Genomic DNA, 72,089 nt, shown 5'->3' on the forward strand with positions numbered 1-72,089 from the left:
TAACTGGGCTTTCTTTTCTTAAGGCAATACTTAAAATTCATATAAGCATATGATAGTTTATAATTTTGCTTGATTCCAATGTGAGTGCAATTCTGATTTTGTTATAACCTAGGTTCAAAATAGGAAAGACATATCCAAGATAATGAACACAAGGTGGATTGATCAAGTTTCGTGATAGAGGATTTGATATATCCTGATGAGAAACTGATAATGATGTTGATTTTTGCATTTAAGATGTTTGAATCAATAGCTTGTTGAATGTTTTATGCTTATGGAAACCTTTTTGGAAATAGCCTGTTGGATTGGTGACCTAGTTATCGAACTAGTTTGAAAATGTGTGATAGTTTAAAGATAAATCTAAGAAGTGTTTTGATACTGATTCTAAAATTTTGGTTTGATATGCTTTATCTCAGATGTGAGAAAAATTTTGTGCTAACTTTTTGGTCAAAAAGTGCCAACTTATGGGACAAATGCACTATTTTGTTGCTTGCAAGCATTGTTCTCACTATGTTTCCAGGAATCTTTTCATTTTTTCCATCAAGTTGTTGGATTTTTGCTCATTCTTAGATGATAATTTTCTTCAATTTTTGACCATTCTAAGCATGTTATAGACATAGAAGTCACAATGTTTGAAAAACAAAATGCACAAGCAAGTACAAATCTTATGGTAGGTTGAGATAATAACTGTTGAATCTCACATGGGGTTTCCCCCGAGGCTACACTATTCAAAGTGGATATTTAGATGCTTGACCCTACTAGCTACATCATCAACACTCACTTCTCTAGGGCAGCCAAGCACCAGTTTCCATGAAAACTCCCCATGGAAAACTTTATATCTCTTCTAAGAACCGTATGTATGTGAGCCGCTTCAGAGGTCTAACCTCTTGTGCCAACAATTAGAAGGATTTTGGCAACTAGTACAAGTGGATTTTAGTAAAGGTCTTCGGTCATGTGGCCATACATGCAGCACTTTCAGCTCTGTATATACAGAAGGTTCCCAGTCTATAGAGGTTATGCTCCATAGGGTTTATTAGGAAAAATAGTGTCAGTATGAACTTGTCAGCACATGTTTTTTGTTACTTTCATCACAAACATGATTTATTTAGAGTGGATTGGAAGGACTTGCTATTAGCCCATTTCCACTTTGGGTGGTTCCCCACTCACTGGCCCCCTTAAGGTAGCTTGGGAAGGCAAGCCCTCTAAAAGGTTACACATAAAAGAAAGTAGGTCTGGTTTTCTAAATCACCATATGAGGGTGAGAGAATACTTATCTACTACTTCATCAAACACAAAAAACACAAGTTTATTTTATCCCTCTAAGATTTATGTGCAACTACATTAAAGAAGTCAATCAAAATGCAAGTTGCATGCTGTCAATTTATACCCTTAGTTAAGCTAAATGAGCAAGATATGATGTGTTACTCTCTAAAATAAAACTCTTAAGTAACTATGTGAGGAAATGCATGAAATTTTCTTAAAAACAATCTTGCATATAGATATGTCAGTAGTTCAAAAATTTTAGTTCTTGGACATTCGAACCTGTAGAAAAAAGTTTGTTAGTTGCAAATAAAAGCACTATCTTAACATATGTGTTGTCTTTCACTTCAAAAGCACTAACGTAGAGGACAAAAGCATGAACCTGTAGTACAAAAGCGTTACTCTGTGGACTAAAAAGCAAGAATTCACTAACAAAAGTGCTAACCAAAATGACACATGCGTCAACCTGTGAGACAAAAGCATTTCTCTGAGGATTAAATGCATTGATTTGCAGACAAAAGAGCTAACCTAAACATCAAATGTGCTAACCTGCAAGACAAAAGCGTTGTCCAAACTCACACAAGCATGAATTGGGATTACAAATGCATTAAGCTTTCTTTTGCAAGAACTAGACAGGATACTAGAAAGATATATGCGAGGTTCCAGCCCCACGGTGGGCGCCAAATTGTGTCAACTTGAATTTCATCATTAGAATACTACCTGCAACATGTTAGTTTCACAAAATACAAAGGAAATGCTACAGGAAATCCAAACTCAACCAATGAAACTACATGAAATTGATATAAAATAAAAAACACTATTTTTACCTTCATGATTTAAGTCTCATTGTGTCTTAACTCCACTGTTCCTCATTGCAGATGGTGTGCTCTCAGACAAGCACTGATAGCTTCCAAGATGGCATATGAAGAATGAAATTATAACTGATAGTTAACTGATACTATGATATGCAATGCAAATGATTTAAAGCTAAATGATCATGCTAAATGATTATGCTAAATGAGAAATGCTAAATTGCTTCAAGATTAAACTCACGGATGCATAAGTTTATTCAAATTGTTAGCTTAAAAAATCACTTGAATACTAACTCTTTCTCAACTCAAACTTCCACATATATAGACTTTGAGAGGATAAGATGATGTGGCCTGGATCAATGGTCATGGTCAGATCTACAAATTTGGATGGTTGTGAGCAAAGGTGAAGGTTGAGAGAAAGGGGGAAGGAGAAGACAAGTGTCACTCATCTCACCTTGACTGGGTTGCTAATTGAGGGAATCTAGGGATGGTTGGAGAAGGTTTAGGTATGATAGGACAAGTGGACTCAAGTCCTTCCTAAGATATAGGGATGTTGTAGAGAATATAGAAGAAGGTTAGGAAATATGTGTACATACACAATATTTCATTTATTTTGGAAGTTGGAGATAAGTGGCTAATAAATGTTATTTATTTAATTTTGTTGAATTAATTTAGCCACATGATGGATGAGTTGGAAAAGGGATTAAATAATTTAGAAATTATTTAATATTTGAGACTATAGGATAGAAGAATAACCATTAAATATTAGATATTTAATTGATTGATTAGAGGAATAATTAAATATTAGATATTTCATTAATTAATCAGAAGAGAAGGATAAATGAATTAATTAATAAAATATTTCAATTAAATTAATTAATAGAAATATATGAAATGAATTAAATTAATTAATCTTTTCAAATTAACTATTTAATAGAAGAATAAATATTAAATAAATATAAAATTTTTATGTGTATACACTCTAAAGTAAATGTATGATGCATTCTTATATAATATATGTATGCATCATGTGTTTGCCTTCATACCTTGATTGGTTTCATCTTATCTCCTTTTTCACTCCTATCAAAAGGGGGAGATTTGGCAATTCTCTATGATTTTCAGTGATTTTTGCTCATAGTTCGGTTCAGGTTTCAGTTCGGTTCAGATTTCTTGTTTAGATTTTAGTGATGCTTATCAGTGATTGGTCGATTTTTGTGCATGATTGGTTTCACAGTGAGTGATTGTTTTGGTCATATCTTATTGTTCACTGTGTTGTTTATAGTATTTCATGGTTATATTATAGTGCTATCTTGTGATGATATACATTTCTAATGAATGTTTTGGTCATATCTTGTGGTTGACTATGTTGTTGATAGTATTTCATGGTTATATTATAGTGCTATGTTGTGATGATATACATTTCTAATATCATTCTTATGTCATGCCATCTTCTAGGAAAACATATGTATGTTTCAGTGTTCTAATGATTCTCTGATTTGTGCAGTGATATGGGAATTCACACAAGGATTGTGTATTCAGTTTCAACAGTGACATTAAGGTATATTGTGATGCTTTTTGTCAAACTTCTTAGATTTGACACCAATGCCAAAGGGGGAGTTTGTTACCCCTAAGGAATTTTTGGCATTACTATCTAAAAGGTATTTTCATGAAATTTTGACCCTTGGCATAGTTACACATGAGATATATTAATAGTCACTAAGTCACTTGGTGATTAAAAAAAGGCAAAGGTTTTGAAGTCACTTTAAGTGACTAGGGAACATGAAATCTTTTGGTCCCCACCAACAAGTAATTTGTTGTAAGCAAAGTATTTTATACATTCCCATCAAAATACCTTGTTTCATGTGGCAGTTAGTTGAGCAGCTCTTGAAAATCACTTCATTTTTTCTTTTGCATTTCATTTGCACTTTGAGTTGTCGTTGGTCTTCAAACCCTAGAGCTAGGGTACAACATATTTTTTGATTGTGAAAGCATTTCATTTTTACAGTGGTCTTGAATAAGGTGATGTTGAGCCTAGATAGGGTGAATTTGAGCTTGAACAAGGTGAAGTGGAGATGAAGACGAGACTGACGTGGTTACCAGAAGTCAAGGACAGGATAACCAAAAGAGAAGAAAACATTTTTAGGTGTATCAAATCCCTATCTTTCTGGTCTTGCTATCTTCCCACAATTTGTTTTATTTGTTAACTGTTGTTAAGAGTAGTATGTCTTTGTTTGTACAAAGATTATTATGTGTTTGTGGATTTGTTTTTGAAAGTTAAAGGGATTTGTTGTGAATTTTTTAAGGGTTTCAAAAAGATTTTTAAAGGATGCAAAGGGATGATGTTCTAGCTATCTTTTTGTGAAAAATTTCATCTTTTTTTTTTATTTTTTTAAAAACCCTAGTCAAAGTAATGAGTATGGATTTAATGGTTGCAAATATATTCTTGCTCAGAACCCTAGTTAAGGGTCTATGAAATGCTTAGTTTCAATATTGTTTTTAGTGTCTTTGGGTATGTTTGTCTTGAATTTTTCTAAAACCTAACCAAGGGTCTGCCATGACATACTCCATGGATTTTTTTTATTATTATTTTATCTACACAGGCAGTTATATGCTCTATTGTTTTTGCAGTGACCGAATTAGTTTTTCAGATTTGGAAAAAGATGACTGTTATGTTTTGAATAAATGTATTCTTTTCTTCAAACAAAAGAGAGATAATTTTTTATACTATGGATATTTTTAGAAGCTAATTCTTATTATGTGAAATATAGTTGAAAGAAGACATCCTTGGAGATTCTCTTTGTTATTTTTCGAAGGCTTATAATACCACTATTATATCATGATCACATTGTAAATATTTTGTGAGTAATGATATGTAAAAGCTTCTACAATAAGATTCACTATAATATATTTTGTTGTACTTTACATATGCATAATCTGATTGTATATGTGATCATCTGAGCTCTCTATATGATAGAACTGTGTATATTTTTTATACACATTAATGTATTACATGTGAATTGAAAGAACTATTGTTTCTAAGTCTCAATGTTATGAGACTAGAAAATGTAGAAGAAGTGAAACAGAGGCAAAACTATGTATGTAATTTCAGTCAATTTGTAGTACCCCTACCCTAATCAATCTCTAATATTGGTTTAATCTTGGTTAGTTATCGTAATTTAATTTTATAGTCAGATGTTGATTTAACGCATAGCTGTTGATGTGGTTTTCACACTAGTTGTATGCAAGTTATTCGGTATTCCAATTTTGTGGTATTAACATCGGGCTAACGCTTTCATTAAAATTTTATATATGTATGCATGTATGATCATTGGTTGCAGGAAATTTTAGGTACAATGCTGCATGAGTGCGAGGTTCGTCTTCACCTGGGTTTGTAGGTTTGAGTGTACCTCTTTTATCCTTAGAGTTGGATTAGGTGGTCGTAAGACCCTATTTGACCTTGGTCGTGCTCAAGTGAGCATCGCCAGTCGTCGTCGGTAATCCCTTTTTGTTTGGGTTTGCGAGTCATCTGTTTGGTTGACCTTCTCATTTTGCGTGCTTGGTGTGTTTGGTTAAATTGATTAATTAATCCTCAGTAATTATTTTGATTATATATGTATTTGTGCATTAGAGATTTATGGACTAGATTAATCAGAATTTCGTTATGCGATTTTCATTGATTTTGGATTGCTTGTTTTAAATTGGGAGTAAGTTCGATTAAATGACTGATTTTGAATATTAAATGCATTTTGAATATGCTGTTGAAAAGAAAGTTTTGTATTTAATTGCGATAGATTTAATTGCATTCTGTTGGATTATTAAATCAGAAAGGTTAAATTGGATTAAATGAGAGAATTGATTTGGAATTGAAAAGCAAGTTAATGTGTTGCTATAGCTAGAAAAGTATTAATTTGGAGAGTTATTTTTAAATAAAATTTTTTAATTCCAAAAATAGAATTTTTGGTCAACTCTTCCATATAACCCAAAATTTGGGGAAAATTGGAGGAGGGACATTTTTGGAGAATTTTTGGTTGGAAAGAAATTTTGGGTTGAAATTTGGAGGTTTTCGATGGAGAAGGAAGGATTTGGGAGTTGGAGATTTGGACTCTTCGGCAGATCTTGCCAGGAATGCGAGATCAAGTAGGATCTGTTTAACCATTTGGTTTTTAAAAAAAAAAATAGAATAGTTCTTTGTTTGGCCATTTTGAGTTTGGCTGGAGATTTATCTGAGGTTTTGTTATTCCTCAATGTTGTTTGGGTGGTTTGGAATCCCATTGTGTTTGGAGAGAATGAAATTTATCAAAGAAAACATGGTACCAAAACCTAGTTCTTTTAAATCAAACTTATATTCAACTGAAATTTACTCGGTTCATTTGGGCATTTTTTGTTTTGGAAGTTCAGACTGTGTATTAAATCAAAAAATATATATTTGTTTTTTATCACTGTGCGTGTTTTTTTTTTATATGGAACCGAACTGTGTTTCAAAAAAAAAAATAAGGAAAATATATTATTTTCCAACTGTGCGTTTATTTTAGCTCGGACTGTGCGTTTTGGTTTTTAAAACCATTGGTTGGGGTTTGGAGGGCGGGGAGCAGAGCTCCACCCGCTCCTCCTCCCTTCCCCCGCGCGTCCCCCGCTTGCTCCCCTCGTTTCCCTGGCACTCCGCATTGGAGTGTGGCCGTGGCGGTCGCGGCTCACGGCGGTGACCGCAGGGCGCCAAGGGACCTGCGGGCACCGGAGTGGTGCCGTCTGCCAGGGTTGTGTTGAACGGAATTGCGACTAGGGCACGGCCTGCCCTCGCCTCTTCTTTTAAATGCATTTTTTTTAAAACATAGTTTTTTAAAGGGTTTTTTTTTAATGTATTTTTTTACCATTCAAAAAAAAAATGCTTATAATATGTTGAATATTATTTTAATGTTAAGTGTTAATTAGTTCTTAATTATGATTAAGGTTGCATTAATCTTGATTATGTTAATTGGATATTAATTAATTTTTATAATGGAAGTTATAAGTTAACTATTATTCAATTTCATTTTATGGCTTATGCACCCCTTTTAATTAAGTTCTACAACTGTAATATTGCAATTTAATATTGTCGATTTTATTCTGATTGATCTTGGATTAATAAATCTAGATCTTACCTTCTAGCTGATTAGAGCATTTGGCTGATTAAGGTAGTATTGTTTAAAAACAAAATAGAATATCATGCTATTGGAAAATTGTTGAGATACGATGTAATTACTAATTGATGATGTTAGATATTATCTTAGAACATATCATTTGAATAATCGAGAAGTAAGTGAGATATTTTACCATTGATCGTTAGAATTTGAAACGATATGCTTTTGGAAATGATTATCTCCTTTTAGACTCTCTTTTTATAATTATATTTCTCTGATCCGTATTATGCATCTGGGTTTGAAAAATATGAACTGTAGTGGTGGTTTTAGACCCGTGTGTCAATGACGTTTTGATTGGAGATTAAAAATATCTTATTTTAGTTGATTAATGGTTGTCTGAATTTTATTAATATGAATTTGGTTTAAAAACTCATTACGGCTTTATATGTCTGTTTAATGTTTTGAACCTTAGAGAGTTAGAAAACCAAGAACAACCTATTCCTAGATGAGGTAGATAACTGTAACCTGGTATAGATCTTGTAGAAAACTTGATCGATTTTAATGTTTAAATCAATTTGAGGAAATATTGTCTTTTTCGATTATTGCCTATGCGAGTTTAATTTCTGTATTCGCCTTGAATTATGAAATGGTAAGTCGTGCTTGTTTAGATAGTACCCTGTCGTATGGAATGATTTGGTGTACCTATTTCAGTCCTCGATTCCGAGTTGACTTTTGTATTGTGGTAGTGTCGTTGTTGATCATATCCTCTTTGTGTGAGTCGAATGATGATTTGTGGTTGACCGTTGTTGGTCAGGTCTCTAGTTAGAGTACCGTTAGTAAGTGTGCATCTATGAGTCGTGATTGACCAGATGATTGTTTCTCCTTTTTGAGCTCCGTTCGTCTGACCATGTGTATTCCTTGGTTTTGAGTTCGTCTGAGTATAGTCTAGTGTCGTATGGGAAAGTGGCTTTCGATTGGGGGCCGCGCCCAAAGTGGCTATTGGGTAACCCGTCGAAAGTGAGTCTAATAAGTGATAACCTTTAAGTAGATTAGAATGTAATCTCTAAATAAGATAATGTGCCTCACACATGGGATGAGTGCTATCATAGACTCGACATGCTGTGGGAAGGCCTGAAATGGCAAACCACCATCCTTGTCTTCACGAGAGGATGTTGGGGTCCACATGAGGCTTGGATGGGCCGGAAGCTCGGATTATGTTGCCAGGGTAACCGAGTGTATGGGGCCGGGACCTATGAAGACTTGCCATGGTAACCATACCAGGTTGTGTGATGACACTTGTCCCTATGTTCGCTAGTGTGTTGTCGTTTCATCCTATTTTGAGTACCTTTGTGGGTCGTCCCTTTGTCTCTGCCCTTGTGAGTATCGGCTTCATGATAGACCTTGGGTGGTGATGGCTCAGTTTTATGGATGCTCTCTTGGACCTTTGTATTAGCTTTGATTATGTTCAGCTGGATCCTGTTCTTTTCAGGGATCGTTTATGTATTGATTGATCGATGCGGTCGTTTGTATATTGTTTATATTTCGCCTTGATGGCGGGATTGTAATGGTGTATCCTCTTGTATTCTTAACTTTATTAATTATTAGAAGGGTCTTGCAGTTGAGCAGACCCAGAGATGTAGCCCTTTAGGGGTGAACTCAGAGATCATTATGGTGTTATGTGATGTTATTCTCTTATGTTTCCTTTATTCAGCTTTATCATGTATGATTAGCTTATGTTAGAATGGTTAAGTGGATAAATGGAATTAACTTTAAATGCTTATATTCAGTCCCTTCTTGAATGCCATGTTGATCGAATGCGTAAGTGGTTTAGATGAGATTTATGGTAGACGCATGTATGTAATCGTCTTTTAAAATGCAATGAGTTGGAATATGAAATAATGTAACTTAGAGTAATGGAATCTATTCAGTTGTTGTTAAGGAATTGAAGTATGCTTGAATAGATCTCTTATGGTTACGATGAAATTCTAGTGTATTAGAATATTAGATGTATGGCTTGTAATTTTAAATGAAAAGCTTGAATGAAGTTTATGAATAGATCTTAATGCATGAATCCTTGTTGTGATTTATATTTCCATCTTTTGAAAGAAATTGTCCTGATTAAGAATTATCTCATTATTAAGATATACAGTTATTGGATTAATTGTGTGAGTTAAGGAAATTGTGAAATTTAAGTAATCTCGTTGGGAAACTCTTTAGGTGTTAGTTGATGTCTTCCGCTATGTAATCTAAATATTTGATATCTTGTTGTATCTTAATGTGGTGTAACTTTAAAAAAAAAAATTATTGCACTCTATTCTTGAGTTATGGCTTAATCCCTTCGGGGTTTCCTGGCAGGGCATTACATTTGGTATCAGAGCCCATGTTGCAAACATTGGGATCTCTGGTGTCGCGTGTGCCCTCTTCTTGTGTGAGGTGTATCGACCTTATGTGTATGCTTGTCCCCCTTTTTGCATGTGAGTGATTGAGCAGACCTTAACTTGTGTGTAACGTGTGTGTTCACACTTTGTTTTCGCCTTCTTGATGTTGGTGTTTAAGTGTTTATTTGTGCATTGTGTGCTTATTGATGTCTTGGTCTACGATTTCTCTTATTTTGAAAGAGAGTCGTATGTGCTTTCCCTTATTGAGTGTTGTACTCCTTAGACTAATCCATTTGGGTTGGTCCGTGCTTGTCTTGAATTTGAAAGTGCGAATTGTGTTTGTTTAAAGATTATGATCTAGCTTAATGTTGTCCACTTGAGGGACTAGTATGACAATTATTGAATGTTTATTTTTGTAGAAAATTAAATGATTATCACCATTCCTCTCTCTCTCTTTCTGGAAATTAAAATGATTAAGATATGTGTAATTATCTTTGATTTGAGTTTGTTGTTGCAAGAGAGAAAAGGGTGTGACTTCTTGAACCCTTGTGTGAGCCTTATGACGCTTATGTTTTTAGATTATTAAAGGGCTATGGGTTTAAAAATGTATTTTGGTGATTGGGAGAAAACTGTATGTGTACGTTTAAAGAATTCTCCATATGTATCTTGTAGGAGTAGCATGATTAAATTCTACCTTAGTAAGGTGCATTGCTATGCGAATAGTTGAATTATGTGAAACTGCTTGGTTTGTAGAAGTGTTAAAAGGAGCATGTTATTGTAGCTTCGAGAGAGTATTAATGTGTCCCCTGAAAGATTGTTTTATGTGTCTTCCGAAAGATTGTTTTATGTGTTTCATTAAACCAATTTGATTGAAGATTTATTTTAGCAAATGCTCCATTGAACTCACTTTTGGGTACATGTAATTACCTTGATGTGTTTAGAAAGTGCGAATGAAAAGCTTGTTTGATGTGCATGCATTAATATGTTTTAATTGGGTAATAGCTCTTTGCTTATCTTTGATCGTAATGTGATCTTTTCTAATAGGTTGCAAATTATGACATGTGTCTATATTGTATTATTATTAAGTGCGTGTTCTTATGAGGTCTTGCATTATCGAAAAGATTACCTCTCTTGATCTCTATTTTGTTTGGAAAACTAGAACCTCCTGTTGCGACCGTAATTATTGGAAATGTTTATGTTAGGCTGATTGTCATCCTTCTTAACGGTAGCGAAATGAAAACCATGTAATTGAAATGATAGGCTTATAGTGAGAAATTTTATAATGTAGCGTGATCTTGTTTGATCTTGCGTTTGTTTTTTTGTAGGGATAGTTTGGTTATCAAACTCTTTTTCCCTTCTCCTTGCCTAATCCTAAGATTTTTAGAAATGATATTAAAGAATGCATTGATTTAAATAGAATGTTTATAAAACATGTGAAATTGTACTATTGCATTTTGGCTTCATAGTGATAGATGAAAGTCTTAAGCTTTAGAAATGAATTTGAATAGCTAGTAATTTAGTTACGGATGCTTAGTGAAATTTAGGAAAGATATAGAAATGATGTTATTTCCTTATGTAATGGTGAATTGTTAGTAATTTCAGTGATTGAATCTAGAGTAAACTTGATTCAATTATTTATATAGAAAGCATAATTGAAATCTCCCTTGTATAGATGTTAGCGTACTGAAAAGTACTCCTCGTAAATGTGACTAAACCAGTATTGGTGTATTTGTTTGTATTGTAAGAACCCAGTGCTTATTATATGTGCCCATGGAGTGGTGAAGTAATCAACCATGGAGGATATGTTGCTTATGAGTATGGGAAACCATACTGTTTATGTGATGTTGATTATTTGTTTCCCTGTTGAGTACCGAACCTCGGGTTGTGGGTAACTCAGTATGTTAAGGGGTAGTATTCGAAGTAACCGTTCCTTGAATAGTATGGATTGGCGTACGAGTAATGTCGGCACGAAGCGACCTTAGCTTCTCTACTTCGAGGAATGATATAGTTGTACTACTAAACTGTATCAAGGTGTACTCAATACTTTCCCTTTGATGAATCTATTTTATAGGTTTTTATGTGATAGCCTATTTCTCTCCCTTATTTGAGCATTTCGATGGCGATTCTTGTGTATAGTGATGGTATGATTTGGAGGATCCTTTGCCTTGTCTTCATGAAAGGTAGGTTTATTCACATGAGCTGCCAGTTAGTATGTGTTGGTGGGCATGTGGGTGGACCCTAGTCATGTATACCTCTGACTTACGGCGAGTATCCCTCTGGATACGTCGCTATGCGGGATGTGACTTGCGCATGCTTTTTCTGCGAGGTGCACTACCATGCGCGATACGTCCATTGCGTGTTTTCTCCACTTGGGGTATTGCCATGCCACGTGACGATGTGATGCGGGGTGATGTCGAGGTGCACACCGCCATGCCATGTGGGTAGTGTGACTATGTTGCACCACATGATGAGCTACTGCAATAGCTAGTCAGTTGTTCCTTCCTTCCTCATTGGTGGCTAGATGTTAGTCACACAGTGATGTTATGTGCAGTTGTGATATTCTTTATATTTCTTTGGAGATCAACAATTTATTTTACTTTGACTTTGAAGGTTTAGCCACGATCTTGTGATCTTTTGCACTTTTGACTTGGTGTTGGATTATTTTCTTACCTTACTATTGGAATTGAGGATTTATTATCTTTATTTATCTGTACTTTGGTGGCTAAACTGGTTTATCCTTATTGTTTTCGGATGCTGGTCTTGTGTCGAAATGTGAAATTCCTCTCCAAGGACGTATGATACGAAATTGGTAGAGTGTGTGCGAGGAAGTTGATATAGGGAACCTTGAGGATGGGGGTATGTGAGGCTGTGATGCAGCTAGTATCCACTACCTACCTTGTGTGGTGACTATCTCTTGGAGGCTAACCACCTTGCTCAACAAGGGATATTCACAAAGGTCTTGTATGGAAGGTAGCACCGCTATGGTGTGCCTAGCACCATCGAGCCCTTGAGTGAGATATTGGATTTTTATGATCATATTGTTGTTCTGAGATCAGGCATAGAGATGTTGATCGTGCATGTTATCTTTGACCGAGCATTAGACATGCTCACATGTGGCCTTTTCTGTTATGCATTCCAGTTATGTGGATGGTTATTATTAGTATCATGGAGTAAATTGTGTTAACTTGTCACTATGTTATGGGACATAGTCATTAGAAAGGTTTTTATATGCCTGGCAAGTGTAAGCAATTGAGTTATTTTGTTGCTCTTATTTATTGAAAGTTAATTTGGTTGTAGAAATTGATATTTTGAGCTAGTTCTATGTTATTAAATTTTATGATAAAGATGGATTGGTAAAGGAAATTGATCATTATGGCATGTTTTCTTGTCATTTTTGGTCGATGCTTATGGTAATTGTTGTTTACCTCTTTGTAATGCTTTAATTTGGTGTAACAAAAGGAAGAAAACTCTTGTTTCTTTGTGATGATTGTGGATAATCCCTAGAATATTTGAAGGAATGTATGGTTTTAGATGTATCTCGCTAATGGATAATGGCGTTTGTTAAGGATTTTGCAATAATATTTCATTTATTTATGGAAAGATTTCTATGTGCAATTTGATCTTTGTTGAATGAGTTTCAGGGCTGATGCGTACGACATGTTCTCCATCTAGCCTTACGACTTCCAGGAGTAAGTCGGAACCTAGGGGGGGAGAATGTAGTACCCCTACCCTAATCAATCTCTAATCTTGGTTTAATCGTGGTTAGTTATCGTAATTTAATTTTATAGTCAGATGTTGATTTAACGCATAGCTGTTGATGTGGTTTTCACACTAGTTGTACGCAAGTTATTCGGTATTCCTATTTCGTGGTATTAACATCGGGCTAACGCTTTCATTAAAATTTTATATATGTATGAATGTATGATCATTGGTTGCAGGAAATTTCATGTACAATGCCGCATGAGTGCGAGGTTCATCTTCACCTGGGTTTGTAGGTTTGAGTGTACCTCTTTTATCCTTAGAGTTGGATTAGGTGGTCGTAAGACCCTAGTTGACCTTGGTCGTGCTCAAGTGAGCATCGCCAGTCGTCGTCGGTAATCCCTTTTTGTTTGGGTTTGCGAGTCATCTGTTTGGTTGACCTTCTCGTTTTGCATGCTTGGTGTGTTTGGTTAAATTGATTAATTAATCCTCAGTAATTATTTTGATTATATATGTATTTGTGCATTAGAGATTTATGGACTAGATTAATTAGAATTTCGTTATGCGATTTTCGTTGATTTTGGATTGCTCGTTTTAAATTGGGAGTAAGTTCGATTAAATGACTGATTTTGAATATTAAATGCATTTTGAATATGTTGTTGAAAAGAAAGTTTTGTATTTAATTACGATAGATTTAATTGCATTCTGTTGGATTATTAAATTAGAAAGGTTAAATTGGATTAAATGAGAGAATTGATTTGGAATTGAAAAGCAAGTTAATGTGTTGCTATAGCTAGAAAAGTATTAATTTGGAGAGTTATTTTTAAATAAAATTTTTTAATTCCAAAAATAGAATTTTTGGTCAACTCTTCCATATAACCCAAAATTTGGGGAAAATTGGAGGAGGGACATTTTTGGAGAATTTTTGGTTGGAAAGAAATTTTGGGTTGAAATTTGGAGGTTTTGGATGGAGAAGGAAGGATTTGGGAGCTGGAGATTTGGACTCTTCGGCAGATCTTGCCAGGAATGCGAGATCAAGTAGGATCTGTTTAACCATTTGGTTTTTAAAAAAAAAAATAGAATAGTTCTTTGTTTGGCCATTTTGAGTTTGGCTGGAGATTTATCTGAGGTTTTGTTATTCCTCAATGCTGTTTGGGTGGTTTGGAATCCCATTGTGTTTGGAGAGAATGAAATTTATCAAAGAAAACATGGTACCAAAACCTAGTTCTTTTAAATCGAACTTATATTCAACCGAAATTTACTCGGTTCATTTGGGCGTTTTTTGTTTTGGAAGTTCGGACTGTGTATTAAATCAAAAAAATATATATTTGTTTTTTATCACTGTGCGTGTTTTTTTTTTATATGGAACCGAACTGTGTTTCAAAAAAAAAATACGGAAAATATATTATTTTCCAACTGTGCATTTATTTTAGCTCGGACTATGTGTTTTGGAGGGTGGGGAGCGGAGCTCCACCTGCTCCTCCTCCCTTCCCCCGTGCATCCCCCGCTTGCTCCCCCCGTTTCCCTGGCTCTCCGCATTGGAGTGTGGCCGTGGCGGTCGCGGCTCACGGCGGTGGCCGCAGGGGCTGCGGTGCCCAATAGGGCACCGCGGGACCTGCGGGCATCGCAGTGGCGCCGCCCGCTAGGGTTGTGTTGATCGGCGCTGCGGCTAGGGCATGGCCCGCCCTCGCCTCTTCTTTTAAATGCGTTTTTTTTAAAACATAGTTTTTTAAAGGGTTTTTTTTTAATGTATTTTTTTACCATTCAAAAAAAAAATGCTTATAATATGTTGAATATTATTTTAATGTTAAGTGTTAATTAGTTCTTAATTATGATTAAGGTTGCATTAATCTTGATTATGTTAATTGGATATTAATTAATTTTTATAATGGAAGTTATAAGTTAACTATTATTCAATTTCATTTTATGGCTTATGCACCCCTTTTAATTAAGTTCTACAACTGTAATATTGCAATTTAATATTGTCGATTTTATTCTGATTGATCTTGGATTAATAAATCTAGATCTTACCTTCTAGCGGATTAGAGCATTTGGCTGATTAAGGTAGTATTGTTTAAAAACAAAATAGAATATCATGCTATTGGAAAATTGTTGAGATACGATGTAATTACTAATTGATGATGTTAGATCCTATCTTAGAACATATCATTTGAGTAATCGAGAAGTAAGTGAGATATTTTACCACTGATCGTTAGAATTTGAAACGATATGCTTTTGGAAATGATTATCTCCTTTTAGACTCTCTTTTTATAATTATATTTCTGTGATCCGTATTATGCATCTGGGTTTGAAAAATATGAACTGTAGTGGTGGTTTTAGACCCGTGTGTCAATGACGTTTTGATTGGAGATTAAAAATATCTTATTTTAGTTGATTAATGGTTGTCTGAATTTTATTAATATGAATTTGGTTTAAAAACTCATTACGGCTTTTAAGTCTGTTTAATGCTTTGAACCTTAGAGAGTTAGAAAACCAAGAACAACCTATTCCTAGATGAGGTAGATAATTGTAACCTAGTATAGATCTTGTAGAAAACTTGATCGATTTTAATGTTTAAATCAATTTGAGGAAATATTGTCTTTTCCGATTATTGCCTATGCGAGTTTAATTTCTGTATTCGCCTTGAATTATGAAATGGCAAGTCGTGCTTGTTTAGATAGTACCCTGTCGTATGGAATGATTTGGTGTACCTGTTTTAGTCCTCGATTCCGAGTTGACTGTTGTATTGTGGTAGTGTCATTGTTGATCATATCCTCTTTGCATGAGTCGAATGATGATTTGTGGTTGACTGTTGTTGGTTAGGTCTCTAGTTAGAGTACCGTTAGTAAGTGTTCATCTATGAGTCGTGATTGACCAGATGATTGTTTCTCCTTTTTGAGGTCCGTTCGTTTGACCATGTGTATTCCTTGGTTTTGAGTTCGTCTGAGTATAGTCTAGTGTCGTATGGGAAAGTGGCTTTCGATTGGGGGCTGCGCCCAAAGTGGCTGTTGGGTAACCCATCGAAAGTGAGTCTAATAAGTGATAACCTTTAAGTAGATTAGAATGTAATCTCTAAATAAGATAATGTGCCTCACACATGGGATGAGTGCTATCATAGACTCGACATGCTGTGGGAAGGCCTGAAATGGCAAACCACCATCCTTGTCTTCACGCGAGGATGTGTGGGTCCACATGAGGCTTGGATGGGCCGGAAGCTCGGATTATGTTGCCAGGGTAACCAAGTGTATGGGGCCGGGACCTATGAAGACTTGCCATGGTAACCATACCAGGTTGTGTGATGACACTTGTCCCTATGTTCGCTAGTGTGTTGTCGTTTCGTCCTATTTTGAGTACCTTTGTGGGTCGTCCCTTTGTCTCTGCCCTTGTGAGTATCGGCTTCATGATAGACCTTGGGTGGTGATGGCTTAGTTTTATGGATGCTCTCTTGGACCTTTGTATTAGCTTTGATTATGTTCAGCTGGATCCTGTTCTTTTCAGGGATCGTTTATGTATTGATTGACCGATGCGGTCGTTTGTATATTGTTTATATTTCGCTTTGATGGCCGGATTGTAATGGTGTATCCTCTTGTATTCTTAACTTTATTAATTATCAGAGGGGTCTTGCAGTTGAGCAGACCCGAAGATGTAGCCCTTTAGGGGTGAACTCCGAGATCATTATGGTGTTATGTGATGTTATTCTCTTATGTTTCCTTTATTCAGCTTTATCATGTATGATTAGCTTATGTTAGAATGGTTAAGTGGATAAATGGAATTAACTTTAAATGCTTATATTCAGTCCCTTCTTGAATGCCATGTTGATCGAATGCGTAAGTGGTTTAGATGAGATTTATCGTAGATGCATGTATGTAATCGTCTTTTAAAATGCAATGAGTTGGAATATGAAATAATGTAACTTAGAGTAATGGAATCTATTCAGTTGTTGTTAAGGAATTGAAGTATGCTTGAATAGATCTCTTATGGTTATGATGAAATTCTAGTGTATTAGAATATTAGATGTATGGCTTGTAATTTTAAATGAAAAGCTTGAATGAAGTTTATGAATAGATCTTAATGCATGAATCCTTGTTGTGATTTATATTTCCATCTTTTGAAAGAAATTGTCCTGATTAAGAATTATCTTGTTATTAAGATAATCAGTTATTGGATTAATTGTGTGAGTTAAGGAAATTGTGAAATTTAAGTAATCTCGTTGGGAAACTCTTTAGGTGTTAGTTGATGTCTTCCGCTATGTAATCTGAATCTTTGATATCTTGTTGTATCTTAATGTGGTGTAACTTTAAAAAAAAAAATTATTGCACTCTATTCTTGAGTTATGGCTTAATCCCTTCGGGGTTTCCTGGCGGGGCATTACACAATTTGTTGAGAAACATTGTTAAGCCAGTAAGGCATTCATAAGCCAGTGAGACATTTGAAAAAGTCTATTGAAGTGAGATAGCATCGTCAGTGAGACACATGAAATAGCCAGTGAGGCATTTGTAAAATTTTATTATTAAGCTAGTGAGGAATTTTTTGAGTGTCTTATTCTCCAGGAGGGTTTCCACTTCATGGGGGCTTCATTGGCTAGGCAATATTATATCAGGTGCATTCGTATTGGGGGGTTTAATATCCCAAAAAATGAGGGTACAATATATTGTCTATCGGCGAAAATAGGGGGGCTTTTAATTTAAACTATGAAAAAATACAATATTTGGTAAAAATAGGGTGGCTTTTAATTAAGACTGTGTTTTGGGAGAGGGTGACAAAAAAGGATTTTAGGGCAATGTTTTTTGAAAATAGGGAGATTCTTTATTATGCCATGAACACGCATGCTATAACCCAAGGTTGCTAAGTGAAGCCCTCGTGTTCCACTTAGGTCATAGTCTGTGTCATTTTCTTTATGTGTGTTGTACTTACTTTTACTATCAGTTCTGAGTGCACTTTAATTCTTCTAATAAGTCAATCTTTAAAGAGCAACTAAATTTTTTTGAAATTGATCATAAGCATTGATTCACACCCCCCCCCCCCCCCGCTCTTAGTTCTTATAGTACTCCAACAGTCCAGTGGAGAGAGAGAGTTTCCATACCACACTTTACCTCTCCACCCCAGGGGGGCTCTACCTTCAGGTGGCTTGCAGGTAGCGGTGCTTCTTTGGCTCCTGGTAGTTTTGGTTGGCCCAATTCTTCTAAATGGTTTCCCTAGTTTGCTCTCACAATTTCTCAGGCAAGAGAAGATAAAGATGATGTTGCAGAGGATAGGTTGTCTCCTCGTGAACCCCCTGACCCCACTGATGTATGGGGTAAAAAAGATGATATGGATCCACCTCCTCCATCTATCACTACTCCTTTAGCTACTTAGGATTTTTCTTGATGTTTCTAGATCTTTGGGCTAGGCCTACGTTTTTTTGCTATTTCTAAGTATGTTTGTGTGACTCTCAGGGAATGACTTTTTCCTCCCACTTCTTTTTTGTGAATAGTGTAATCTTTTACTTATTTAATGGATATGCTTATTCTTCAAAAAATAAAATAACTAAATATAAAGAACATTGCAATGGCAAAAATATTATGATTTAAAAATAATAGTAAATAATAAAATAAATCGTCTATAAAATGAAAATAATCCTCAAAAATCTAAATCTAAATTCCAACTTTTATACTACATCTATTTACTTTTATTTTAATAATTTCAACCATCATTTAAATAAATTATTTGTTTAATTAATTTAATCATTTAATATGTTTTTTTAATCATTTAATAGGTATACATACTTTTCTCATCTCATTCGACACTCCATGTAAAAGAGTTCAAATATTTTGAAAACAACTCAAATGCATTTTACTTAAGTATATTGAAGTTGGGAAAAGTGACATTGTTAATAAGGATTAGGATGATGCGAACGAAAGTCCTTGAAGTGCTAATTTTTTTAATATTCTCTCCTTTAGTTTTTGTCGTGCTCATTTATACGAAGAGTTGTGATAGGTATTGGATTATAAATTATCAAGTGAAAACCAACGTGAGATTTTGGACTTTATTTTCTCCATTGACGTGTGAGTGTGCTGTTCACCACGTGAGACGTGAAATGACAAGCGGGAAGGATAGAAGCACTCAAAAGGAAATATTTATTATTATAAACTGTCACTGCAGATTTCGGCCAATGGAAATAACTAAGAATTGTGCAACTACTTCGAAGTAATAAATTAAATAAATTTAAAAAATAATGAATTTTACATTCACTATTTGTGATATAGATCGATTAGGTGAAAGAAAAATGATATTTATAAAATTATGTAAAATAGAAAATAAATATAAACATTAGAAGTTTCATTTAAGTTTAAAATTACAGATAATGTATACATAAATATGTTGATTTGATAGGAACTAATAATATTTAATAATAAAATCATATTTTAATAATAATTTGGTAATAATAATAATAATAATAATAATAATAAAATTCTTTTTGACATAATTTTGAAAGCAAATTAATTGAGTGAGATGAAAAATTGTTTTGCTTATAGATAGGTAGGTCGGACTCTCAATTTCTTACCTATTGACTCATCATTACATGCAAACCATACGACTGCTAGTATTTATATTTATGATCCAAATATTTTTTTAAACTAATAGAAATAGAATTGCTTAAATTAAAAAAAGATTTCAAATATAGATTCTATGAATAACCTATATAAAAATAAATGAAAACAAAAATTATAAATTAAGAATATCCACTATCTAAAAGGAAAAAAATGGAATAAATATTGTGTACTTCCTTGCTAGATAAAAACTCGATTCATCATTCACATTATCTAGCCATCAAATTAGGAGTTAAAAGAATATTTATTTGCATGACGATTCTTTTGATTTTGTCATTATCATATAAATATATATATGCGGATCCGATAAGAAATATGGAAATATTGTCCTCTAGCTAGACCCGTCAATTTCAACGTCAAAATAGTCTAACTTTCACGTCACATATAATTATTAAAAATTAGAATATAATTATTTAATATTTATAATAAAAAATTAGTTCAAAATAAAATTATTTTAATATAATATGAATGGAGAGAGGAGGAGTTGGTAGATTAAAACAATGGTATTAGATTTAAAAAATATCAGCTGAATCAGCATATATGAGCGTTCAAACCTAGGTTAGCTAGTTGGAAAGCAAAGTATGATTGATTGACTATTTCAAACATCATTTTTTTAAAAGAGCCTTTAATTATGTAATATTATTTTGATGAATAATATTCATACCTAAACTAAATTGCTCTCATGATTTTTGGTAAGTCAATATCTAGATTAGAAAAAAGGAAAATGTTTCCATAAACAAAGAGAAATTATGTATTGATTTTATAAAATATATTTATCAGTATCTAGTAACAGTTAACATTAATTAAAGTTTTTAATATTTTAAATTTAAAGCTTTCATAATATCATTTAATATTAGAATAAAAAATATAACATTATTTTTAAAATAATAATATGATTTTTTATTTCATAATTTATTAGTTTAAATTGAATGATTAATAATTTAATGTCTTTTTTAAAATCTATTTTAAATTTAACCTATTATTGTTTTGAAAGATCATCATATAGATTATAGTTGTAAAATTTATAATAGTTATAATTTTGGATCATAGCATATATATATTTGAAATGAAACTGAAAACTATTATTCCTATTTTCATAATGAATACATACTATTTCTCTAAAAAATAATCTAATAATTATGGTATCTCAATATATGTATGTATGTATGTATGTATGTTTTGTGTGTGTGCATACATACATATATTAAATATATGGAAATACATATACATAATATATAACTAATAATAATTTCATATTATTATATACACACATTTGTACTAAATTTTTTTTTTTAATATCCGATCAAAAATAAGAAAAAAAATTAAATCTAATAATACTTTTTGTAATTAATATATTTAACTATTACACTAACAACTTTATAAAATACTTATTAGTGGTTGCAATTTTAGAAGGTGCAAAGGATGTGCCAATAAGAAATTCAAGAGCATGCCATCATTATCTTCTACCTACATCTAAAAGATAAGCAAGCCTAACTACATAATAAGTATACTCCTTAAATATAAAAAATGTTAAACATTATTCAATTTCAATTTTGTAACTAAATAAATGAAATATTAAATCATTTTAACATATACAAATATTATTCAAACATAAAACAAAAGTAACCTACAACTATAATATATATAATTTTTCATTTATCATTTTAATCCATATCTGTTTATTAACATCATACTTTTGACAATAAAACCCATTTATTTATTTATTTATTACATCAACTCAAAATACACATACACATTTATGCAGTCATATACACATTTATTTATTTATTACATCAACTCAAAATAGAATTATTTTCATATAATGTGAACGGAGAGAGAAGGGGTAGGTAGATTAAAATAATGATATTAGATTTAAAAATTATTTGAATATTTAATATTTCTTTATCTTTCATTTTATTTAATTAATAAAAAATATCTTGTTTAATAAAAGAAAATTTTTCTTATTCTATTTAATAAATAAAAAAATACACAATTCCCTCTGAAAAAAAATGTGTGTGTCAGCGCTGTTTATTGCTGCATAGCTGTTCAAACGTATAGTTAGTTGGAAAGCAATACGAATGCAAGCAGTTCAAACGTATAGTTAGTTGGAAAGCAATACGAATGCAAGCAATTGGACAACCGGTCTTTTAAACTAGCTTAAATATATTTGATTTGAATCAAATATATATGTAATAGAACTATACTAGTATACTTATATTTTAAAAAATCTATGTAAAATTCGCCGAGAGATATCTAATTTCAAAATATTTAAGATTCATAAAAATGAATAAATCATTTTACCTTCTATGTGACAAATGAGAGCTATGCAAGAAAAATACTTGCATCAATCAAAAGATTCACTATAAATATGTTATTAGAGGAGTTATGCAAGACGATCAAAATAACCAACCAAATGCCTTATAAATCATCATATTGATAGAAGAAAATATTTTTACATATAGCATTTTCGAATAGAAATCTCACATAGTATCCCAGAATTCATAAACAATGAATAAATCACCATACCTTCTATTTGACAAGTGAGAACTATGCAAGAAAAAAATTGCAACAATTTATAGAATCACTATAAATATATTATTATAGGTATGTTGCAAGAAGATAAGAACAATTCAACACATGCATTATAAATCATCAAATTGATAGAAGAAAATGTATTTACATATAACAATTTTAATGAAAACCTTAGATAATATCCCACACTAATCCTACCAAAAAAATATTATTTCTCTTATATCATAATATAAGTCAAACAAAATTGATAAATATTTCTAAAATGTGTAAAATGTTTGTAAAAATAAAAAGTATCGAAAACCAAATACAAAGTAACTATAGTAATAACACTTCATTGTAATGGTGTAAACCCATTGCAAATTCTTCAGTGATGAGAATAGTATTACGACCTTTGTTTTCATAGTGATCACGATATACTTCTTTCAACATAGCTGGAAATCCAACCACTATTGTATATGCCCCATGAGTTTTCCTTGCAACATCTTCCATTTCCAATATTTCTAGTTCTTCGACATCATCTATCATTAAGGTAGTGTTTTCAATTTCCTTGATGATTTTGTCGCAATACTCTAAAATGGTTCTTGCACATTTGTCGATAGGGGTTTCGACAAAATTATTAGAGTTTACAGAGGCATGAGGACTCTCAACAATGATTTCTGATTCATTCTGTGAAGCATCCATAGTTTCAACTTTTTGCTAAAAATAAAAAAAAAAACAATAAAACTAAGATTAGTATTAAGGTACAATGAGAATAAAATAATTCATAATTTGAAATAAAATAAAATTATAAAAAAATAATATTAAGTAATACAAATTGTACATGAAATAAATAATGAAAATACCTAATAGTCATTGGAAAAATTCAACCATTAAAATATGATATTAGCTGGCTTACTATGTTGAGATGTCACCAAAATCATATGAAATACCACAAAAATTATAAAATCATAAGCAAATGACGTGACAATAAAAAAATTAATCTTTCTATTTGATTATTAAATAACCAATAAAATATAATTAACAACATAACAAACATTGACAATTTTTTTGTAGTCACCAAATTCATTAGTTTTGTTTGATGCAAGAAAGAATACATAAACCATAAAATATCACATTCTTAGCAATTTTACAACAATAGTTACAAAATATTATTAAAATTGAATTTAGGCTTTATTGCATCAAATAATAATATAAAAATAGAATAATTGAATATAGTCATAAATGCAATGTTTAAATAGTTTGCACACATTTATCAAATAATATCTATAGACTACTTTCACTTTCTTAACCATGGATGCACAGGTAATATCTCTCGATCTTCAGTATCGTCAAGAATAGTCCGAACTTTAATTGTCACATTGGACTTCACTGCATACAAGACAGGTATCCCATAGTATGCATGCAACAACCTGAATGATGGCATAACTTGATGCACTGTGAATCTTATAGAGTACCCGAGCTTAAGAGTAGTGAGAAACCATTCCTCAGGTGGGCCTGTGTGATAACTGATGCGTGATTGTCCCTTAAGAAATCTCATAAACTTCATACTAAGTTGATCAGATAGAGTGTGCTTCTCAATTTTTATTGTTGGTCTAATAACGATTCTCCAAATGCATCCAGCAAGGTAAAGATCTCGAATCTCATGGTATAGAGAAATCGACCAACCACACAAATCTACAATCTCAATTTGAAGATTATTAAATCTGACATCTAAGTTCATTTTGATCTTCGATTCATATAAGAAGTTAAAATATACAGCATAATTGTCAAATTTGAATTGAGTGGTCCTTAATCCATTGTTGTTAATTTTCTTGACCATCCTGTCTCTGACCCAATAGCGAACACTCAATTCCTCTATACGAAGGAGGACATTGTGTGGAAGATACGGGTGATACATTGACATCCAAGTGGACACCCATTTTGTACGTATATTATCTGACATCTTCCTGACATGCATGCAAATTATTATTAGCTCTTAAATTACTATTAAATTGCTCAAGGAATATACTTTCCAATTTAAATAGAAAATCACATAAAGGGTAATAAACATTAAGCAAATGAATGTTATTAAAGTACCTAAAATATATATTCATACATTTTTAGTCAAAGAGATATACGTACATACATTGTTTTCTAGGTTAGTATATTAAACACAAGGAGGACCATAACAATTCATACATGTACGAATTTTCTTTACCATGATGATATAAAAAATGATGCAAGATTATATTAGGTGCATCTAAGAAATATGGCTGTCAAAAGGAAATCTCCTTCACATTTCAAATGAAATTTATACTGGATATGGAAATAAATAAATAAATGGCTTGTTTAAATTTATGTAACATTAACTGATAATTTATATTTGTTTATTTAATAGATATTGTGGAAGCATTTAGTGGTGTATAAAATGTTAACAATTATTTGTTGTGGGCAGACATAACACAAGTATTAGAGCCATGGAAGCAAATTTGATCAAAAAAATATATACACAAATTTAATCTCCTACAAATTTGAGTTTATTTTATTTAGCCTTATTTTTGGAAAGTTGTCTACCCTTTTTTATTTTCTCATAATGAATGGTAATATTATTTTAAAGCCCTGTAGAGATTTGTATGGAAACAAAAAACCTTTCATTGATTGAATTCATGTAATATTTCTTATCATTTATAATTATTGAGTAGACATTGTGAAAGCATATATGATATATTAAATATTAGAAATAATTATAGTGGCAATAAAGAACAGAGGTGTCAAAGACAATAAAAAAAAATTCAACAAAAAATATATTACATCAATTATCTTCCAAAAGTTTGAGCCTATTTTCCTCAGCCTTGCGCTTCGCAAGTTGTCTACCCTTTTTCATTTTCTCATAACGATCATATGTAAATGGTGGCATTATTGTCAAACCCTCTAGAGATTTTACATGAGATACTGCAACAAATGTCAATCCAGTTCGTTCTCTTGGTCCTATATCGATAGTTACTTTTGGAAGAGTCAATCCTTGAGATTTATGTATAGTCAATGCCCATGCCAATCTCAATGGTAGCTGAAGTGTTCTGCCCTTTTGTATTGGTGTTATTGGAATTGTATTTGGATGATGATCTTCAAATGGTAATCCTGAGTAATTATCAAATTCAACCATCACATATGTCGGTGGGTCAGGTGGAGCACTTCCTGGCTTGTAGACAATCTTTTGAACATATCCCAAAGCTCCATTTACAAGACCTGCTTGTATCCAAAGGTTTGAAGTTAGCATGACCCTTGAATTCTTACTGATCAATAACTCTAGATCAAGTTCACCAGTTGAGAAATCTTCTGCTATATCAACACTTCCTGCTTTTGTTGCAACACTTCGTGCAACGGGATGCCTCAATGAATATAACATTTTTTTATTATGACTATGAACATTGTCATTTGTGGAGAACAAATGGACAGTATTTTCAAATTCAGAATTACTTGCAACATCTATGTTAGTAGGGGTTCTCATCATTAGTAGCTTCCAATCATCAATTTGAGGGTTTGCATCTCTTAGATTTGTCAAAAGTTGATGAAATCTTTGTTGCTGAATATTTTCTCCATCTTGTCTGAATATTTTATCTAAAGTAACCACAATTTTGAATTCCTCCCATAGTAGCTTTGCCCGTCTATTACTGGCATATGCAGGTCTATCATTAACCGGAGGCAATTGACCCAAATCTCCTACCAAAATCATAGATATACCTGAAAAATAATTGAAAATAATTATTTTTAAAATATATAATATTGTTATTGAAATTTATTTTTCCTCATTAGTCAAAATTAAATGCATACCTGCAAAACTTAGGTGTGCACTTTGTGGGTATGCTTGTCGGAGTCGAGAATCTATGTTTTCCAACATGTTTTGACCAATGAAGCTCATTTCATCAATCAAAATGTACTTGATATGCGCCATTTCTTCTTGAAAAATGGCAAGTCTTGTTCCCTGTAGTTGAGTGAAATCTCGTATTGGGATTCTCAATTTGGAATGAACTGTAGAGGCCCCTATATTGAATGCTGCAACTCCTGTTGGTGCGAGTAATAGAAGGGGAGAACGAGATGGCATTGCAGCATTTTCAAGAGCTTGACTGATGACACCAATTAAATATGACTTTCCTGTACCTGCTGTTCCCTGAATTATCATGAACAATGGCACTTTATTTTGACTCCTCTCATAGTGTGTCATAATTATATCAACTGCCTTTTTTTGCTTATCACTGAGGGTCATGTAGTTGATGCATTGGGGTATATCATCATATATAAGACATCCATGATCCTTCATGTTAGTTATGAAACTGATTGTTGTAGTTGTGTACTCTTCACCTTGATAATCAGTAGACCAATTTGTATGTCTATCAATGTCTCTTCTCCCCAACATATCTATTTCTGAAAATTGTATATTTTGACCATGATGTAGCCTAGATATAATTTCCCATTCATGCTCTGTGGTATTTCTCTGAATAGCTTCATTCTCTTCAATTTCTGAATCAGTATTAGCCTCTGCATTTTCAATACTTGTTATTCGTTCGACATGCCAAGGATTGTAGGTAAATGACTCCCAATTTGCTATCATAGAGTCATCATCATGACCAATATCCCTTTCTATGTCATGAAATGGTTTGTAGAGTAATAACTCTGATAAACAAAAGTCAATCCATTTATTTGACTCACGTGGAGGAAGAGATACAAACCTAGGAAAAACTCTAACAATTGCTGCTCTTTCCCTTGGTTCCCATTTTTTGTCTCATTTTCTTTTAGGATTATATATCCATGATCTAGCTGCATCAATTAATGTGACACCTTCCATACAAAGAGGCCTTGTTTTATATCCATCAATGAAAGATTTTGTCTGCTCTTCATTATTCTCTTCATCATTTATAGTTACAGGTTTGAACACCTCACGTGAGACATTTAGATTAACAAATCTTCTGCTACTCTCTACTAGTGGAAGTTCTAACAACATGTGACATGTTTCTTGAGCACCAATGTCCTTTTCAATAATTGTTTTAGTTAGAAGCCTTCTATATGCTCGAGCAGCTAAATCATTAGGGTCTTCCATGTTGGAGAGGCGCATCAACATCTGGTGATATGTTTCAGAGCTTTTCTCTGCTTTTGCTGCATACTTGGCAATATATTTGACTACTGCATGTTTGCAAAGAACAGGTTGCCAATCTATATTTGCTCTCCATAATTGCAATATGTGACGATTATGTGAATTCACCCTATCATCATTTCTTGTAGGTTCAAATTTTTTTTCACCTGTTTCTATATCTTCATATAATTTGGACCCACTGAGATTCAAAGGCCAAGGAGCATTATACCTATAAAAAATATCAAGACTTGTCATAAATATTTGGTTACTTTTCTTTTGTATAGTATTTAATTCTTATATAAATATTTGATTTGATAAATATTTACCTACAAACCATCTTTCCTCTTTTTTTTCGCAGGCATGCACCCTCCCTACACAATGTATGTCGTTCTACACAGTTAAGGATCTCTTCATAGTCCTTATCAATATCTATCTCTGCAAGTTGTCTTGTATTTTTTAGACATGGATGTAGAGGAAAATTTTGAAATGCCTACAATTTAAAATAAAAACAAATATGTTAGCTACATCATAAGCTATAAAATACTTTATGTCAAACAATAAACCATATATATGTTGAAGTTTTCATAGACTTGCCTGTATATTTCGTTGATGTGGATCTTCTCTAGGATTCCATGCATGAACAATGGAATGAAAGTATTTTTCTTCATGTTTTCGTTGCTCTTCATTTGACCAGTCAATATTGTCCATATTGGGTGCTCCATTCATCCATATGAATCCATGCACATGTGGTGACCCCCTATGTTGCCACTCATACCTAGACCAAAAATCTTCAACATTCATTCCTTTTTCTAGGATTTCTTTTCTAAATATTGAATGTCTTAAGTGCATGTAATGTGCAACTATATGGGGGTAGTTGATAACATTCTGCTTTCTCCAATTTTGAGCTTCTCGTGGAGTGGTTGGTGATGTTCCCGGCATTAGTGCATGCAAATCAGGCCAATACATATCTGCTGCACTTAATGTGAAGAATATCGTAGGGGAGCCTATTTGATGAAGCATGTCTATTAATTCTGCACGACATTTGGCCCAATATGACCTTGTACCCCTCAATGATGTTCCAAACCGCATCAACCTATTTGCCAAATGGGATTGTGGCATATTTTCCATATGCTGACCCAATTCATTGATAGTGATTGGCATGTCATGAAAACCTCATTTTACAAAGATTGCAGATGAATTTTGTGCACGATGTCTCATAATCATGTTCATCATAAAATATTTGAATCTTGGATGTTGATCAAATCGATGATCTCTATACCGCAGTAGATGTTTCACAAATTCATGCAAATGCACTCGCCTCATTCGTGGCTCTAACCAGTCACATCTACCATCAGGAAACAATGTTGGAAATGCCATATCAAGTAATCCCAATGTGACATACTCATTGATAGGAGATGTACCAATTGCTGGCCAATCGATCAATGTTGTTTGATTTGTATCAGGATTATTAATCCATGCATGTATTAATTCCATTTCTTTTTGAGCATTAGGTAGTTTAGAAGCCATTGAATTTGTGTGGTCAATTGTATTACCTTCATCTGTTTCCATGATTGGACCCACAAATATGATTTCATTTGCATCAGAATCAAATTCCATATGCACTGTCTTCAATCTATTGAAAATATTTTCATCAAAATTGCTAGATAGATCATTGAGAGCATTCTCATTAACTATGACATTAGAATAATATTTATCATGCTCAATTTTGTATTTAAGTGCTTTGTACACACGATCCCTATTCACTGTAAAGTTATAATTTGTGCCACGTTGGTCCCTTATTCGAACAATAATGATTGGCAAATGATCTATTGTATGTGGCAAAATGTTTGAAATATGTTCCACATTTTGTGGAAAACTTATTGTGTGTCCTTTGTATTTGTATTGACCACCTGTTGCATGTGTAACTTGTAATATTGGGTTGACACGTGCAATGAACATTTCTTCTACTTGAGTCAAACTTGCAAGCTCTTCTGGTTGTGGCCCGGGATCCATATTGTTTGAAGCTGAAAATCTATTGTTTCCTCTCTCTTGTCTACATCTAGTGCATATAGGACCTTGTGAGCTACGATTTACTTTAATTCCCAGATAACACTCTTGACAAATATAACACATGCTTGGCATTCTAAAGCGATCTAATTGGTGTCGAAATTGCATTTGAAATCTTTGAAAATCAGCTCGAATCATTCCATTTGTATTTTGTCTATTTTGTGCATCACCTTCTGCACCCAAATTATTCTCAAATTGACTTCTAGGTCGAGGTGTCTCTGCAACTCGTTCTATTGACCTTGAGCTTTCATTCTGAAGATGACACTCAATATTTTGATTTGATGGTTGATTGTACTGCCCACTTGAATGTGAATCAACCTATTGCCTTTGGTCTCTTTCAATATGAGAGAGTTGTTGAGATGTTCTTTGATGACTATTTGTAATAATATTAGCTTCCTCTCTATTTAGAAATTCCAACTCTTGTATTGTTACTTCTGCTCGTCTAGCATTTCTTTGTCTTCGAGCTTCACTTTGTCTTCTTCTTTCTTCTTCCCTTTGATCATCTGTCAAACGTTCCCGTTGTCGTCTCCTATATTCTCTTTGATATTCTCTCTGATACTCTCTTCTTTGTGCTCTTTGATATTGCCTCCTCTCCTCTTCCGATTCAAAATTCAATATTGGTTGATCCATAGCTACACAATAAATTATATTTCTAATTTATATAATGTGATAGGATCAGAGTAGAAATGAAGTTGAAAAAAACTATGAAGAAAAGTAGAATTATTTGTAACAATTGAATATTGGAATTATCTATGTATAGAGAGAATGATTGAACTTGTTATGAGAGTGTATGGTGATAGATACATTATTAACAAATTTCATACACAATTGTTGTTAAATGCATATGGTGGTATGGAATATACAAATAAATTAAAAAAAAAGATGAGAATGTAATAAATTAGAATTTATTAAAAACCAAAATTTCTAAAAATAAAATAGATTATTGTTATAAATTAGAATTTACAATATATTTTAAAAATTATTTCACAAAAAAAAAATTATTGTAAAAAATAGCATACTAACCTGGAAGACAAATTCTCCTGAAAATGTGAAAGTGTTTGCTTGGTGAACAAAAATTTTAATGCCTACACAACATTAAATTAACAAATCTATATCAATATACATTTAATTAAGTGCACCCTATAGTTTTAGAGTTTCATATTAGAATAATGTTCTATCTTTTTATTTGAAATATAATATTCATCTTCAAATTTGAAAGAAAAAGATGTAACTAATAGTAAATTTAGAAAGTAAAATATGAAACAAAATGAAAAGTTTCTATTTTGAACAAATTCTATCTAAATTAACATTTCAAGCAAAAAAATCTATTTTTTCATGATTTCTAATTTTTTTTTAAAATTTAATATTCTAAATTTATTAAAAAACAGAGTTTCTAGATATTAGAGAGCATATATAATATGGATTCTACCTAAAAAGCATTGAAAATTAAATTCTGATTCTGCACTGTGCTGATAATGTTTTTAATTCACCTCCCTTAACAAATATTTTATTAAATTCAATTTTTTTCTTAGTTATATAGTGGATCTCTAATGGCCAACTATGACTGGAATTTAACAATTTAATAAATTATTCTGAGAAGCTCATCAGAATTGTTAAAATTTTCAAAATCTCATGGGCTGGTGACAATTATCAAATTTTAAATAAATTACTATCAAATGCCAGGACTCTGACAGAAAATCTGGAAAGAACGGAGAAATTTAAAATATTATCCAAAGACATGGGGGTTCCTGTAGTGGCCTTATCCTTCTCGCTCAAGGACAACACTGAGCACGATGAATATGAAATATCAAATCATCTAAGAAAATATGGGTGGATTGTTCCAGCCTATACAATGGCTCCAGATGCTCAGCACATTACACTTCTGCGCGTTGTGGTGAGAGAGGACTTCAACCGAACGCTGGCAGAGCGCCTGGCTGTAGATGTTGATAGAGTATCGAAGGAATTGGAAGAGCTTCCTCCTAAGATAATTCATGCAGTTCAAGGCTTAGCCATTAGTGAAGAAGATAAAAAGGGGCAGCAGGCAAAAGAAGCTATCACAGAGTCGAATGGTGGTGATAGCCATAGTCACAGGCGAAGAAAGGGATGCCATGCCCGCCATCTTCAAAACTCTGGGGACAAAACAAAGGGCATCTGCTAAAACATTTGTTAGTCCTCTTATATGTTCTTATTTAATGGGGTCCTTTGTGTTTGCTGAATAAATGTTTCCTATTACTGTAAACTAAATGCGTGTGTTTTCATTTCTTTGAAGTTTTGTAGGGGTGCAAAGTTTTTCAATGCATTTTTAAACATGTGATAAACAATTGAATGCAAGATGTTAACATTGACTAAATAACATCATGAATCAAATTGCCCATCAAAACCAAAGACAACTATAATATATTATGTAGCAATAATATCAAAGTTGAACTTACAGACAAACAAATATAAGCAGATATTACCTGAGCATATCTGTTGTAATCAAAAATTAAAATTGAAATATAATTAAATAACTACAAACTTAATTAATTATTGAAACTCAAAATAATTAACAAACCTTCTAAAACATTAACCTTATCAACTTCGAATCCTTTTATTTTTTATTACCATTTACTTTGAATGTCATGAGAGAAAAATTTCTATATATTTATTTGTCCTTGAGATGTCAACTTCTTCAATGGTAAGTCTCTGATCATCTCGGTTTGCCTTTAACAGAGCTCTACTCTTGTTGCTCCTGTTGCTTTGAACGGGTTTGGAAGAGAAGTAGAAAAGGTTATTTTATAGTATTGTGCAGTGCAGGTATCAGCTTTGAGGTGGTAGAAGAAACAAATATGAAACTAAGTTAAAATAATGGAAGAAAAGAGGAACGTCTCAGAGGATTGGGCTGAATTAAAAAAGAAATATTTAGAAGCACAGCCGGTCAAAGAAAGAGCTAAATTCTAATTTGTAAGATGCCCTGACGAGTACATTCCGGAGGGTCTGAATTGTGATGAATATAAAATGGTTAGTAAAACGTAGTTGTGGAGGTCGGGTACAATGATCTTCTCTTGGTCAACTCCGATGGATGCCCGATATCCCTTTCTGGTGGGGACTTACGCGCTTATAGAAATACCAGAAACCAATATTCAAATCTCCACTCGCACACATCCTGACAAAATTAGAGAAAGGAATCATCTATGGAACACGGCATTAATGGATTCCTTTACTGTAGATTTGCGTCAAAAACACAATTTGATACTTTGTTGAAGGTTTGGAGAGAGTAAAAACAGGCTGAAGCGATCTGGGTAGCTGAGAAAAGGAAACCATGTTCAACCCACGATTCATCACCATTGGCTCTGGGATCTTTGTTGCATTCATCACAAATGAGACCAATTTCTTTTCTTGGATTTCGCAAGAATCTATTTTTGGATCATTTGAGGTAGAGAATGGGGCCAAAAAGTTTATTTGGGATTTGTAAGAATGATGTTTTAAGCCACCAGAGTTGGAAGCTCCAATAACAATGATACAATTTAGAATTGGGAGGAAAGGCTGCAAACAACTTGATGGTGCAACATAAACAGTTTGTGTTCCAACAGAAGTTAGCTTGTTGCTGAGAGATCCAGTAATTCTTCTATTGCAGTTTATCATGTTATCAATACTTGAATTTGCTGGTGGTTTTTATTGATTAAGCAACAGAGGTTGACATGATGTACTTTTTCACAATTTTATTGCATTCAAGTCTGTGAAACGTCAGAGGTGGAAATTGAATTCAATCCTAGGCTACAGAGCCACTAAACTCTTCTTTTCTTCTCGTATAGAGCAGACCATGTGAGAGTGGAGGCTGGGCAAATAGGGCAACTTGGAGTAAACAGGACAGCTTGGAGGTTGTGTTTCTCATAAAAATACACTTACAGTAGTTTTATGAAGAAATCAAATCTGACGAAAATCTCTGTGTGGCATGCAAAAGTGGAAACCTATTGAATAAAAAAGAAAAGTTATTAACCGATCAACAGTTCAAATCCTCGATATGTTTGCCGTCATTTCTGAGATAAGTGTGTTACACATGAACTGCAATAAAGAATTCTACAACATTACTGTGCTTCATTTCCATTAAAGCGAATCAAATTTTAGGAGTTCTGTTAGGCCAGCGCGCCCATTAACCTCCCTGAACTCTCACGCCTTTAAGGCTATTCACTTATGAACCCTATTGTTGGCTTCGATTGCCTAGTGCTTTGCTTGATTAACTCTTTCATCAGCCTCATCTATAGCCTCCATAAAGACATTTATGTCATGAAGATAGCAGAGATAAAAAAAATACCCAAATACCCAGACATATAGACATCAATGATGTTCCAAACCGCATCATATGACCTTGGCAAGTTCCACTTTGTACTGATTAATAGTGCAGGCCATGGAGCTTACAGGTATAAGATGACTGTCTTGGATCTTACAGGTGCATGCATCAACCTTGGCAATCCTGGTTCAAAACTCAGGGTATAAGATGACTGTAGTTAGATCTGAGCCCATAAATGAGAGATTTGATATCATGGGCAGTTGACGAAAGCCATCGCATGACCCTGAGTAAGATCTTGTAATCAAATGCTATTCGTAAATACCACAATAAAATAAATAAAATTTCAACCGCAATAATCAATCATAATAGACAAAAATAATTTTATATTAATTCTTAATTCTATTTAAATATTAAACATTTGCAGAAGACTACATGCAAAAAAAATTCTTCACTCTGATTGGACAAGCACAAAACGTCAAATGTATTCAACAATGCAACAGATGCGTCGGCAGGAACTAAAAATAAAAACTTGAATTTTTTTAATTTTGAAGTTGATCATTTGACATTCAATATTAATCCATAATACAAATATATCAATCTGGAAATCAAGAAAGACATATAAAATGTGTGCTAATAATAGAATAATAGATGCAAATAGGAATAAAATAAAATCCAATATATAAAAATTGTTTAAAATTTAAAATAAATTAAAAAATTAAATATACAAGAATACACCACTTATTAATATATAAATATACAAATTTCAAAGACTAACCAAATTTAACCTTTATATAGTAAAAATATGATAGATGAAATCCAAATTGTTTTGACACAGCTATAAAACTATTTCTAATTCAAAGAACAATCAGCTATCACAGAGCAAATTTGTCCCCTCTTTCCATGATGCGATTATTACCAGGAAAATCTGGAGCATTTTATCTCTTTTAGCTCCTTAACCCGTTTCAGAGATTTTCCATACAATTAGACTTATATTGTTCAGTTTCTTTGAAACGTGACAGGTAATGTAATTGACTACTAATGCATTCTATGCTTCAGCATCCATGGAACAGAAAATTACCCAGCTCAGAATCAAAGATCATAATTATTATAAGAAGCCCACCATCCATAGATTTCTGAGTATGGGTGATGACAATGATTATCATGTCAGGCTAGAATAAGAGCTCGAAAGAAATACGAATCTGGGAAAAACATGTTTTCTACGTAAGGTTTTTAATTGCACGTCAGAAACTTTGATCAATAAGGTATTAAAAACAAAACACATACATTCATTAAGAAGAAAACACATACGCGGTTCTAATGTAGATTGTTGATGAATTTATAGAAGATGGCTAGCAGAATTCACTCCCTTGCACAACTCAAATCTAATCCAACTATGTTCCAACTTTTTCAATCTAAGAAGAAATTCGCTCAGACCTTGACGTTTCACCAACAATCATTTCGCTTAGATCTGAAATTGATATATTGAAAGCCGATCACTCTTAACATAAGAAACACTAATCGCGCATCAAAGAATGATTGCCTAAATCTCATTTGAAGCGGCAAGATCATTTTTGAATGTAACGTCTCTACAAAGACTCCAGCTATTCAATGGCCATTGTTGACGGTGCATTTGGAATGCTTGGAACGGTTACAATGCATGGCGGCAATCAGTTTTCAGTTTTCTTTAGTGTATACACGGATGCCTCCACTCCCCCCTGCTGCGACTATAGGAACGCCTCTCCGCGTAATAAAAGTATTATATATAAATAAATATTATATCCACTTTTCTGCCAGCATCATCACTATACTGCCAGCATCATCACTATACTGCCAAGTCAGCATGTCAATTTTTTTTTAAAAATCTTTTTTGTTTACGGACAACATTGATCCCATTGTAGATCGCCTCTCAGCGAAATAATATTAGATTATTAATGTTTATTGCAATAATATGTAATATTATTGCAATTATTATTATTTTCTATTTGTTTGTGTAATAATATTATAAAATACTATTATTATTAATTTGTATTGTTTTGATTATTATGATATTATTTTATAATTTATTGAAAATAATATTCATAATATAAATTTGAAATATTTTAAATCTATTATATTATTATTTTAAATTATTTTTAGTTATAATATTTTTTTTATAGTTTTATTGGTAATATTATATTAATAGTGTTATATGATAAGTATAATACTATTATATTCTTATTTTGAAATTGTAATATCGTTTTATAGTTATTAAGTGTATAATATGAGGGTCAAGGTTTAAATCTTGGTTAGAGTTAGGGTTAGGATTATGGTTAGGGGTGGGGCTATGGTAATAGATAAGATTATGATCATGATAGAATAAAAATTATCATGGGCTTTAGTTGAAGATTAGGGTTAGGGTTAAGGCTAATATCATAGTTAGGTTTATGCTTAGGATTAGGTATTGCGTTAGAGATATAATTATAATGAGAGTTAGAGTAATAATTATAATGAGGGTTAGTATTATGCTTAGGATTAGGGTTAGCGTTGGGGTAAGAGTTAGGATTGGAGTTAAACTTAGTGATTGTAATTAGGGTTAAGGTTAAAGATTATAATTATTAATTACAAATAAAATTAGGATTAGGGTTAGGGTTAGAATTATAATTAAGATTAGGGTTAGGGTTAGGGTTAAGATTGCAATCAAAGATAGTATGTGATGATAGCTATAAGAGTTAGGGTTTGGGTTAGGATTAGGGTTGGGGCTAGGATAGGGTTAGGGTCAAGGTTAGAATTATAAGATTAAGGTTATGGTTTAGGTTAGGGTTTAAGATTAGGATAAGGATTATATATAGGATTTATTCTTAGGATTAGGGATAGGTTTCGAGCTATGGTTAGAGTTAGGGTTATGGTTAGGATTGTTGTTAGGGTTAGGGTTTATGGTTATGGTTATGGTGAGGTTAGGGTTAAGGTTTAGAATTAGGGTTAGGGTTATGGTTTATATCATGGTTGAGGTTGGAGTCAGGGTTAAGTTTATGGTCATGCTTAGGGTTACAATTATGGCTAGGATTATTGCTAGGGTTAGGGTTTACATCATGGTTAGGGTTAGGGTTAAGGGTTATGATTAGGATTAGGTTTCAAGGTTAAAGTTATGATAATGGCCAGGGTTATATCATGGTTAGGGTTAGGTTCAAGGTTAGGGTTTTGTTTAGGTTTAAGATTGTGGTTAGGGTTATGGTTAAGGATTACAATTAGGGTTAGGGTTAGGGTTATCGTTAGGGTTTAGTGTTAGGGATAATTTTATGGTTAGGATTATGTTTTATTATTAGTGTTACAATTATGTGTAGAGTTTATATCAAATTTAGGGTTTAATGTTAGTGTTAAGTTTATGGTTAGGGTTTATTGTTAGTGTTACAATTATGTTTAGAGTTTATATCAATTTTAGGGTTAGGGTTAGGGTTAGGGTTAGGGTTAGGGTTAGGGATAGGTTTTAGTGTTAAGGTTAAGCTTATGGCTAGGGTTAGTGTTTATTGTTAGTGTTACAATTATGCTTAGAGTTTATATCAAATTTAGGGTTAGCCTTATGGTTAGGGTTTAGTGTTAGAGTTAGGGTTTATTATTAGTGTTACAATTGTGTTTAGAGTTTATATCAAATTTAGAATTATGAGTAAGATAATTTGGTTTAGGGTTAAGATTAGCATAATGGTTAGGGTTATTATTAGCATTAGGATATACATTATGGTTAGGGTTAGGGTTAGGGTTAGGGTTAGTATTATGTTTAAGGTTAGGATTTATGATTATGTTTATGGTTAGGATTTACATTAGGATAAGGGTTAAGATTAGGGTCATGGTTATCTTTTAGTGTTATGGTTAGGACCATGAGGGTAAGGGGCAGGCTTTACATGATGGTTGAGTTAGAGTTTACATCATGGTTAGGGTTATGAGTAAGACAATGGTTTAGGGTTAAGATTAAGATAATGGTTAGGGTTAAAAATATGGTTTGGGTTATGGTTAATGTTAGTATTAGGATATACATCATGGTGAGGTTTATGGTTAGTATAATGTTTGGGGTTAGGGTTTATGATTGTGGTTAGGGTAAGGGTTAGGGTTAGGGTTAGCGTTAGATTTTAGGGTTAGAGTTTAGTGTTATGGTTAATATTATGGCTAGGGTTGAGGTTTATGTCATGACCAGGTTAGCGTTTACATCATGGTTAGGGTCATGAGTAAGATAATGGTTTAGGTTTAGGAATATTTAGGGTTAGGGTTAGGATTTTTTAGGGTTATGGTTAGGATTATGTTTAGAGTTAGAGTTTGCATCATGGTTATGGTTCAAGTTAGGTTTTACACCATCATTAGAGTTATGGTAAGGGTTGGGGTTATGATTACGATAATGACTTAAGGTTAGGATTAGGATAATGGTTAGGATAAACATTATGGTTAGGACCTTAGGTTTAGGGTTATGGTTATGGTTATGGTTAGCATTAGGATATACATCATGGTTATGGTTAGATTTAGTAATATGTTTAGGGTTAGGGTTAGGGTTAGGTTTAGGGTTAGTGATCAAGTTTAGGGTTAGGGCTTAGTGTTGGGGGTTTACATCAAGGTTAGGGTTATGCGTAAGATAGTGGTTTAGGGTTAGGGTTAGTATTATGTTTAAGGTTACTAAATTTATGATTATGTTTATGGTACGTTAGGATAAGGGTTAAGATTAGGTTCATGGTTAACTTTTAGTGTTAGGGTTAGGACCATGGGGGTAAGGGTTAGAGTTAAAGATAAAAATAGGATTAAGGTTAGGGTTTGAATTATAGGTGTATATGGTGAAAATGAATAACAATAATAACAATATTGAAAGGCTAAATGAATTCAACCACCAAACCCTAGCCTAACAACAACAAAGATCCACCATAACATATGAAGATTACCTAAGACAATGCAAATCAAATGAAATCACAAAGATTATACCATCACATGTCCAATAGGGTTTTGATCTCCATTTTTCCTTTCTCCATTGATCTTGCTTGATATATTTGCTCTCAGATTTTATGTGCACAAGAGCTCAACAAAGAACGGAATGTGGTTGCAAGTAGGATCGTAGTGTAGTCAAGTCCTTAAGATCAGCGATTAGGGTTTAATAATGAAGGAAGCATCTCCTTAAATAGAAGACACTATATGAAATGGATGGATAAGATTGAGAGGTGTAAAAAGGAGGTCGGCTATGATTAGAGGGTAGGTAGAAGAAACAATAAAATAATGAAAGAGGTAGGTAGTGTAGGAATTAAGAGATGAATGACATGTGTCATGTGTAGAAAAAGGCTAATGAATTAATTAAATAAATAAAGATTTATTTAATTAATAGAAGAAGTGGGATCAATTAAATAAATAAATATTTATTTAATTTAGGAAAAGGATAATTTAAATAAATAAATGTATTTATTTAAATGAGAAATAAGGCTAGAAGCAGATAAATGAATTAATTAAATAAATAAAGATTTATTTAATTAATAGAAGAATTAGGCTTAGATAATTAAATAAATAAAATATTTATTTAATTAGACATGACAATTTTGGGTGTCTACATTTTGCCCCTCTTTGAGACAATGCGACTTGTCGCATTGTTTCAAAGAAGATAATATGAACTGATACAGAGTTTCCCCAAGATGGGAATGATATGCCCCCTTGAGAGATTGGATGAAAATGACTGAAAAGATTGTAGACAATCTCTCGATAAGAAAGATGGGATAGAATGGACTGACCAGATAAAGTGACAAAGTCACGGGATAAAGAAGACTGACTCGGGAAACGAGGGCTAGGGTAGGCTATAAGATAGACCATGGGCAAAAGACATCCTCACTGTCATCTACACATCCACAAGAGTAGAGTGTAGAGTGAGAAAAGAGCAGTAGCAGTCAGCAGTCATGGCTTTCATTCACAGATTCGACTGCGTTCGTCGATTCCAGAGGCTAGTAGAGGCAGGAGAGCTGGTAAGTACCACCAAACCTCCTCATACTTCAATGCATTCATTTTTGTCATTAATGGATGGTAGATAGAGCAATAAATGCACATTAGGTGAGGGGTCAAAAATGTCAAAAAACGTTTAGGCGCATCTGCGTTGGTGCCAGGCACATCTGTGTCCGCCAGGCGCGTCTGTGTGTGTGCCAAGCGCGTCTGTGTTTGGAAATGCGTCTGTGTTACATACGGTCACGTCTGTGTCGTGTAGGGGCGTCTGTGTGGCTCAGGCGCGTCTGTGTATTTCAGGCACGTTTGTGTTTTTTAGGCATGTCTGTGCAGTCATTAAGTGCGTTTGTGTCAGGAAAACGTGTTTATGTCCGAAAAATACAAATTTTTGTCTTCTAGGTCAAATCGGTAGTTTTGTGATGAACATATGCTGTTGATTGGATAAGCTGCTGAGAGGATACACTCAAGCAGGTCCTGTAGGGAAGACTAGGATAGATCAAGGCACTTTGTGATGAACAGTGAGTACCAAGATAGAGTACTTTGTGATGAATAGGGAGTACCCAAAATATGAGTAGCACTTTGTGATGAACAAGGAGTGCAAATGTGAGGAGCACTTTGTGATGAACAGGGAGTGCAAAACACGTAGTACTTTGTGATGAACAGGGAGTACCACTAGGATAGATAGCAACACTTTGTGATGAACAGTGAGTGTCACTAGGATAGATAGCCATATGCATTGAGATAAAAAGTAACATTTTGTGATAAACAGTGAATGCCACCATGACTGACATGATTGATTTGCTTGACTGCAGGAGTATTTGCCTATGTTGGAGTCATGGGAGAGATTTTCGTCGACACAAAGATTGCGACCTGAGTTGACACTTGGGGACCGAGCGGCAATTGAGGCCATGAGATTGAGACATGTGCTATATGTGCCTAAGTTTCGGGTAAACATGGGATTGCTGATTGCACTGGTGGAGAGATGGCACTTCGAGACATGCACATTTCATTTATCGATGGGTGAGATGACAGTAATCCTTGAGGATGTCTTTAGGATACTGAGGATACCGATCGATGGGGATCTAATTCGATACGATCGAGATGGAGACAGGGAGGCACTGAGACGAGTGTTCCAGGACCCTGGATTGGAGATGAGGGCTGGGCATGTGGCTTGGCACACGATGACTGCTATAGGATTGGCTCTGCCAGCAGTGATAGGAGGAGTGATTAGTGGGTTCCTCTATCCGGTTAGGGTGATATGAGGGTTGGCTGTGGGCTAGGGAGGAGCGTTGGAGACATTGGTGACACAGTACACCAGATATGCCTGGGAACCATGTGTGCTGGCCCACCTATATTATGAGCTACATCAATTCGTATACCACGGATCAGTGGGATTGGGCTACGGGGTGACACTGCTGCAGGTATGGGCTTATGAGCATCTTCCAGTGACGAGGCCGATACACTTCAGAGGTAGGGGACATGGACACAATTTTGTGCACCTGTATGATATGATCACATCGCAGCCATGGATTGGCAGGTTGGAGCATTGGCGACGAGTGATAGATGATATTGATGTGGTCATATGGAGGCCATACCTGGGATGTGATAAGTGGGAGGATGATGTAGTCGAGCTTCCTTATAGCTTCTGGAGTAGGTATCTGATTGGGCAGATGCCCTATGTGCTGGAGAGGTAGCTTGTGGACAGGGTCTGCAGGCAGTTTGGTAGGATCTAGAGGATTCCATGGGGTTCAGGCATGTATGCACGGACAGTCAGGGACCAGGCAGTTACACAGCTGGCAGAGATGGTGCCCCTACCTTGGGATATGTGGCTAGAGGTCGAGGATGTCGGCATGGATGCCGAGTATACAGCTTACTAGGTAGAGTAGCCATTCCCATGTCTGACAGATCCAGGAGAGTTATTGGATGGAGATTGGGGTGGGGATGATGAGGATGATGGTGGAGGAGATGGGGCCAGAGGCCGACAAAGGAGGAGGGGAGCAGTTGGAGAGAGGAGGGTTGCACCTCAGAGGGAGGGAGCAGAGGAGAGATAGGCTCAGGTGGTGAGAGGTCACGGTGGATTGCCGGTACAGGTGCCAGCAGCACAGGGTCCCAGACAGGTACAGAGACAGGTATAGGGATAGGGACAGGTACAGGGACAGGTACCAGCACAGACACCAGCACAGGTACCAGTACAGAGGCAGGCACCCATATAGGGGGAGCCATAGGCAGAGCCACAGGTAGAGGTTGAGGGGGCTAACGTAGAGGAAGATGAGCTGATAGAGCTGAGGGAGATCTGCCAGGGCCAGGTAGATGAGATCCAGGAGTTGGAGAGGGAGAGGGATCAGCTTAGGAGGAGGCTATGAGAAATTGAGTGAGAGTGGGATCAGGCTATTCAGTGTTATACAAAGGCTGAGATAGCGCTGAGGGTGGGGAGACAGGCAGCAGAGAACATAGGGGCCGGATACGCCTATGTCCTGCAGGCAGGGGAGGAGATTGCCTACTAGCGGGACCTCTATTATGGTGCAGTGCCAGCAGATCAACAGGCGAGGAGCTTCCATAGACCATCATGGACAGTGACAGCTATGGGAGGGAGCCAGAGGAGACAGGCATCTAGTGGTGGGGTTATGGGTCCTCCACCACCACCAGAGAGAGGGGACAGGAGGGATAATCCTGGGGTGGGTCTTTCAAGGGCTCAGATTCTGTCGAGGCCTGGCAGCTCCAAGGGAGGGAGTTCATCATAGCCTTAGAGGGCTCCCTATGTATCAGTATTGTACCATTTTTGTATGATGACGTAGACACCTTCGGGTGATTGTAGCCATATGATTTTGACATCATTGTATCATGACACTTTTTATATATATATGAGATGATTCCTCTTTGCGGCAGCTATATGCATGTGTACCTATGTGATGAAATGTTTTTATGTGATGCTTATGATATGGATGCAAATATGTACATGATTCAATGTAATATTTTTGTTCTTTTATGTTTTATATGTGTATGCATGATGCAAATGTTAATGTATGTAATGTAGATGAATATGATAATGCAAATGTAAATTGTGCTAACATGTGTTGTGTGCAGGATGTGATATCTATATGTATGTATGAAATGCTTATATGTGGTAATGCAGGTGCAACTACATGAAATGCAAATATTTTTTCATGTGTCATTATACTCAGTCATGTGATAGCAAGCTATACGGACTCAAGAAGGATGATGGAAGTCAATCAAGAAAGGGGGATGAAAGATAGAAGATATGAACATGAAAGAGCTTCTTGTGTGTTATCATCATTGAGCTTTATTATGGCAAGTAGGTTATGACAATCGAGGCATATGTTCGACCCAGAAAGTCATTGTACCTATTTGCATGGAGATAAGATAGTCACAAACAAGGAATGCCCCAGTTCTCACTAGACTCACAGTGTCCTCATATCCTTGGACAAGTCATAGCATTACTAAGAGACAATCCACAGACAGCAAATACCAATTGGTGACGATACCCCATCCTCGCCTTTCTAGTCAAAGACATCCTGGAGATAGAATATCTAGTCAGAGACATTCTGGAAAAGCTAAAAGACATGTCACCAAAAGATAAAATCAAAAGAAAACCAAGACTTGACACCAACATCCACTGTAGTCCTCAAGTTTAGTGTCTCTTGTCACTTGTATAAGTCTTATTTGATTGTGGTCACAATGTTTACTTTCACAAAATGGATAGATAGCACTAAACCATATGTTGTTTGAGTCTGTTGAAAGATTTGATTTGTTGAAGCTCATTGTTGCTGCTGTCTCATCTAAAATTGACTGAATCCATGAAGCTGATACTTTATTGCGGAGAAGATGAAACTTTATTGCGGATTGGCGATGCAAATGTTGCTTTATTGTGGATTGTACGCGAATAGACTAAAGGAAGCTGGAAGAAACTGTACTCCTTGAAACATGTGATGTTCTCAGTTCCACACCCATCACTAGACGTAGGATTTGCCATAGCCACAGATAGGATTTGATTTATTATGGATGGAAAGGGAGGTGAAAAGGGATGTTTATTATGAATGGCTAACCAATCTTGGGTAGATCAATAACAAGCCATGATGGAAATGGGTAAGTTTATTATGAACGACTAGGTTGTGAGTGTGTGCAAAGTGAAAGGATGAAAGTGAATCCTGAAGGAGGGAGGAGCAATGTCTCTACGCATGGTATTGGTGACCCAGTTTTCACCATGGTACTTGCCCAGGGCACCACCGAAGTGGTTTTCACCGTTGGATGAAATTATTTCTCTTTACTTTTTTCGATTTTTATTTTATTTTATTTTATTTTATTGTTTTATAATTTTTTTTGTATTTTTGAATTTTTTGATTTTTTTGTTTTTTTGAATTAGGATATTCGGAAGAGCTATGTGTAGAACCTGCGAAGCTGCATGCTGTTGATAGGATCCTCCAAAGGTTCACCTTCTGTAGTTGAGAGATGATATGCCCCAGATCCATATGCTGCTATAATGATGTAAGGACCAAGCCAATTTGGTTCGAACTTGCCCTTCTTCTCTCTGTCTTGCTGATTCTTGGGGTTTTCTCTGAGAACTAAATCACCTACCTCAAATGCATGAGGCTTGACTTTGTGATTGTAGTTGCAACTCATTCGTTGTTGGTAAGCCTTGAGATGATTAAAAGCAGTTTGTCTCCATTCATCCAGTAGTTCAAGTTCTTGTAAGTGAGAGACCCTATAGTCTTCATCATTGATGATGTTTTGCAAAGAGACCCGTAAAGAGGGTAACTCGACCTCAATAGGCAAGATGGCTTCAGTGTCGTAGACAGGTGAATAGGGTGTAGCTCCTGTAGGTGTGCGAACACTTGTGCGATAGGCCCAAAGTGCTAGATTAAGTTGGATATGCCAATTATAGCTAGCGTCGTCAACTGTCTTCTCGAGGATTTTAAGGATTGTTTTATTAGATGCCTTAGCTTGGCCATTACCTTGGGGGTAATATGGTGTGGAGAAATGATGGGAAATATGGAAGGGGTCACAGAGTTCACGAACATCCTAATTTTTGAAGGGATGCCCGTTATCAGTAATAATAGAAACAGGAATACCGTATCGGCAAATGATATAATTAAGGATGAATGTAGCAATCTATTTTCCAGTGACTTGTGTGAGAGGCACGACTTCAATCCATTTTTTGAAATACTCTATGGCAGTGATAATGAATTTATGACCATTAGAAGAAGGAGGGTGAATCTTGCCTATGAGATCGAGTCCCCACTGACAAAAGGGCCAAGGAGACGCAAGTGGTTGTAGTTCTTGTGCTGGTGCATGTATGAAGTCTCCATGAATTTGACATTATTTACTTTTCATGACAAACTGATATGAGTCTTTTTCCATATTGGGCCAGTAATATCCATTCCTAATGAGTTTCTTGGCCAAGGTAGGACCACTAGTATGTGGACCACATATCCCTTCATGTACTTCATGTAACGCAATCTGAGCTTCATCGCTTTCTAAACATCTAAGAAGAGTGCCATCTAGACCTTACCGGTATAGGATATCAGCTAAAATGACATATCGAGAGGATTGGCAAATGAAAGTGTGACGTTGGTTATTTGATAGATTAGGAGGTAGGGTATTGTCACGAACGTATGTGAAGATGGAACCATATAACTGGGACTCAGGACTGACAACACATATCATCTCAGTAGGAGTGATCTCATATGACGGGATCAAAAGGTTATCCACCAAGAACTCATAGCAGGTCTCATTCAGAGGTAGATCGATCAGTGAAGCAATTGTAGCCATGGCATCTGCGGCGCGATTCTGCTCTCTTGGTATCTGCTCAAAATCTATCTTTGTGAAGTGTTGTTTCAGTTCATCCATAATTTGTTTGTAAGGCATTAATTTTTCATCTTTTGTTTGGTAATCATTAGTTGCTTGATGGATGACTAGTTGAGAATCCCCAAAAACATGAAGTTACTGGATCTTCCACTGAACTGTAATCCGTAATCCAATTGTTAATGCCTCATATTCCACTATATTGTTAGTGCAAGGAAATGATAAGTGGTATGATTTTGGTATAGAGTCTCCTTGAGGAGTTATAAAGAGGATGCCAGCTCCTGCCCCATGCTGTGTGTATGAGCCGTCAAAGTATATTTGCCATGGTTTTGCATGTGATATTGCTAAAATGGATTCATCTGGAAATTTTGAACTTAGAGGAACATCATCAATCATGGGAGCATCTGCTAATTGCTCTGTGATGGCTTGTCCTTTTATTGCTTTCTTGTCCACATACCTAATGTCAAATTCACTCAGGATCATTACCCATTTGGCTAGTTGCCCAGTAAGTGTTGCTTTATTGAGAAGGTATTTCAACGGATCGATTCTTGCAATCAACTTAGTCTTATGAGTGAGCATGTAATGTTATAGTTTCTATGAAGCAAAGACCACGACGAGACATGCACGCTCAATTGGTGTGTAATTTAGCTCATATCCCACCAATGTGCGACTGATATAGTATACTGCCTTTTCCTTGCCCTCAGCAATTTGTTGTGCTAAGAGTGCCCCCAGTGCTGTTGGAGTAGCTGATATGTCTAGTAACAGAGGTTGATCTGGAACTGGTGGCATCAAAACTGGCATATTCAAAAGATAATCTTTAAGCGACTGAAAAGCCTATTGACAGTTATCATCCCATTTGAATTTGATGTTTTTATGTAACAGGTGTTGAAAAGGATTACACTTATCTGCAAGTTGTGCTATGAATCTCCTTATAGACTAAGTCTTCCCTGTAAGGATAGAAGTTGACTAATATTTCTAGGCAGTTGCATCTCCAAGATGGCCTTGACTTTTGCTGGATCAACTTCGATTCCTGTTTTGGACACAATGAATCCTAGGAGCTTCCCAGAGGTTACTCCAAAGACACATTTCTTGGGGTTTAATCTTACTTTGTACTTTTCTAACCAATCAAAGATGACTGAAAGTATGTCCAAATGTGTATCTCTATCTATTGATTTACCCAAGAGATCATCAACATAATCTTCCACGGTTACATGCATGATATCATGAAAGATAGTAGTCATTGCTCTTTGATATGTAGCACCTACATTTTTTAGCCCAAAGGGCATGACATTCCAGTAGAAAGCTCCCCAAGGACAAGTGAATGATGTTTTGTGTTGATCCTTGGGTGCAATCCTTATTTGATTATAACCAGAAAATCCATCCATCAATGATAACATTTCATGACCCGCTGTGAGATCAACAATCAAGTCAATATTTGGTAATGGAAAGTCATCCTTTGGACAAGCTTTGTTGATGTCTCTGAAATCTGTACATATTCTGATGTTGCGATCCGATTTACTGACAGGCACTAGATTGGAGATCCATTCAGGATAATCAATTGGGCATAAGAATCCGACATCCAATAATTTCTCAAGTTCTTCTTTGACTAGTAATGCCACTTGTGGATGCATTTTTCTTAATTTCTGTTTCATTGGCTTTGCCCCCGGTTTGACTGTCAAATGATGCATTACCAAATCCGGATCTAGTCCAGGCATATCAATGTATGACCATGCAAAGTTGATTTGTCGTTCTTTGAAGAAACTTATGAATTTTGACCTTTTGGACTCTGTCAATGATTGAGCCATGAATATGTTGTGTGGAACCTCTTCTATACCAATGTTTGTTTTGATAGTCTCCTCTAACAACATGGATGACTTTTCCTCATATGATGTTGGGAGAATGTCGAGCCTTCCATCTTCGGGTGCCTCAGAGAGGTTTTCGCCCTCAAATACGTCCTTTCTTTTTACTTTTTTGGGGTCAAATAGTGCCACGGTGTGGTTTTCGCCATAAGACCCTTGGTTTGTTCTTATTTTCACATTTTTGCAACTGGAAGGTCCGACACCCTCACCAAAATATGCCATGTTGTTGAGTTCTATAGTGTAGCCTGCTTTATGGTCCCCAGGGGGAAGATAATCTTGTATGCCAAGATAGTCAATAATAGCGTCATCATTTTGGAATGTGTCAAATTGTGCTGGTCCTTCATAATCCCAATCAACGAATTGATGGTGAACAAGGGGAAGGCCTTTAATGTCTTTGGAGTTAGCAGGGCTAAGAGTGAAGATATAGTTATATTCGGGTATGTCAAGGTAATTATCGAGGTCATCGATGGCACTCTCCTCATTAGTTTCGATCACGAGCAAATCCAAATTGTCATCACTAGTAGCACATTCTGGGACAGGTGTTCTCATCCTGTGTGATTTCAACCTAGAACCTTGAGACAAGGACTGTGTGGAATCCTCATGGGTTGTTCCTTGACCAACTCTGAACTTTTTATAAAATTCCTCTTCTTCTGTGGGTTCATCTGGCTCTCTGAATGTCTCGGTGAGCTCATAGTCATTAGAGGATTTGTCTGAAGCCCATTCCCATTCATTGGAGTCTGTGGAATAGCGATCCTCTTGTTGAATTTTGGCAGCTTTGATTTGTAATGCTTCTTTTGTGCTTTTAGTGTGGACCTTGGAAGTCAGGAAACCAAGTCCCTTTGAGCGTTCCTTTTTGAAAGTCAATTCAGGTTGTAAAGGTTCAAGGATACCCTCCTTTCGTAACCCAAGAGGGCTTTTTCCATCATACCCAAATTTTTGTAGAATCTTGAAGCCTTTGCCATATTTCTCACAAGGTATATTGATGTGATCTTGTGTGTCATCTTCAATGTCTTTATAGAGCATTTTGTATAAGTCTTCCTCTTCTAGTTCACCCCATCTTTGAAAGGTAGTAGGGTCCCATTCGAGTACCACAATGGATACTTGCTTGTTAGGATGTGGTCTTCCATATTCTTTTGGGGAACTCATGACTTGTCGTAAGTACATGGTCTAATTTAAAGTGTATTCTCCCATGCCTTTTTCCTAAAATTTGCCTTTAAGCTCACCTTTCTTTGATGTCGAAGGTTTCAATGACTCAGGATCAATGTATGTTGAAGAAGGAATAGCTTCACGATTACTAGGAATGATGGTCTCAGTTTGTGATCTCAGGTTATTGCAATATATGAATGGATTAGGATCACCATTAACTGTTACTTTGACTCCATTGTGAGGAAACTTAATGCATTGGTGATATGTTGATGGGACTGCCCTCATTTCATGAATCCAAGGACGTCCTAGCAATATATTATAAGTGAGATCTAGATCCAAGACCTGACAAACCACATCCTTTGTGACTAGCCCAACTCTAAGAGGTAAGGTGACTGTGCCCTTGGATGAGCGCTCTTCATCATCATATGCTTTGATGGTGATTTGATTTGTAGAATTCACAGCTTTATTAGAATATCCCAATTGTTTAATTGTGCTCAATGTACAAATGTTTAGACCAGCTCCTCCATCTATCAGGACTCGCTTTATTCGATGTTTGTGTATGAAGGCTTCAACATGTAGTGGTGCATTATGTGGCTGACTCACGGAGGCATCATCGGCTTCTGTGAATGTAAGGGAGTGTGGAATGGAAAGGTATCCCACCATGGCTTGAAACTGGTCCACGTTTAGATCAGTAGGAATGGCGGTATCTCTCAAGATTTTGTCAAGAATAGCTTTATGAGTGGGGGATATGCGTAAGAGCTCAAGTATGGAGATGAGCGCAGGTGTCTTCCCTAACTGTTCTATAAGGTCATATTCAGGTTTGGTTGATGAAGAAGTGGTGTTTTTGGTTGAAGCACCTAGCAAAGTAATTTTACCTCGACGGGTTGTAACATGACATTCAAAAGTAGGTTCGGAAGAAGATCCAACACCTTTTAGGACAATCTTAGGTCTCTGAGTAGGATTCTCAGGGTTTTTGTCCTTGATGATAATAGTAGAGACATAATTGTCCATCGAGATGTGATTGATGGTTGAATCATAGTTGTAAGATGTTCTGGTATAGTTGGTTTGATCATCTGTGGCTTTAGCTTTTCCCTTGCCATGCTTTGGGAATGGTTCCTTAAACATCTCATGTTCTTGATTGGATGAGTGTCCCTCAATCTCAATGTCACCTCTATCAATGAGATCTTGTACGATGTTCTTCAGTCGATGACAATTTCCTGTCTTGTGACCCTTGCTCTTATGAGATTCACAATACTTGTCATCATTCCACCAATTTGGTTTAACCTTTGGTTCATATGGAGGAAAATCTGGAACTGTGATTACCTTGTTTGCCACTAGCTTTTTGAAGACTGACTCAAGTGGTTCTCCCAATGGGGTGTACTTCCTTCATGATCTGGAAGTTGTTTGAGTATTCACTTGATTGTTTGTAGAACTTGATCCCGAAAAGATGAATTTGGGTTGCACTGTATTGGCATCAACAACACCATCATTGACTGTGTTCTTGTTTTTATTCCAAAATCTTGGCTTGTCTTTTCCTTTAAAGTCATCTTTGTTCTCCTTAAATATCTTAATGACTCCTTGCTCAATTAGGACCTTTTCTGTTGCTAAGCCTTTTTCAATAACGTCCCTGAAGGTGGACAAACAAGCTTTCCTTAGATCATAGCCAATGTCTTTGTTAACATTTTGTGTGAACATCTCTACCATTTGTTTTTGTGGAATTTCACAAGAGCATCTGCTGGCTAGATTTCTCCATCTTTGTAAAAATGATGCAAAAGACTCTCCCTCTTTTTGCTTGGTGTTGTATAAAGTAGTGACTGATATGTCTATCTCTATATTGTAGGAGAAATGTTGAATAAATGCCTTTGCTAAGTCACCCCATGACTTAATACCAGGTGGGAGTTGGGAGAACCATTCCATAGCTTGATCACCTAAGCTTTGTGGGAATAATCTCATCAAATATGTCTCTTCTACTGCTACTTCGATGCAAGCTATGAAAAACTGTCTTATGTGTGCCTTAGGATCCCCTTTTCCTCTATACTTATCAAATTTAGGCACCACAAAGTGTGTAGGAAATGGAGGCATTGGAATGCTCTTGTCGAATGGATAAGGACATATGTATCTCATTGTGTATGTTGGCTTCGATGTATTTATGTCCTCCATTTTCTTTTGTAAGTCCCTGATTTGTTGCTCCAAATTGCTCTTAGATGGAGATCGACTTCTTAGACCATATCCCATGTTTGAGGCACCAATTGGAGGAGGAGCATGTTGCATATATGGATGATATTGATCATATACATGTTCATATGGAGGAGGTCTATAGTGATGCTGCATATATGGACCACTTGGTATAGATTCATGTTGAGGAACACCATATCTATTTTGTGCATGTATACCATACTCTATAGGCATGTCATGTTCTACTGTGTTGCCCCCAAATTTGACATGGGGTTTCCTTGTGTCCAAATTTTGAGCATGCCTTTGAATATCCAATTGCTATGGTGGTTGATACCTAGCATTGGTATGTGATTGAGCATGTCTGTCTGCATAAGACTTCCATAATGGTTTGCGAAGGTGAGTGTCATATGCTTGACCATGTGTATGTGGGACCTCTGGTTTTTGAAACAAAGATGATGGTGATTCAGGTACCATATGTGGTCCTCTATTGCCTCCACTATTAGGCCTCCTTTGATCCATGTTGGAGTGAGTTTGTTGCAAAGGTCTATTTTCCATTATTTGAGACATGTCAAAATCATGAGGTATCTTGGCTCCACTTTGTGCCATCATTTGTAAGAAGTATTGTCTATCCCTCCTCATTATTTCCTCAACCAACCGATTGAAATGGGGATTCATAATGGATTCTTCCACATCTGCTGAATGTATTGAGAAATTGTCCATATTGTCATTGTGTGTATCATTGTTGTTTGTAGTGCCCATGTTCTCAACATTTGGAATGTTTCTATAGGCATCCATGTCAGGTAATGTGTTATGATTAGTATTGAAAAAGACATCATTGTCATACTTATAAGAACTCATGTTTGTGGACTCTTGAGCCTCTTTAGTTTCTCTCCTAGATTTTTGAAGACGAGTTTCAACCATGAACTAGGTATTGATCAAGATGTGTGAGACTAGATGAAAATGGAAAAAGTATGGAAGACCAAGAGTTGGATGGAGTGTAAATGAATCTGAGGTGTACTTGCAATGTCCAAAGTGTAAGACCAAGTATGTATGTAGTAGAGTAGGTGTGGCTTCCAAAGAGAGGATAGTTTCTCTTGATGAGGTAAGTTGACCTTGACTCTAAGTAAGACCAAATGAGACCCAAAGGTAAGAAACCTTGATGAGGGACCACTTAGCAAAGTGTTGTTGTATGTAGTGTGTTGATAAAATATGATGAGGACAAGCAAGTGAACTTTTGACTCAAGTTTAGACAATTGTGAATGTAAAGTAAGGTGTAAAGCAATGATGGACTTTGTGAGACCCAAAGACAGGTTGAATGCTAAATGAAACCCTAGAGAAATGACCTAGGAAGCTCAAGAATTCTGAAACTGATTATGTTTGTCTGCTGGATTGTAAAATTTTTGCAATTCTAAACATAGACGCGTCTGTATACTACACAGACGCGGTTCCCTGACACAGATGTGTCTCTATTCTACGTAGTCGTGGCTAGACACACAGATGCGATTCTACCTTTCACAGACGCACTTAGACAACACAGATGCGATTATGACAGACACAGACACGTTTCTGTAAAATTTGTACAATTTTTTCCAATCTATGAAGTCGTTTTTGTTGTGACCAAATCTGAATGTTTTACTATTTTTTCGTGACAAGAGGACATAGTGTTGATGAAGACCCAATGTTTGTAAGTGTTTAGACTCCAAAATGACTCCAATAAAAAGTGTGTTGTTTGATGTAAAATTATTTTGCATACACTTGAAGACACAAAAGACACAATGTTTTACTGTTTGGTCTTGAATGTTTGAATGTTTAAAATAAGTCAAGCACAATTCTTATGGCTAGCCACGACAATAGTTGTTGATCCCACATGGGGTTTTACCCTCGAGGCTACACTATTCAGAGCAGATACTTAGATGCTTGACCTCACTGGCTCCACCCTCAGCACTCACTTCTTGGGTTAGCCAAGCATCAATCCCCATGAAAACTCCCCATGGCGAACTTTGTATCTCTACTAAGAACCGTATGTGTGTGGGCCGCTACCAGAGGTTCAACCTCCTGCCCCAACAACTAGAAGGATTTGGGCTTCTAAAACAAAAATGTGCTAGTAAGGGCATCCACTTGTGTGGCCATACATGTGGCACTTTCAGCTCTGTAAATCCAGAAGGCTCCCAGCCGGTAGGGGTTACGCCCTACAAATGATCAAATAAATTTGATCAAACGGGTTTATGGGGAGACATAGTGTCGGTATGAACTAATCAGCACACATTATCCATAGTTTTCACCATGAATACATTTGTTTATAGTGGTTCTGAAGAGGTGGGTTTTCCTCGCTACCACTTGGGTCGTTCTCTTCTCACTAGGAGTCCTAATGACCACACGGGAAGACAGGCCCTCTAAAGATTAAACAAAAAGAGCCTATTGCTCAAGACACAAAAGACAATGATTCAATTTTAGTGCACCAATGGAAGTGTTTGCTAGTCTATGAAAACAAGGCACACAATAAAAATCCAAAAAACCCTTGCCAAGGACCTGCAACAAAAAGTTGTTAGTAGCTTGGGTTGTTTCAAATAATCACCCCTTCCTGCAAGCACACAAGTTAGGTAAACTTTAAAACCCAAAAGACTTTGCGAAAATAGGGGCCTTCAACCAAATGATTTTGCTTTCAAGACAAGCTGCACCAATTTCGTTAGCTAGATCTGAAAATGTTAGCTCAAAATAAACCAGATCTGAAACCCTAAATGCCAAATCCGAAAACTAAAATAAGAAAAACCCAAATTTTTTTGAAACTGGTGAACACAGACACGCTTACCCTAAACACAGACGTGACTTACCTACGTAGACGCGGTTCTGAGTGACACAGATGCGGCTCCAGAATGCAGATGCATCTTATGGGCATAGACGCAGCTAAAAATTTCACAGATGTGGCTTCATGACATAAACACGATTTTTGAAACCTGCAAAACAAAAGATCACTGACAACACAGACATGGTCCGAAAGTGTGCAAATGCGAAAATACCAAAAATGTTGTCAAAAATGTCAGATCTGCAACTTCAAAACACAAAATCTGCAACAAAGAGGTTAAATACAAAGGGACAAGAGTCCCACCGGGCGTGCCAAAATGTTTATGGTGAAAATGGATAACAATAATAACAATATTGAAAGACTAAATGAATTCAACCACCAAACCCTAGCCTAACAACAACAAAGATCCACCATAACATATGAAGATTACCTAAGACAATGCAAATCAAATGAAATCACAAAGATTATACCATCACATGTCCAATAGGGTTTTGATCTCCGTTTTTCCTATCTCCATTGATCTTGCTTGATATATTTGCTCTCAGATTTTATGTGCACAAGAGCTCAACAAAGAACGAAATGTGGTTACAAGTAGGATCATAGTGTAGTCAAGTCCTTAAGATTAGCGATTAGGGTTTGATAATGAAGGAAACATCTCCTTATATAGAAGACACTATATGAAATGGAGAGATAAGATTGAGAGGTGTAAAAAGGAGGTCGGCTATGATTAGAGGGTAGGTAGTGTAGGAATTAAGAGATGAATGACATGTGTCATGTGTAGAAAAAGGCTAATGAATTAATTAAATAAATAAAGATTTATTTAATTAATAGAAGAAGTGGGATCAATTAAATAAATAAATATTTATTTAATTTAGGAAAAGGATAATTTAAATAAATAAATGTATTTATTTAAATGAGAAATAAGGCTAGAAGAGGATAAATGAATTAATTAAATAAATAAAGATTTATTTAATTAATAGAAGAATTAGGCTTAGATAATTAAATAAATAAAATATTTATTTAATTAGACATGACAATTTTGGGTGTCTACAATAGGTAGATTCAATTTTATGATTAGGGTTACAATATCATATAGAAATGGATTTAGGTTATGGTTATAGATAGAATTATGGTTAGGATTAGGGTTAGGTTTAAAGAAAAAATTGGGGTTAGGATTTGAATTATAGTTAGATTTAGCTTTACAATAAGTATTAGGATTTAGTTAATAAATAGATTCAAGATCATTGCAATAGGCTTGCGAATATTTGATGTTCTCCTCATAATAACTAAAAATAATTGATGTAAAAGTATTGTAAATCTTTGATGTGCTTCTCATATATGCTTTCTTTTTTTCTTCTCATCTATGATTTCACATTTTAAGATGCATAATATGACAATCTTACATTGATTAAAGTAGTTCATAAGATAAATCCATATACTCTCTAAGTTAGTAATACATGACTCTTCTAAGTATAGATTGTTATAAATCCATATACTGATCTGATGTTAGGATCTATGACTGTTGCACGTGTATGATTAACTATTATAACGATAAAATAGAAGGTCTTAAAAACGTAATTACATGCTTAAAGAAACACAACAATAATAAAGTGATGAATTTAACTAAAGAGAGAAGACAGGAACACGAGTTGATAACGGAGTTCACCAATATGGTTACGTCTCCGGGTCCCTCTCCAACAGAGTGACCGATCCTTGATTATGCTCCAATAGTGGTTACAAGGCCTTCAACTGGACAAAGTTCCAAGTCTCTGATTACAAAGAGTTACAAAGTTCTCCTCCTTCAAGTGCAACAGTATGAATCTCCTCTGATGCACAAAGTTGAACACTCAAACTCTCCAAGAAAATTCTCTCACAACTCACCACCAACTCAAACTCCTAAGCTACCCCCTTTTATACACATTTTTTGCCAAATTTGATTCATAACCATATGATTTTTGAAAATCTACCCTATCTCCCATTTACAACAATAAATCTTCAAAAATCCCCTTTAAACAACATTAAAATCTTTTAAGAATAATCATAGCCCGTTAAAAATATGTCTTGATAATATATTTGGGTTTATATGTTTTATTTTAGAGGGGCTCGAGCTTGACCCGAGACCTCCAATTTCGGCCTTATCCCAACGTGCTTCTTTAAATAACTTATTTGCTATTTAAATGTCGAATTTATCGCATGCCTTAATGGTTTAGAGCCATCTGCGGGAGCTAGGAGGTCGGGGGTTCAATTCTCATGCATCTCCTTTTAGCGATTTGCTAGTCATTAAAACAAACCGGCCTCCTATATTAGTCAGCGGTGATCTCGCGGTTGAGTGGTGGAGCAAAGACCTTGTATGTGGCTGATCACGGGATCAAACCCCATAAATATCCTTTTTGGTAACCGTTACCAAAACTGTTGGAGCGTTGTGAATTTTTGGTGGAAAATATATCCACCTGGATCAATCCTCCCCATTGGAGAGCTTTTGGACCTCTGAAAGCTTGATTACTCAGAAAGTAAGTGAGGATACAACTCCCTCACTCTTTCAACCTCCATCCATTGTGCTTTGCCAGGATGCATTCCTTTACGTCCTACTTTAAGGTACTCAATAGCACCTCTTTTTGAAGATCTGAGATTTCTGTCAAGAATGACATCCTCTGGCAGCTCTGACATATACTTAGGTGAAAGGTCATCAACTGATGGGACCTGAACATTAGCCTCATCATCCAAAATCATTGGAGGCTCGTACAACTTCAGGTTTTCTACATTTACAACTGAGTAAATTTTCATATATGGAGGAAGATTAAGGCAAAAGGCATTGGTACCAATCTTTTCCAAGATCTCAAAGGGACCATATCTGAAAGGCTTAAGCTTTTTACCTTCACCTTGCATCCTTTCCTTGCTGATATGTAACCAAACGCGGTCGCCAACTTGAAAATGATGATCTATGCGATGCTTGTCATGTCGAGCCTTGTATTTGGCTTGGCTCTTCTCCAACTGTGCTTCTACTGCCTGATGGATTGCTTGGACCTTCTGGATGAACTTTAAAGCCCTTTCTGCATCATGGCGTCCATCTATAACATCGTCCTTTCCAAAAGCAAAGTCCATTGGTGTCTTTGGCAAATAGCCGAAGCAAGTCTCAAAAGGAGACCTCTTTGTAGAAGAATGTGCTGCATGGTTGTAAGCATGTTGCACATAATGAAGATTCTCATCCCACAACTTAGGATGCTTGCTACAGTAACCTCTAAGCAGATGAACAACTGTCCTGTTGACTACCTCTGTCTATCCGTCAGTCTGCGGATGGAAGGCTGTACTCTTCTTCAGCTTGGTGTCCATGAGTCCCCACAAAGATGTCCAAAATTCCCCTAAGAATCGAGAATCTCGATCTGATACAATAGAAGTAGGTAACCCAAAATGAACCCATACAAATTGGAAGTACATATGAGCTGTTAGTTCAGCAGTGACCTATTTCTTACAAGGCATTAGAATACACATTTTGCTGAATCGATCAACAACATACAAATAATCATGTCCCTTCCTAGACATAGCTAAACCTCCCACAAAGTCCATAGACACACTTTCCCATGGATGGGATGGTACAGGTAATGGTGTGTACAAACCCAATTTCCTGTTACTTGGTTTGCTGGTTGCACACATTACACATCCCTTTATATACTTTGTAATAGTTTCCTGCATACGAGGCTAGTAACAATACTTCTGTAACTGAACCAATGTTTTACTTACCCCGAAATGCCCTGCAATCAAAGACGTATGTGCTTCTCGAATCACCTGTGCCTGCTCATCTTTAGGAATACACAATTTACCCAAGTGGTACAACAAGTTATCCTACACATAGTAATCTTTTTCTTCTACGTGTTTACCCTTGATTAGAGCTACATATATGTCCTTAAAGTTCTCATCATTAGCATATTGTTCCTGAAAACTTTCACGAACCATGGAACTATTTTTAAGGATTATCAAAGCATTCTTAACTGGAGGCCTAGAGAGCATATCTGCTACTTTATTATGGGCACCCTTCTTATACTTAATGACCAAATGAAATTGTTGAAGAAAACCCATCCACCTAAAATGCCTACTTTGTTGCAGTTTAGACTGTGAGTGCAAATACTGAAGTGGCTGATGATCAGTGTGGATTATAGTTTCTTTGCCCATTAAGTAGTGTTTCCATTTCTTAACACTCTGAACTAAAGCATAAAGTTCCTTATCATAAGTGGGATAGTTACTTACTGCTCCTGAAAAAGTTTCAGAGTGGTAGCAGACTGGTTTACCTCCTTGCATGAGTACAACTCCCATGGTAAACCCGCTAGCATCTATCTCGATCTCAAATGGTTGATGTAAATCTGGTAAAGCCAGAACTGGTGCAGTGATCAACTTTTCCTTCAAAGTGTCAAAAGCCTTCTGTTGTGGACCTCCCCACTGAAAAGTTGCCTTTGTACTGGTCAATGTGTGCAATGATGAAGCAATAAAAGAGAAGTTTGCAAAGAACTTCCTTCAGTACTGAACTGCACCTAAAAAACTCCTGACTTCTATGACTGTACTTGGCTTAGGCCATTTTAAAATACAATCGACCTTCGCAGGGTCTACTTTTAGTTGACCATTCCCTACGACATAGCCTAGGTACACTAAGGATGTCTTAGCGAACTCGCATTTAGACATCTTTACAAAAAGTTTTTCTTTCCTTAATACATCAAGGATTTTTTTAACATGAATTACATGATCTTCCCAAGACTTGCTAAATACAAGAATATCATCTAGGTAGACTATGACAAAATCATCAATAAAAGGACGAAAGACATCATTCATGACTCTCATGAATGTAGCTGGTGCATTACAAAGCCCGAAGGGCATAACCAACCACTCAAACAGTCCCTGTTTAGTCTTAAAAGCAGTTTTCCAAATATCATTTTCTACAATTTGAATCTGATGATATCCACTACGCAGGTCTAGCTTAGTGAAATAGATAGCATGTTTCAACTGATCAAGTAAATCATCAATTCTAGGAAGAGGATACCTGTTCTTTATCGTTATCTTGTTCAAAGCTCTGTAGTCGATGCACATTCTCCAAGTCCCATCTTTCTTTGGAACCAACACAATAGGAGAACCGCAAGGAGATGTAATAGGATGAATAACTCCTTTCTCAACCAACTCTTGAACTTGCTTTTTGATCTCTTCATTTTGCAAGACTGATAACCGGTACATGCCAATGTTTGGAAGTGGCACATCCTGCTGCAACGGGATCTCATGCTGTATCTCTCTCTTAGGAGGCAATCCTTTTGGTTCCTGAAACAAGTCATCGTAAGCGGAAACAACTTTGACCATTTCAGCCTTATGTTTAGGATCACATCCTTAAAATGCCTCCGATGTTTCTTCCTCTTTGGCTTTTACAAGCATTAATGCAAAGTTCTTACTAGAGTTGACTAACCTTTTCATCTGACCAGCATTAACAAGTGCAAGATTAGTCTTTATTTTATGTGCCCGTACAATGTATTCAACCTTATCTTTAAAAAGATGGTATTTGTTCTCCCCTCTATAGAAGATAGCCTGTCGATCATACAAATAGGGACTCCCAAGTACAAGACCACAAATATCTAAAGGGACTACATCAGCTTCTACTTCATCTACAAAGTTTGCAGTGATAGCAAATCTTATCTTACATTGTTTAGTTACTTGCAATTGTGCATCATTGCAAACCCATCCTAGAGGGTATGGTTTCGGATGAGGTGTTGTAGTCAAGTTAAGTTTTTTAACAATTTCTTCAGATATCAAGTTAACTTGAGAACCCGAATCAAATAATGTATCAACTTTAGTATGTTTGATAACAACCCGAATATGAAATAATTCATTCCTTTGCTTATCATTCTTAGGAGTAGAATCTTTACTTGTACTTGCACTTATATTAGAAGAACTTGTAGCTGATGAGAGAGATCTACCTTTTTCTTTACCTTGGATTCCAGCAGCAACGATCTTTGTCTCATCTCCAGAGTCAGATCCAAGATCCTGTTGAACTATAGTAGCAGTCTTTTGTTTGTCTTTGTTTCCACCATATCTCTTTGGCCTCTTTTCAGGGTGTAGCTTCCAGCACCTAGAATCATCATGCCCTTCTTTCTTGCAATGTGAGCACGTGGGTTTTTCACCCTCTTTCTTCACTGTAGCTATCTTTTTCCCCTTCCCTTTATTTTGGGATTTGTTCTCAGACTTAGATGGCTTCTTATCAAACTTATCAATAAAAGAACCCTTACCTCTTGACTCTAGGTGTGTGGCTTGGACACAGACTTCATCAAAGTTACTAGGATTCAAGACCAAAATTGAATGTCTTAGATAAGAGTGAAGACCACCTATGTACTTAAGCAACGTGTCCTGAGTATACAATGGAACATTTAATGCAATAGCCTTCTTTCTAAATTCATGGGTGTAATCCTGGACAGACTGACCTTTCCCTTGCCTAAAAAGTTGCCAGCTCATCATTAGCTGTTGCATATGGCCTGGGGATAGAATTGCTTCTTGAGAGCATTAACAAAGTCTGACCAAGTTAAGTTGATTTTACCATGTTGTGAGGACCCATCGCGAATTCTACTCTCCCACCAGGTTAGAGCTGTACCTCCTAACCGAAGAGTAGCTAACTGGATCCTATCGGCATCATCTAAGAGGTTTTGGACTCTACAATAGACTTCAACCTGTTGAATCCAATCATCTAATTTTTCAGCATTTAATTCCCCACAATACTTTGGTAGATCAAATTTTACATCCAATTTAATCTTGGGCTTATGTGAACTCTTGAAAAGAGAAGAAGACTCAGAATGAGTAGAAGAGGGAGAAGACGGGGAAGAAGGAGAAGAAGGAGATGGGGGTGTTTTTGGAGGCTCACGGTCACCTCCTGGTCTTTTTCCTTTGTTCTCACGAGCTGCACGTCTTTGCATCTTGTCCTCTCTCTCCTGTACTAAAACTTGTACAATGGTTTCCAAATTCTGAAGAGTCTTCTGAATACTCTTATCTTCGGGACCTTCTTCACCACCTTTTCCTTCCATCTGTGATGGTGGATTAGTTCTTCGTTTTCCGATCTCAGGATTATATTCTTCAAGCTTGCCTTCGCCTCATTGAATCCTGGATCTTGTTAGCATTCAATTCTGTAATACTAGTCAAACAAAGCTCTGATACCACTTGATCTGATGTTAGGATCTATGACTGTTGCACGTGTATGATTAACTATTATAACGATAAAATAGAAGGTCTTAAAAACATAATTACATGCTTAAAGAAACACAACAATAATAAAGTGATGAATTTAACTAAAGAGAGAAGATAGGAACACGAGTTGATAACGGAGTTCACCAATATGGTTACGTCTCCGGGTCCCTCTCCAACAGAGTGACCGATCCTTGATTATGCTCCAATAGTGGTTACAAGGCCTTCAACTGGACAAAGTTCCAAGTCTCTGATTACAAAGAGTTACAAAGTTCTCCTCCTTCAAGTGCAACAGTATGAATCTCCTCTGATGCACAAAGTTGAACACTCAAACTCTCCAAGAAAATTCTCTCACAACTCACCACCAACTCAAACTCCTAAGCTACCCCCTTTTATACACATTTTTTGCCAAATTTGATTCATAACCATATGATTTTTGAAAATCTACCCTATCTCCCATTTACAACAATAAATCTTCAAAAATCCCCTTTAAACAACATTAAAATCTTTTAAGAATAATCATAGCCCATTAAAAATATGTCTTGATAATATATTTGGGTTTATATGTTTTATTTTAGAGGGGCTCGAGCTTGACCCGAGACCTCCAATTTCGGCCTTATCCCAACGTGCTTCTTTAAATAACTTATTTGCTATTTAAATGTTGAATTTATCGCATGCCTTAATGGTTTAGAGCCATCTGCGGGAGCTAGGAGGTCGGGGGTTCAATTCTCATGCATCTCCTTTTAGCGATTTGCTAGTCATTAAAACAAACCGGCCTCCTATATTAGTCAGCGGTGATCTCGCGGTTGAGTGGTGGAGCAAAGACCTTGTATGTGGCTGATCACGGGATCAAACCCCATAAATATCTTTTTTGGTAACCGTTACCAAAACTGTTGGAGCGTTGTGAATTTTTGGTGGAAAATATATCCACCTGGATCATATACTCTCTAATTTAGTTAATAATAATACATGACTATTCTAAGTATAGATTATCAATGCTCCCTTTTACTAAATTCTAAAGAAATGAAACCATTAATTTAAGGATCCTAATGTTTTAAAAACAATTAGAGAACATATTATGGTATTTATATTATAATCTATATTTGTTATAAATAACTTTAAAGTAAAATAAAGTAATACTTTTACACTAAATAATAATAGTAAATGAATATTACCAAATACTAATTTGATATTTCTATTTTTTATTATATTTATTCATATAAAATATATTATTATACATTTTTGAACTGAAGTTAAACTTATGTTGTGTAGGTATTAGCATAAATCAACTAATTTAAAATAGTATCCTTTTACTTGTGAATTTTTTTAAAAATAGAAATTAATCTAGATATATAAGCAACATTTCTATTCTATTTTTTCTTTTTTCATGTGAATCAATTCAATTTCTAAAATTAAACTCAATTTTTTTATTTTTTTTAAATTGATTCAACAATTAATTTTACAATAAATTTAAAAATAAAATCTAGATATAAATAGAATATTTCTATAAAAATTGTAGATATATAAATAAGATTTCTATTCTATTTTCCTTTTTGCATGCAAATCACTACAAATTCTAAAATAATTGAAAATTTATTTTTTAATTTTTTAAAACAGAAATCTAGATCTAAGTGGAAATTTTCTATATATTTTTAAATACATTAGCGAAATATCTATTTTATTTCATCTTTTTACATGCAAATCATTTCAAAATCTAAAATTAAACTAAATCTTAATTTTAGAAAGAAAATTTAAAAAAATAGAAATTAATCTAGATATATAAGCAACATTTCTATTATATTTTTTCTTTTTGCATGTAAATCAATTCAATTTCTAAAATTAAACTCAATTTTTATTTTATTTTTTTAAATTGAATCAACAATTAGTTTTACAATAAATTTAAAAATAAAATCTAGATATAAATAGAATATTTCTAAAAAAATTATAGATATATAAATAAGATTTCTATTCTATTTTCCTTTTTGCATGCAAATCACTACAAATTCCAAAAAAAAAAAATTTAAAAATTAATTTTTTAAAACTAAAATGTAGATTTAAATCGAAATTTTCTATATTTTTTGAAATTATTTTTAATTTTTTAAAACAATATCATTTTACTGTATGAATATTGGTATGCCAAATGTGGTTTAAGACAATGGAGAAGTATAAATATATTATGGTAGCAATATTTCATTATGAGAGATGCTCTATTCAAGGAAAAATGAAATTCCTTTGGTTTTGTGGATGTTACAGAATAAAAATACTTTGATTTCTTGAGTACAATCTTACAAAAAAATTATATTTGGACCTCAAACTTTTATTTGAATTTCAACATATATTTTGGTAGTCACAAAAAGTTTCATATTTCTAAAGATTCAAAATATTTTAGTAGCAATATTTTGTTACTTGAAGGACAAAGACTCTTGGACTATATAGATCAAAGGATGAAACTCCTTTAGTTTTGTGGATATTAGAGAATAAAAATACTTTGATTTTTATAGGGAAATATTACACAAGGGTTATATTTAAACTTCCAAACTCTGAATTTCGACATATATTTTGGTACTCACAATAAATTCCTAATTTTTAAAGATTTGACAAATTGTAGTAGCAACATTTATTATGAAAGATGCTCTATTCAAGGACAGAAACTCTTGGATCTAGAATCTAGAACATGAAATTCTTTTGGTTTTGTGAATATTAGAAAGCAAAAACATTTTGATTTCTTGAGAACAATCTTACACAAGATTATATTTGAACTTCTTTGAATTTAATCTCAATTATATTTTGATAGTCAATAAATTTTATAATATTATATATATTGAATAGCAATATTGTTTTATCCATATATATCTGTCCAAACAAAGAGATTCTAATGAAGGCTATATCTGCTATATATCTGTCCAGACAGAGAGATTCTAACGAAGGCTATAGAAAGAAAATCATGAACTAACAAATACCAATAGGGTAATCCGATAAGGAGTAGCATAAGCAGAGCAAGGATTCGATAGCGAAACCAAAAGCATAGAACACATGCCTTAAAGGAAGTCACAAATGCAAGAATAATGCACAAAGAAATACAGAGAGATCCAAAGGAAACATAAGGCAACGAAGTCCTATATAGAGTCTTGCATCCATCAATTTCTACAGAGCTTTTAATTAACAAAATACGCAACTCCCAACCTGGTATTTTAGCGACTGAAGATGATTTCTTTTCCAGTGATGTAGAGCAATTACCAGTCCTCTAGATCAATCAAGGGCAGCGATTGATGAAGACAAAGGTGGCAATAAGTCTATGGTCTATTGAGACAGCCGATTGAAGAAAAATGGCTATGATATCAAAGCCATTTCATAAATTTAAATCAGTATTATCTATTCTCTAGAAAAATGCTTATGAATCAATGAAGAATGATTAAAGCTTTGATTAGTATCAATATGCATAGATCTCAATATGTAGTGATCAGTGTTGAAGACAATAACAGGGCTGGATTCGCTTACCTGAAAGCTTGTTCTTCTGGTGCTAGGATCAAAAACCTTTTTTCTCTCTTCTCGAGAGGATTATTATATAGCATGAAGGGTAGCATGTAGTAACATTACATTGCGTTACATTGAAGCAGAATGGCAATCGCAACCTTACAGTAACATTCATGCATTGGAGAGGAATGGCAATGGCAACCTGAAAGTTTACATCTGCCATTTTCTTTAACTGTCCACGCATACTTGGAGCGGTTACATTGCATGGCCAAGGTTTCCATTTTCTTTAGTGTATACACATATGCCTTCACTCCCCCCCTACTGCGACTATAGGAATGCCTCTCGGCGTAAAGAGTCTTTCACTTTCATACGAAAAAATATAGGATTTTAGGTACTAAATTTAATAATTTTAAAGAATTGTTTAGGAATAATTTAATAATTTTTTTGGGGATTAATTTGTAGAAAATTAAGTAAAATAGATTTAAATTTGGGCTTATGCCCCTCCCCACCACGAATTTTTTTTTTTTTTTCATTGGTTCTGGTTTATTAAAGTCACATGGGATCGAGTTTAAATTATTAGAAATTTAAATGTATAATTTTGTAAGTGTAGATTCGAGTAAATAATTTTGCTTTTTTATTTTCTTTCTTAATAATTATAATATATTTTATTAACTATTTCAAATAAATTTGAACGGCTATTTATGTTTATTTTAGTATTGCATGTTTCACATGAATTAAAAAAAATATTAAATATTTTGATTAATAAAATTCATATTTGAAGTCAAATGTAACACATATTTAAAATCATATATGTGGTAAATTGAAAAATCAGACCTCGTTGATGTATGGGGCCAACCGCGTGACTGTGACCTTCCTCCACCACTGTTTATAATTTTTTGGGGGAATAATTTGTTAGAGTAATCTTTTATTAGCTAATAATTATTTATTTAATTATTAGTCTATTATACTCTATGCTTAAGCTAAACTTAGGAATCTTATAATTCTTTAGGGTTTTCTCCTTTAGGGTTTTTAGTATCCTCTTATAAGGGTTCTCTCTTTATATTTTTATAACAATGTAATTATTGAATTGCATTCTTGTTGCACAATCAATATGACTCTTTTTTTCTGGATCTTTGAATTCTAGCCTCCATAGCTTTTTTGCTTCTCTCTTTCAGTGACAGGTTTACATGCAGGAGATCTTTGGGAGTTGTAGAGTTGATTTTTCCTCAACTCCAATATGGTATAAGAGCTCTAGATCTGCATGCCCATGTTCTCTTCATGAGAGATTTTGGGCCTTGTTCTTCAGATTTGTGTATTCGGGGGTTTGTGCAGTTATATTTTTTTTCATTTTTGGGGGTAACTGATTTTTTGCTACATTTTTTTGTGCCAAAAGGACCTCACAGTTAGATTTAGAAGGCTTATTCAATGAATTTTGATATATAATTTGCCTATTTTCGATGACAGGGACATTTGGGACATGATTTTTTATTGGCACATTTTTGGAGGCACAAAAATTTGTATGACTTTACCTGCAAATACATCAGAAAATTTTCATCAAGGAAATTTTTTATTTATTTTTCTCTTTTTATGCCCTAAAAGGGGTTTTTTTTTCTTTTGGCTGTAACTTGGTCATACAGAGGCACTTTTTCAAAAACCTTATATCGTCGGAAATCTCATTCCGAGATCTATCCAGATCTAGAGGTTTGAACTTTTGATTTTGATTTTTTGATAACTTTTTTTTTCTGTCAAAGTGAGAGTTTCCTTTTTGCACTCCGGGAGACATCACTTGAGCATCCAAACTCCATTTTTTGAAAACTTTATATTGTTGGAAATATTGTTCTATGTACTTTCTAGTCATCTAAGTGTTCTTTCCATATTTTTCTCCAGGTATATTTTATTCATTTTTTTGGTTTCTTAGCATTCTAGTGAATATCTTAGATGTTTCAGGTCTTGGGATCTCTTTCTTTGAGTAGGATGTCTCATCTTTGGATTTCTATTTCGATTCTTATGTCTCTTCTTATCATTGTAGTATTTTATTTATGAAAACATACTGAGATAAAGTGCCACCATGCATTGTATACTTGGGATCTTGCACATCTTGTGTGTTATTGTACATGTACTACTTATAAAGTGCCATGGGGGGGTTGATGTTTGCCTTTTGTTTGCCATCTACCTTTGTCAAGTGAGTGTTTCTTCCACAACATTAGCCTCATGATGTGTGTCAAGTGAGTGTTCCTTCCACGACACTATGTACTTTCTCTGCACTTTCGATGTTCCTGGTTCTTCGTCATGCAGTTCTTGTTGGACATTCTTTTCAATGTACCTATCCCTCTCCCTTTTCAGCGTTATGGGGAGGTTTGTCCTGTTGTTCTAATGCTTCCTTGGTTCAATTGATCATCTCTTCAAGCTATGGTGTTTCATGCCATCTGTATCTTCGAGTTTAGTTGTTTGCCTTTGTTTGTCATCTGAAGAAACTCATGCAGATTACATTCTTCTCTACCTTGTCATGTTCTATTTCAGTGGAGGTTCTTGAGATCAGCAGTTACTCTTCAACATTGTTTGTAGCTATTTCATGCTTGAGTTGTGTTCTTCATTCTTTGTTTTTTTGTTCCTATCTTTTGGAACACTCATCTGTGGAGGCTTCTTAGTCCTTCACTTGAGCTTTCATCTCTTCTTAGAGAGGAATATTGTTCCCATAGGTTTTTCTCCTTTTTCTCCACTTTACAAAGATGTTATGGTACCTTGGGTACCTCATCAGTCCTACTTGTCAAGACCCATTGTTGCTTTCATCCATTTTTTACATTCCTTTTTAGTCCTTAGTTGTTTTCTACCTACTCCCTAAGTTCATCTTAAGGGGGGGTGTTAGAGTAATCTTTTATTAGTTAATAATTATTTATTTAATTACTAGTCTATTATACTTCATGCTTAAGATAAACTTAGGAATCTTATAATTCTTTAGGGTTTTCTCCTTTAGGGTTTTGAGTATCCTCTTATAAGGGTTCTCTCTTTGTATTTTCATAACAACTATAATTATTGAATTGCATTCTTGTTGCACAATCAATATGACTCCTCTTTTCTGGATCTCTAAATTCTGGCCTCCATAGCTTTTTTGGTTCTCTCTCTTTCTGTGACAGCTTTACATGCAAGTGATCTTTGGGAGTTGTAGAGTTAATTTTTCCTCAACTTCAATATAATTTGTAGAAAATTAAGTAAAACAACTTTAAATCTGGGCTTGTGCTCCTCTCCATGGAAAATCATTTTTTTATTCTTTTTGGTAATTTAAAATCACATGAGATCGATTTTAATTAATTGGGAATTTCTATGTATAATTTTTTTTCAATGATTGCAAATTAAAGTCATGTGGGATTAAGTTTAATTTATTAGGAATTTCTATGTATAATTTTTGTAGTTAATGTTTTTTTTTTAATAAAGGGATAAAAACTTTATTAATAATCAAAAACAAACATTACATAAGAAAACCATAGCCTCAAAGCTCTAGAAGAGAACAACTGACCCAACCAGTTATCATCTAGCTTCATAACTATCAATATCCTTAGCAAAGATCTTATGCAAGTCTTGATAGTAATCAGGGGAAAGATGCTCCTAACCCTCAACTTTCCAGTCATCACCATGTTCTAAAGCCCACTTAGCCAAGCAATCAGCTACTCTATTCCATTCACGAGAAATGTGGGTGAAAGACACCTTCTCCATCATAGCACTAATTTGCAAAATCTACTGCACAATCCCTGCTAGCTGCCAATTAATCCCACTCACCTTCTTTTCAATCAACAGATTAACAATAATCTGCATTACGCCGCCCCAACTCATATACACGCTTCATGACATAGAAAATTGTTAATCCCTCCATAAAATTATTAGGTTGTTGCCCTTTATGCAGTGAAAAGAAGAAAACCACATCCCCCATTAGATCCCTACCAACACCCCCAATCCTAGCAAGACCTGGATTACCCCGACAAGAGCCATCGGTGTTAATATTAATGGATTCATCTTGAGGGGGAAACCATCTTCCCACCCTTTGAACCTTCTTCTTAGCATGTCTACCTCTCCTGACATAAGATAAGACATGAGATCTCTTGAAAACCCAACCTACTCATAATATCAACCTCTCCTCTATCCAGAAGAAAAATTACCTCACATTTAGATTCCATCATCTCCTAGATCATTCCAATGATTCTATTCCACAGTTTTTGAAATAATAATCTGACTTCCCTAAAGATCCTCCTATTCATCTTTAGCCAGATTTGCCAAAGTATGAAAATGGGCCCTATGTGCTAGACAATCTGGAGAAAAGAGGACAAAATAGGAGGCCTTCCCAAACTCCACCAAAGAATTTGCATGAACATAAGGGTGCTTCCACACCCCCACTAGTAATTCCAGAGTAGCAATGAGATAGGGCATCTAAATAATAGGTGTGAAGAATCCTCCTCTCCATTACCACACAAAATACAAATGGAAGGCCTATGGAACCCACACTTGCGAATATTGTCCTAGGTTAGACATCTATTCAAACCCAAAGTCCAAGCAGAATAGTTAAACTTCAACCAAGAGAAATTGTTCCAAACATATTTCCACCAGTGCACCTCACTCCCCTCCAATCTACATGAAAACAACTCCTAGTACCCACTGGCAATAGTAAAAACACTCTTAGGATTCAAGGACCAAGCAAGTCTATCCCTATCCTTAACGGAACTACAGTGTCTACTAGAAAAAATGCCATGAATCTCCATGCAATCTTCCTCGATACCAGCAACCGACCATTCATTAGGAACCCTCCACCACACCATCTCCAATTGCCTACACCTATAAATAGACTTAAAGTTGCTAAGTCTAGACCACCCTGCCTTCAAGAACCTCTAGCAAAGATTCACTAAATTAGGAAAATTATCAATAATGGGGGGTAGCCATCCCAAGAATCAAATTAAAAAAGCACCTCTTACCCCCTCTTACAGATCCAAAAAATTCCTTCTTTTATTAGTGCAACCGCTTTCTTGAGAGTACTCCAAATCATAGAGTCTTTTCCCACAAGCGGATAGCTTGGGATTCCCTCCTTCGAGACCAACTACATATACTTATAAGATAAAATCCTAGCCCAACCTTGATCCTATTCAACACACCACCTCCAGTACAATTTTGCCGCCAAAGCCTCCCAAAATAAAGTAGACTTCCTTAAGCCAAGCCCACCCAACTATTTCAGGCTGGACACCAAGTCCCATTTGACAAGGCTCCATTTATGGGAGGATGGGGTGCCTACCCATAAGAATTACCTTGCCAAAGAATCCAATTCCTTCACAAACCACTTTGGGGAAACTTGGAGCATACACCTATAAATCGGAAGAGCATGAACCACTGACTGGATCAATTGAACTCACCCAACAAAGGATAACCATCTATGTGTCCATTGTTCAACCTTCATGTGAAATTTGTCCAGAATACCCTACCAAGAGTCCCTAGGAGGATTACTAGAAAAGATAGGAACACCTAGGTAAGTCAAGGGAAGAGAACTGACCTATAATCTTAGGATATGAGTAATCCTCAATTGAATAGTTCCAAGTGTGTTGAAGAAGAGAATGAAAGGTTTATCTTCATTGATCAACTGGCTAAAAGCAGCAAGATAAACATCCAAGACTTTATGCAAATTTATAGCTTCTTTGATCCTAGCTAGTCCCATCAGGGCCATATCATCCACAAACTACAAATGGGACTGAGGAGGTATGTCATTACCCCAACTCTAACCATGAATAATACCTATTCCTACATTAGACTTAATCAATCTCCCCAGACCCTCAACTAGAAGAATGAATAAGTACAGGGAAAGAGGGTCCCCCTGATGAAGACCCCTGGATGCACCAAACAATTCATTATGATCTCTATTAATTAGCACACAGAATGAGGTAGACTAAACACAACTCATAACCCATGGGATCCTTCAATCAACAAAACCAAAGACCCTAAGAATGTTCTGGAGAAAGGACCAACAGACTCTATCATAAGCCTTTGCCAGGTCCACCTTGATAAACATAGCTTTTTCCTTGGAAGCTGCCATATAATGAATGGTCTCAGTAGTAATGAACACTCCATCCAAGATTTGATGACCCTCCACAAACCCACTCTATTCTTCAGAAATGACACCCCAAGCCAATTCTTTAGCTTTTCTGCTATCAACTTAGAAATAATCTTATAAATAAAATTACAGAGAGAAATAAGGCAAAACTGGCCTAACCAATTAGCCCCATCACACTTGGGGATGAGCACAATGAAATTCACATTCAAAGCCTGAAGCATCTACTTATTTCTCTGGGATTCTTGGACCACCTCGAATAAGTCCAATTTGATAATGTAGACACATAAATCTATCCACTTATTTCAATGAATATTTACTATTTATTTGATTATTTTACAATTAATAATCAGTTCATTAAATTAATATTTAATTAATTTCATCCTCAACCTCTTCTCCTATTAATTAAATAAACTATTCAATTTATTTAAATTAATTCATTAAACCACACTCTAACAATCAATTAAATGAATAAAACACATTTATATAATTTAACCCCCTTTCCTCACTTAAATAAATAATAAAATATTTATTTAAATCCCTAAACTACCCCCCCACTTGCATTCTCCTACAAATGCAAGTTGCACCAATTTGGTTGACATAAAGTAATTTTATTTTAATTAAAATCTTATTTTCTCTCATCCACCAAACCCACTAGACTCCTCTAAACCATTCTTGACTCTTCTAACCCATCCTAGATTCTTCTAAACCATTCCAAATTAGCCTAATCCCATACCCTAATTATTGTCACATTCCTAAGCAACTTGAAGTTGCTTCTCAAAGCCTCAAAGTCTTTGAAAAGCATTAAAAGATTTATGTCTTCAAAAAGTTAACCCCCAAAGTCTTCCAAACCATTAATGGGTCTTACATAACCATTAATGGTTAAAATCAACTCACCCACATGGTTAGAGACTTTCTCTCTAACTCAACCCCCAATTAACTCATAGGTCTCTTCAAGAATTCAATGCTTTGACCATGGTTATCCCCACTAACTCTTGCACAAGATTTTGTCCATTGGATAAAGGCATTATTCATTGGATAAAGGATTTATTCATTAAACACAACACTAACCTTACCTCCTAAGGTAACCTTCAAGTCATCTCAAGAATTTAATACTTCTTCCCTCTCCTCTCAAGCGATCTCATGTTGACATTTGTCATCTTGGGATTGGGTTGAAAGCCCTCACATGGATCACAAACCCATGAATCCTAACCCTTGTTGAGATTGCTTAATCTAAACCATCCATTGCTCTATTTTTCCTATAAATAGAGCCCATTCCTTCATATCCATAATATAGAAATCTTGTATGCATTAAACTTATAGTAAATTTGAGAGAGCATTTAGAAGCACTTTTCTTTGTTATTTTGGATAAAATTAACATAGATTAATTAGGTATTTTCTCATATTTAATTTGTTTGCATTTGCATAATCTTTTATCTTCATTTTCATAATCTTGAATCTCCATAAGACATACATAGTAGTGCAAAAAGTTGAGGGCTACACTCATGTGGAACTTGGAGAGGAGAGGAACAAGGGAGGAGCAACTATGAGCATATTGGAGGGCATTTTGGAGGGTTTTGTTTGTTTCCTTCGTTTTTGTGTGCTTTTCATAATCTATTTTATATCTCTCTTAATAGGCATGTTTAGGATTATACTTTCATTCATCTTTCATTTTTTATTGCAACTAACAACACTAACATTTTAATCTTGTGTTTCTTGAGTCCTTTTTGCAGTGCATCATTTGGTTAACCCAACATGAGTCGAACACGTAACCTTCTG

General features: G+C 35.0%; 2 protein-coding genes across 2 annotated transcripts; both read right to left on the reverse strand.

Annotated features, from left to right (window-relative positions):
- Nucleotides 1-25,176: 25,176 nt before the first annotated feature.
- LOC131874974 (uncharacterized) lies at nucleotides 25,177-30,189 on the reverse strand. Its single transcript, XM_059218958.1, has 7 exons — nucleotides 29,992-30,189; nucleotides 28,772-29,811; nucleotides 28,087-28,585; nucleotides 27,819-27,982; nucleotides 27,201-27,721; nucleotides 26,196-27,035; nucleotides 25,177-26,105 (listed from the first exon to the last, which is right to left on the reverse strand). Exons 1-7 carry the CDS (start codon nucleotides 30,187-30,189, stop codon nucleotides 25,177-25,179), a joined length of 4,191 nt encoding a protein of 1,396 aa, XP_059074941.1.
- Nucleotides 30,190-56,059: 25,870 nt separating this feature from the next.
- LOC131874975 (uncharacterized) lies at nucleotides 56,060-56,662 on the reverse strand. The gene has a single exon (XM_059218959.1). It carries the CDS (start codon nucleotides 56,660-56,662, stop codon nucleotides 56,060-56,062), a length of 603 nt encoding a protein of 200 aa, XP_059074942.1.
- Between the last annotated feature and the right edge of the window lie 15,427 nt (nucleotides 56,663-72,089).

The sequence above is a fragment of the Cryptomeria japonica genome, chromosome 4, assembly GCF_030272615.1.
Source record: "Cryptomeria japonica chromosome 4, Sugi_1.0, whole genome shotgun sequence".
NCBI lineage: Eukaryota > Viridiplantae > Streptophyta > Pinopsida > Cupressales > Cupressaceae > Cryptomeria > Cryptomeria japonica.

Excerpts from the sequence above, each read along its gene's own strand:
- LOC131874974 (XM_059218958.1), bottom strand. The coding sequence starts at position 30,189 with ATGGATCAACCAATATTGAATTTTGAATCGGAAGAGGAGAGGAGGCAA. Across the intron at positions 29,812-29,991 it reads GAAATGCTAGACGAGCAGAA|AATGAAAGCTCAAGGTCAAT; the intron begins GTAACAATACAA and ends TGTCATCTTCAG. Across the intron at positions 27,036-27,200 it reads AAGGCCTCTTTGTATGGAAG|AGTTATTACTCTACAAACCA; the intron begins GTGTCACATTAA and ends TTTGTTTATCAG.
- LOC131874975 (XM_059218959.1), bottom strand. The coding sequence starts at position 56,662 with ATGGACTTTGCTTTTGGAAAGGACGATGTTATAGATGGACGCCATGAT.